The sequence below is a fragment of the Convolutriloba macropyga genome, chromosome 12 (assembly GCF_964194025.1).
Source record: "Convolutriloba macropyga chromosome 12, txConMacr16.3, whole genome shotgun sequence".
Classification (NCBI taxonomy): Eukaryota; Metazoa; Xenacoelomorpha; order Acoela; family Convolutidae; genus Convolutriloba; species Convolutriloba macropyga.
In genome coordinates this window covers 11,766,757-11,838,845 of record NC_134479.1, presented here as the reverse complement: position 1 = coordinate 11,838,845, position 72,089 = coordinate 11,766,757, and the positions used below count along the sequence as shown (strand labels likewise).

General features: G+C 35.4%; 2 protein-coding genes across 2 annotated transcripts; one reads left to right on the top strand and one right to left on the bottom strand.

Annotated features, from left to right (window-relative positions):
- Positions 1-13,740: 13,740 nt before the first annotated feature.
- Positions 13,741-15,387, bottom strand: LOC142350772 (uncharacterized). The gene is made up of 2 exons (XM_075402727.1): positions 14,910-15,387; positions 13,741-14,310 (listed from the first exon to the last, which is right to left on the bottom strand). The coding sequence occupies exons 1-2, from the start codon at positions 15,288-15,290 to the stop codon at positions 14,038-14,040; spliced, it is 654 nt and encodes a 217-aa protein (XP_075258842.1). The 5' UTR covers positions 15,291-15,387; the 3' UTR covers positions 13,741-14,037.
- An 8,094-nt stretch (positions 15,388-23,481) lies between these two features.
- LOC142350380 (uncharacterized) lies at positions 23,482-67,919 on the top strand. The gene is made up of 6 exons (XM_075402228.1): positions 23,482-23,546; positions 53,121-53,150; positions 54,517-54,584; positions 63,370-63,544; positions 65,601-65,791; positions 67,561-67,919. Exons 1-6 carry the CDS (start codon positions 23,482-23,484, stop codon positions 67,917-67,919), a joined length of 888 nt encoding a protein of 295 aa, XP_075258343.1.
- The last annotated feature ends 4,170 nt before the right edge of the window (positions 67,920-72,089 follow it).

The window sequence follows — 72,089 nt, the reverse complement described above, 5'->3', positions numbered from 1 at the left end:
CTTTCATTTTACTAGCATCCAGCCTAGAAAAACAGGTTTACAACTCCATCGACTTCAAATATCTTTTTGAACAAAAAAGCAGAACCAAACTTGCTTAAACAAGAATTATTGAGCGTTTTTGAAAAATGTCTTCAAGTCCAGCAACTTACAATACAATTCATATCAAAATAGTTGCTTGGCGAGCACTGTAAGCTCAAATTAGGAGCCCCAAAAGAAATGTAAGCTATATTTAAAATTTTGTAACCAAACATACAGATTTTTGTCCAAATAAAGAATGCTTCTTTCGAGAAAAGGAAAAAAGCTAAAATCAAGCAAAGCATTCAAAATTACTCGCAATAAAAATTTGATGCATGCTTTCTACTCGCATCCAGTCTAGAAAAACAGGTTTACAAGTTCATCGACTTCAAATAACTTTTGAACGAAAGTGTAGAACCAAACTTGCTGAAAAAAAGAAGGATTAAGCGTTTTGAAAAAGATTTCCAAGTCCAGCAACTCGCAAGATGCTTCATACCAAAGAGTTTGTTTGGCTAGCACTGTAAGCTCAAATTAGGAGCCCCAAAAGGAATAAAAGCAATATTTAAGTTTTTTGTATTAAAATATAAAGAATTTTGTCCAATTAAAAAATGTTTCTTTCGAGAAAACAAAAAAAAAGAAAGTCCAGCAAAACTTTCAAAAATACTCGCAATAAAAAATTGATGCATGCATTTTACTAGTATGCAGCCTAGAAAAACAGGCTTACAACTCCATTGACTTCAAATAACTTTTTGATCAAAAACGCAGAACCAAACTTGCTCAAACAAGAAGCATTAAGCGTTTTTGAAAAATGTCTTCAAGTCCAGCAACTTACAATACAATTCATATCAAAAAGTTTGTTTGGCTAGCACTGTAAGCTCAAAATAGGAGCCCCAAAAGCAATAAAAGCAATATTTAAGTTTTTTGTAACAAAATATAAAGAATTTTGTCCAATTAAAAAATGTTTCTTTCGAGAAAACAAAAAAAAAGAAAATCCAGCAAAACTTTCAAAAATACTCGCAATAAAAAATTGATGCATGCATTTTACTAGTATGCAGCCTTGAAAAACAGGCTTACAACTCCATCGACTTCAAATAACTTTTTGATCAAAAACGCAGAACCAAACTTGCTCAAACAAGAAGCATTAAGCGTTTTTGAAAAATGTCTTCAAGTCCAGCAACTTACAATACAATTCATATCAAAAAGTTTGTTTGGCTAGCACTGTAAGCTCAAAATAAGAGCCCCAAAAGCAATAAAAGCAATATTTAAGTTTTTTGTAACAAAATATAATGAATTTTGTCCAATTAAAAAATGTTTCTTTCGAGAAAACAAAAAAAAAGAAAATCCAGCAAAACTTTCAAAAATACTCGCAATAAAAAATTGATGCATGCATTTTACTAGTATGCAGCCTAGAAAAACAGGCTTACAAATCAATCGACTTCAAATAACTTTTTGATCAAAAACGCAGAACTAAACTTGTTCAAACAAGAAGCATTAAGCGTTTTTGAAAAATGTCTTCAAGTCCAGCAACTTACAATACAATTCATATCAAAAAGTTTGTTTGGCTAGCACTGTAAGCTCAAAATAAGAGCCCCAAAAGCAATAAAAGCAATATTTAAGTTTTTTGTAACAAAATATATAGAGTTCTGTCCAATTAAAAAATGCTTCTTTCGAGAAAACGAAAAAAGCTAAAATCAAGAAAAACTTTCAAAAATCATCGCAATAGAAATTTGATGCATGCATTCTACTAGCGTCCAGCCTAGAAAAACAGGTTTACAACTCCATCGACTTCAAATAACGTTTTGAACGAAAACAAAGAAACAAACTTGCTTAAGCAAGAAGCATTAAGCGTTTTTGAAAATTGTCTTCAAGTCCAGCAACTTACAATACAATTCATACCAAAAAGTTTGCTTGGCTAGCACTGTAAGCTCAAATTAGGAGCCGCAAAAGGAATATAAGCAACACTTAAGTTTTTTGGAACAAAATATAAAGAATTTTGTGCAAATAAAAAATGCTTCTTTCGAGAAAACAAAAAAGAAAAAATCAAGCAAAACTTTCAAAAATACTCGCAATAAAAAATTGATGCATGCATTCTACTAGCATCCAGCCTAGAAAGCAGGTTTACAAGTCCATCACTTCAAATAACTTTTGAACGGAAATGCAGAACCAAACCTGCTTAAAACAAAAGAAGCTTTAAGCGTTTTGAAAATTGTTTCCAAGTCCAGGAACTCACAAGATGCTTCATACCAAAAAGTTAGTTTGGCTAGCACTGTAAGCTGAAATTAGGAGCCCAAAAAGGAATGTAAGCAATATTTAAGTTTTTGTAACAAAATATAAATAGTTTTGTCCAAATAAAAAATGCTTCTTTCGAGAAAACAAAAAAAGATAAAAATCAAGCAAAACTTTCAAAAATACTCTCAGTAAAAAATTGATGCATGCATTCTACTAGCATCCAGCCTAGAAAGCTGGTTTACAAGTCCATCGACTTCAAATAATTTTTTGAACGAAAATGCAGAACCAAACCTGCTTAAAACAAAAGAAGCTTTAAGCGTTTTGAAAATTGTTTCCAAGTCCAGCAACTCGCAAGATGCTTCATACCAAAAAGTTTCTTTGGCTAGCACTGTAAGCTCAAATTAGGAGCCCCAAAAGGAGTAGTAACAACATTTAGTTTTTTTGTAACAAAATATAAAGAATTTTGTCCAAATAGAGAATGCTTCTTTCGAGAAAACGAAAAAAAAAGCTAAAATCAAGCAAAACTTTCAAAAACAATGGCAATAAAAATTTGATGCATGCATTCTACTAGCGTCCAGCCTAGAAAAACAGGTTTACAACTCCATCGACTTCAAATAACTTTTTGAACGAAAACGCGGAAACAAACTTGCTTAAGCAAGAAGCATTAAGCGTTTTTGAAAAATGTCTTCAAGTCCAGCAACTTACAATACAATTCATACCAAAAAGTTTGGTTGGCTAGCACTGTAAGCTCAAATTAGGAGCCCCAAAAGGAATATAAGCAACATTTAAGGTTTTTGGAACAAAATATAAAGAATTTTGTGCAAATAAAAAGTGCTTCTTTCGAGAAAACAAAAAAGAAAAAATCAAGCAAAACTTTCAAAAAAACTCGCAATAAAAAATTGATGCATGCATTCTACTAGCATCCAGCCTAGAAATCAGGTTTACAAGTCCATCACTTCAAATAACTTTTGAACGGAAATGCAGAACCAAACCTGCTTAAAACAAAAGAAGCTTTAAGCGTTTTGAAAATTGTTTCCAAGTCCAGGAACTCGCAAGATCCTTCATACCAAAAAGTTAGTTTGGCTAGCACTGTAAGCTGAAATTAGGAGCCCCAAAAGGAATGTAAGCAATATTTAAGTTTTTGTAACAAAATATAAAGAATTTTGTCCAAATAAAAAATGCTTCTTTCGAGAAAACAAAAAAAGATAAAAATCAAGCAAAACTTTCAAAAATACTCGCAGAAAAAAATTGATGCATGCATTCTACTAGCATCCAGCCTAGAAAGCTGGTTTACAAGTCCATCGACTTCAAATAATTTTTTGAACGGAAATGCAGAACCAAACCTGCTTAAAACAAAAGAAGCTTTAAGCGTTTTGAAAAATGTTTCCAAGTCCAGCAACTCGCAAGATGCTTCATACCAAAGAGTTTGTTTGGCTAGCATTGAAAGCTCAAATTAGGAGCCCCAAAAGGAATAAAAGCAATATTTAACTTTTTTGTATTAGAATATAAAGAATTTTGTCCAATTAAAAAATGTTTCTTTCGAGAAAACAAAAAAAAAGAAAATCCAGCAAAACTTTCAAAAATACTCGCAATAAAAAATTGATGCATGCATTTTACTAGTCTGCAGCCTAGAAAAACAGGTTTACAACTCCATCGACTTCAAATAACTTTTTGATCAAAAACGCAGAACCAACAAACTTGCTCAAACAAGAAGCATTAAGCGTTTTTGAAAAATGTCCTCAAGTCCAGCAACTTACAATACGCTTCATACCAAAAAGTTTGTTTGGCTAGCACTGTAAGCTCAAATTAGGAGCCCCAAAAAATGTAAACAATATTTAGGTTTTTGTAACAAAATATAAAGAGTTCTGTCCAATTAAAAAATGCTTCTTTCGAGAAAACGAAAAAAGCTAAAATCAAGAAAAACTTTCAAAAATCCTCGCAATAAAATTTGATGCAAGCACTCTACTAGCGTCCAGCCTAGAAAAACAGGTTTACAACTCCATGGACTTCAAATAACTTTTTGAACGAAAACGCAGAAACAAACTTGCTTAAGCAAAAAGAATTAAGCGTTTTTGAAAAATGTCTTCAAGTCCAGCAACTTACAATACAATTCATACCAAAAAGTTTGCTTGGCTAGCACTGTAAGCTCAAATTACGAGCCCCAAAAGGAATGTATGCAACAGTTAAGTTTTTTGGAACAAAATATAAAGAATTTTGTGAAAATAAAAAATTCTTCTTTCGAGAAAACAAAAAAGAAAAAATCAAGCAAAACTTTCAAAAATACTCGCAATAAAAAATTGATGCATGCATTCTACTAGCATCCAGCCTAGAAAGCAGGTTTACAAGTCCATCACTTCAAATAAATTTTGAACGGAAATGCAGAACCAAACCTGCTTAAAACAAAAGAAGCTTTAAGCGTTTTGAAAATTGTTTCCAAGTCCAGGAACTCGCAAGATGCTTCATACCAAAAAGTTAGTTTGGCTAGCACTGTAAGCTGAAATTAGGAGCCCCAAAAGGAATGTAAGCAATATTTAAGTTTTTGAAACAAAATATAAAGAATTTTGTCCAAATAAAAAATGCTTCTTTCGAGAAAACAAAAAATGGTAAAAATCAAGCAAAACTTTCAAAAATACTCGCAGTAAAAAATTGATGCATGCATTCTACTAGCATCCAGCCTAGAAACCTGGTTTAGAAGTCCATCGACTTCAAATAATTTTTTGAACGAAAATGCAGAACCAAACCTGCTTAAAACAAAAGAAGCTTTAAGCGTTTTGAAAATTGTTTCCAAGTCCAGCAACTCGCAAGATGCTTCATACCAAAAAGTTAGTTTGGCTAGCACTGTAAGCTGAAATTAGGAGCCCCAAAAGGAATGTAAGCAATATTTAAGTTTTTGAAACAAAATATAAAGAATTTTGTCCAAATAAAAAATGCTTCTTTCGAGAAAACAAAAAATGGTAAAAATCAAGCAAAACTTTCAAAAATACTCGCAGTAAAAAATTGATGCATGCATTCTACTAGCATCCAGCCTAGAAACCTGGTTTAGAAGTCCATCGACTTCAAATAATTTTTTGAACGAAAATGCAGAACCAAACCTGCTTAAAACAAAAGAAGCTTTAAGCGTTTTGAAAATTGTTTCCAAGTCCAGCAACTCGCAAGATGCTTCATACCAAAAATGTTTCTGTGGCTAGCACTGTAAGCGCAAATTAGGAGCCCCAAAAAGAGTACTAACAACATTTAGATTTTTTGTAACAAAATATAAATAATTTTGTCCAAATAGAGAATGCTTCTTTCGAGAAAACGAAAAAAAAGATAAAATCAAGCAAAACTTTCAAAAACAATGGCAATAAAAATTTGATGCATGCATTCTACTAGCGTCCAGCCTCGAAAAACAGATTTACAACTCCATCGACTTTAAATGATTTTTTGAACCAAAAGGCAGAACCAGACTTGCTTAAAAAAGACGCGTTAAGCAACTTACAAGATGCCTAATACCAAAAAGTTTGTTTGGCTAGCACTGTAAGCTCAAACTAGGAATCCCAAAAGGTATATATACAATATTTAAGTTTTTTGTAACAAAATATAAAGATTTTTGTCCGAATAAAGAATGGTTTTTTCGAGAAAAAGATATAAAAGCTAAAATAAAGCATAGCTTTTCTAACAAAAAAGTTGGGTTTTCATACGAAATATTGCGAATTTCGCGAATTGTGAGTTTTTGCAAATTTTAAAAATAGGTCTTTTTCATCGGGTCAAGCAGTTGTTCAAATCAAACCAAACTCGGTATGGAGTATCACCAGTCCAGTTAGAGTGTAAAACAAAAAAAAATGTTAGCTTGTCCAGGAAGAAGTTAGTTTTTCATACGGTAATTTGCAAATTTAGCAATTAGCGAATTTTAAAAATAGGTCGTTTTCATCGGGTCAAGGAGTTGTCTAAATCAAACCAAAATTGGTATGGAGTATCACCAGTGTAGGCAAAGTGTAAAACAAAAAGATTTTTGCTATAGCTTGACTAGGAAAAAAGTTAATATTTCATACGAAAATATGCAAATTTCGCGAATAACAAATTTTAAAATTAGGTCTCTTTCATCGCGTCTAGGAATTGTTCAAATCAAACCAAACCGGGTATGGAGTATCCCCTGAGTACCTAAAGTCTAAAACAAAAATGTTTTTTGCTATAGTATGCGTAGGAAAAAGGTTAGTTTTTCATACGGAAATTGGCAATGTTTTCGAATAAATTGCGATTACCGAATATTAAAAAAGTCTCTTTTATTGGCTCAAGGAGTTGTCCAATTTTGCTATAGCATGCGAATGAAAAAGTTACGTTTTCACACGGCAATTTGAGATTTTTGCGAACAATGAATTATAGAAATTGGTCTCTGTCATTGGGTAAAGGAGTTGTTAAAATCAAACCAATCCCAGCATGGAGCATCCCCTGTCTAGCTAGAGCGTAGAACAAAAGTGATTTTTCCTGTAGTTCGCCCTGTAAAAAATTGGAGATCCATACTGAAATTTGCGAACTTTGCCGTTAACGAATTTTAAAAATAGTTCTATTTCATCTGATCAAAAAGTTGTTCAAACTGAACGATACTCGGTAAGGAGTATCCCTGTGTAGATAGAGTGTTCAAATTGATTCCATTATTAGATTGTTGGAGTTTACCGTATGTGTTTTCTTGTCTAAAAATAGCAGGCATTTTTGTTTTTATTTCATATTTTCAGATTGTTGATTATGGAAGTGACCTCGCCTGAAAGGACCAAACTATTGGCCATGATAAAAAAAGACGATTTCAAGTTAAGGTTGAACGCAACGAAGGTGGAATGTCAACAATCTAAGTGCAAAGTTCAAAAGAAAAAGTTGACATTTCGTCATAGATTTGCGTTGCGATTCAAAAATCTTCTTGATCGGGATACGAAAATAGCCAAGTCGAACATCTTCAAAGCGTTCCGGGGAGTTGTGGCAGTGACATTTCTAGCAGCCCGCTAAACCCAAAATCATTTCGACCGTTTGACTTGATGTTGGCACAGTCAAAAACACCACGCAAAAGGTCGAGAAAATTGTGCTACATGGAATTTTTTAAAATTGAAATCAATCGGTTTGAACGGCAGCCACTAATCGCGATCAAGAAGGTTTATTTAAAAAACAGTGGAACAGAAGCCAAGTCCGTCTTGTTATGGAGAAGTTCAATGGAGAAGAGAAAAGCGCAAGAAGATACAAACACGGGACACTGAAGTGCAAAAACTTCAAAAATGTTTGAAACATTCCAATTCTTTACTGCGCTAATTTTTCGCATTTTCATTTGATGTTTGCCTTTTAGCTGTACGTTGTCTCTTTTTGATTTGTTCATTTTGAAATTTGTTTTAGGAACCAATTGTACTTACTTATATTGCCGACTTTGAATTTTGTTCGATTTGGTTATTGATTGATTGATTCTTTCGGTTTGTTGAAAAGAAGAAAACAGCGCTAACGTTGTTAAGTAGAGGCTCAAACGAGAAACTAATCAAAATTAGCGGCTTTGTTTGAAACTTTTTAATAATTGAAAAAATGAGTAAAAATTGCTCAGCAGTGAAATAAAATTGTTGCTGATGGTAATTGTCTGCAGTGAGTTGTCTGATGAAGCCTGGTTTGACAAAAAGAATCAGCTGAAGCGCTGATTGAGGTAAGAAAAGTTCAGCAGGGGAATTGATAGAAGACACGGTGATTTTTCGTAAGAAATTCGGTGAAATGCGTTGAAAAAAATTATCATCGCGTATTTCCTACATCTTTTTGCGGTGAATTCAATGAACCGCGGTGAATTAATATTTTTAAACTGCGTTCTCAATGCGGTTATATTTTTTTTCACCGCATAATGCGATGAATTATTTCTTTTCACCGCTTTCACTCAAGCGGTGAATTATTTTTTTCATCGCTAGATGCGGTGAAAAACAATAATTAATCGTTTCAAGCGGTGAAAGAGAATAGTTTACCGCCACCGAGAGCGCGGCGAAAAAAATATTTCAGCGCGATTCACCGCAATCACCGCAAAAACATGTAAGAAACACTCGGTGAAAACTGTTTTTTTTCACCCCATTTCATCGCATGTCTTACAAAAATTCACCACCAAACCTCGACCCGGGATTGAAGGAACTAATGCTAAAACTACTTACCAAAACCCTGAGATGTAAAACAACTGCTCCAAATGTTATTTTCCTCACCAGTGAAGCTGTTTTTTTCATTAAAATTATAATACTCAAAATCTTTCTATATAAAACTTCTGCAGAAAAACATCAAAAGTTATACTTTTCTGACCGTAATCTACTCAGTGAAAAATAAATTGAGAAAGATGTTGGCATTTGTGAAACAACAATGCAGTGGTATTTGAATTCAAGCTTGGAGTCGAAGGAATACAGTTTACCTTCCATTTCTCATCAATGCCCTGTTTCGTAGAAAGCTGCCAAAACCTTATTATGCTGCTCATTTCGTTATATTCATCCACCCTGTCTTGCATGTTCAATCTAATTGATTGAATTCGACTCCAACCTCCGACACCAATTGCAATAAATGACAGCAAACAATGATATATAACAAATGACAGCAATCAGGAGCCTTTTTTGAACGTAAATTGCTCGGATTCTCATTAATTGGGTATGATTTCGTTTAAATTCAATTTGTCCGATCAATCGTTTCCTCATTTTTGGCGTGCTGTCAAAATCGGCATCTATATAATCCGTTCCAAAATTTCGGTTTCTATTGCTTCCCGGGTCGAATGTCCTCCCTAAAATCCTCCCATTTTGTTGTAAGAGTGAGGGGTAATTTGTCTATGGGGTGTAAATTGATGTATGAGTGTGGTGTTAATTTGTTCAGAGGGGGTAAAGTGATTTAAGAACTGGGCTCTGCAACGAGAGGACTTTTGAGGAATTACCCCCTGACTGAAATTGCCATATGTAGGAGTGGGCTGCAATGGGCTGCAATGGGCGGACTTTTGAGGAATTATCCCCCCCCCCCACCCAAATAAAATTGCCATGTAAGAGTGGGCTGCAATGGGCTGCAATGGGCGGACTTTTGAGGAATTATCCCTCCCCCCGACTGAAATTGCCATTTAAGAGTGGGCTGCAATGGGCTGCAATGGGAGGACTTTTGAAGAATTAACCCCCCCCCCTGACAAGAATCCAATGCAGCCCAAAAAGATGTAAGAGTTTTGAGATGCATTTTCCTAAAAAATCCTCCCATTGCGGCCCCACTCTTACATCATTTTGGGCGGAAATATTTGACCCGGGTTGTGTGATTGTCAATGTCACTGGTCAGGATATTCGTTGCTCGTGCGGAAACTTTTCTTCTTCAACCTTTGAGATATCTCTATTGATCACTTTTTCAGTATTTGAAAAAAGTGATTAATACCAAATTTGCATTCAAATCAATAATTATCTAGGTCAATTTTTGCAGAGGATCGAGGTCAATTTTTGCAAGAGTTTTCTTGAAATGTAAAGTGAAGTTAGATTTATATTCATACTCCAGTTAAATTTGTATTTATTTTGTATATAAACCGGGTCAAGAAATTTTCAAGAAATTCAGCAAGAAATGCGCTGATTTCTCCAAAAATTTCAGCGCAAAGACATTACCTAATATTGCGTTGAAATATGTTGAAATGCGCTAAATTTTTACAAGAAATGAACTGAAAACCATAAATTTCCGAAAAAAATTAGAGTCAACTGAGATTTTATATTAATGAACAATTTGGTAGGAAATGCGATGAAATTATCTAAGAAATGCGCTGAAGATGCACAGCATTTATAACATAATTTCAGCGCATTTCAGTGCATTTCCGCACAATTCTTACAAAACGTTAAAATCCGATTTAAGACAAATTTATATGGAAATGTGGCAAAAGGCGTTGAAATCCATTGACATTAATTAAGAAAAATGCTGAATTTTGAATATAATTCTTACCACGTTTTAGCGCATTTCAGTTCATTTAGCTGATTTCCTACTTAATTTTAGCGTCTGCATTTTTCAATTGATACGTCCGCATTTAACAATTTTCAGAGCTGAATACCATTTTTAAAGAAAATTGGTGGCTTTTGAACTAATATAACAAAAATTTAACAAATCAAATATGAAACAAAAAAGCAATCATTCTGCGTCTTGATACACAATTAAAACAGAAAATCAATTAGTTAAGTATACGCGAAACTTCTGTCGAAACTCCTTCAAGCCAAACGCTTAGAAACAAGAATGATTTTTTAAAAAAAATTGAGGGTCTAAACGCAAAACACAAGCGTATCCCATTAAGTAGTGGGCGATTGAGAGCAAACTGACAAAAACTTCTCGATGATTTTTCATTTTGTTCTTTTGTATGTTAATAGTTTCCATAATAAATAAAAAATTTACTGTTTCAAGCCGTTTATAGTAAATTTTATGCAAATTTGCGTTAGTTGCAGCATCCTTTAATCTTTTTCCGATTAAGATTTCAGCCCGCAAACGGAGAAGAATTATCAGAGAAAGAACTAAAAAATAGTGACCTAAAATTTGCCGAATAGCTAGGCCAAATTAGCCGAATTCATTATTGATATCTCTTTTGTGAACTTAAACTTATATGCTTTTCAATGAACTTGAACATAAGGAAAAACAGCTTTGTACAAGAGAGAAATACTGGTAGTCGGAAACGATATTATAAGAAGTTTACAAAACATGGATTTAGTAATATTTAACTTTTCCTTTGGCTACTGTCATCCTAATTCCTACAGAGGAAGGCTAATCGAGATTCACGAAACTCAATTCTACAATTTTTTTTAAATTTCTGTAAACCAACGTCTTCAGCACTGTTCTTTGAGTAAAGTTTAAGCATCATAAAAGAAATGTTTTCACCATAATTTGTAGTGTTTTCTGGTTACTCTATGTAATTTTCAAGTATGTTCGAAAACTTGAAGTTAGAAAGTTTATTCCAGCTTAATTTTTTTGCCAGATAAAACTTTCTGACACTCGATATCATTTCTTTGCAAAGATGAAAAAAAGTGCTGCCATTGTAAAGAACGCAGAACTATGAATGAACTGTCACAGAATTTTTGATCTAATTGGACAGGTGTTAATTTGAAAGACCAACTGGTCTAAAATTCTGAATCTTTGTCAATTTTTTTTTATCCCTACCACGTTTCAGATTCGAGATAAACAAAAAAAAAAGATACCAATAAGAAGTGACCGCTAGATGCAACAAAAATCAGCTCATGGAAAGCCTCGGTTTAATTTACACAAATTTTACAGAAAATATCAGGGAAACCAAACCAAAACAATCAATTAAACTGTCACATTCAAATTTTTGTTTTCTTCATATTTCTTATGATATTTTTTATGCTGAATCGATGCTTTCCGTACTTTTGTTAATTGATAGCAAAAAAATATTGTTCTAAATAGCGCCAAGATTTGGCTTTAATGAAAAATGGGGCAAAGAGACATTTTGTTTATAAGTCCTTGCCGGCTAGCCAAAATTGGAGAAACATAAACGCCTTAAAAAAATTTTTAGAAAACTATGTTTCGATTATAGCAACAATTCAGGAAACAATGGAGATTAGTGTTCCCATAGGAAAGAAAAAACTATCGCACGCGTTTAATATTTTTGGTTACATTTATTTATTTGAGACTACTTAAGCTGGAATATTTTTTCATGACCCAATAATTCAAAATTAATATTGGTAATCTTTTCAGCTGCTTAGACTGAAAAAGAGATAATTTTATCTGAAAAAATAATTTCAGAAATAGTTATTGTTTGTAAAAAATTGAGAAAAACTTTTATTTAAGGCTTCTGAAAAAAAAAATTATTGGAAATTCTTCGTTTCTGATTTCTTCAACTACAATATAGTTTCTTTCGAAAACGCCCTTTTTCAATTTTGCTGTCAAACATAAAACAAAGATTGCTAAAAAGGAGCCTACGTTTGACCGAATGGTTTCCAAACTCTACTATGTGCTTAGTAGATTCAATTTCATTATAAATAAGAACAAGATCCTCTGCTTTGTGCATTTCAGACATCACAAACTTCTTTGAGCTTTGAGAATGCTACATTAGTTCGATTAGCAGTATTTTTTTAAACAGCTCAAAATAAAGAAAAACAACACAATTATTAATTTTAGAGACAAGTAACGGAATTGAAAAATCCTATGCGAAAAATGGGATGCCTGGAAGCAAATTTAGTTCTTTTCGACAATCCTGTTTCCTGCTTCAGAAAATTTTTCCAATTAAAAACTTTTATAATAACCATGAGCAAGTTCTGCCATTTATAGTTCTTTAAAATGTTAAAGTAGTTATCAGACACTGCTTTTGTAAGACCTTCTTTTGTTTTCATGATAGGGTTTTTGGAAAATTATTGCAAACATTGGCCGTTGAAAAAGTTTTCTTTAACATTTGAATAAAGTTTCTGTTGTCTACTATGACCATTCATTCTCCAGTGACTGTTGTTTCATTTTCATGGGCAATTTTGGTATGAGGAACGTAAAAATTGCATCAATGTCCTTTCGATATCTTAATCTATCTTGAACTTACTGTCAGCTACATAAATTTGATGTTTATTCATAACTTTTTTTCGTGTTTTGAAGGTAAAGTTTATAATTGATTGCTGATGAGAGCCTGATTACTGGCATTCTTTGAGTGCTCATCCAATTTGATCAAACAGCGAGTGAAGGACAATGTTTAGCAAAATAGTTTGAACTAATTCTCGAATTGTTTAGCAAGTCTAGTTTTGCAGACTTCTTCGAAAACGAATGCATCACACCTTCTACATTGTAGTCTATATAATTACTCCTTGCTTCTTTTCAGTTTTACTGCTCCCTAAACACATTCTTCTCGGGCGCCGCTATTAAAAAATTGATTCACAAATTGTTTTTATTTGTTGCCTAACGTTTTTGCAACCAAATTACAATTTTTTTCTTAACAAATTCGACCTTTCTTCTGCTTTTTGACAGGACAATATACCGAGAATTCATCTCATCTTCGAGTATTTCAAGTATATCTTCACGTATTTAAAGTTTTGCCTTTATATACTTCAATCTAAATCAATGTTCGGCAACCTTAAGATAGTGCTGCACTTTGTAACACTTTTTTGTGTTTAGAGGAATTTTTATGATAATTCTCTCTTTTGTGATGATTAAATTGGAGTTACAGACTTTTGAAATATCAGAGAAAACTCCAAAATACTTTCTCTGAAATGATTTATTTCTTAGAACGAAAGAGCGATATGTGGAGATAAATATGGATTCTGAAGCGTTTTTTATGCTGTCAATATCTTTTTAACAAACAGTAAAATTGATTTTAGGTTTTATTTATTGTTTTATTTTTTAGTTTTCAAATTCAGAAGTTTTAATTTCTGTGATAATTTGTGCGGCAACCAACGCAGACAATACTGTGTGACATCTAGCAGTAGTCATTCATAAAACCGAAACTCAGCGTCATTTTTCGCTCAAACATTAAGCCCATTGCAATTTCTTTTCTGCTGTTTTGTAAAGATTGGTTAAATATTTCACGAGCCGTTGGGGTGGACCTTTTGAAATAACATAAATTTTATTTTACACAGAAAAATGTCTAAAACGGACAGTATGATGATCTAAATAATGTAATCTCATTATAGCGCCAATTAACTAAAACAGTGTATAACAAAGGCAGCTCAACAGTTAGTGGGTTTATATACAATCAATTTCGTATTTTACTAAAATCTATCTAAACTCTTGCTTCCAGTTTCATGCTTCAAAAATCCGAAAAAAAATATGCCATCACAATATTGTGTTGATCTAAGTTGGTTAATCGCCATTCCAAATAATATATTGCTCGTTTCCTGTCTGTCAGGGGTTTGCGGCTTCCAAATCTCCTACCCGCCCTTCAACATTTGTCAGACGACTAGCTAGCCTTCCCTCCAGCCGCTCCAGTTCAACAATGTCTTCTGTGTTCATCGAGACGTTATTTTCTATTCCATGTACTCGAAAAACACAAGTGTTCTCAATATAACCCAATGTGGAAAAGGATATTGTTAAATTCTGCTCTGTTTCGTTCAAGTTGAACTCAGCGTCTCTAATTGAACTTGACATGTTGATGATCTGAGTCTGAATAGACTCAATCTACAACCGCAAAAATTATTATTCAAGAATTTGCAGATGTCACCTGACTTTTTATCTGAGGTGTCGCTTAGTTGCATAAAAACTATCATACTAAACCTGAGATAAGAAGTTAAAGATTGTTAGAAGGTTTACGAGAGAACCACCTATAAATTGTGCATATTCTTGTCATAACCTTGACTTAGCTAGACAAGAGACATACTTGTTCAACTGACTAGGTACTTGTTCAACTTTACCTGAAGAAACTTTAACTGAAGAAAGTTTATTCTATCAAGTTATTACTTTCCCAGGATGAAGTCCGCGACCCAAGACAGATATTAGCCAGACCGACTTGGGTCGCGGACAGGGTGTTCCGGACCGGCCATACCCAAAGGTTTTTTAAAATGGGGTATTGAAATGTGGTTATTGGCCAGACTGAACAGACCAAAACTGTAATTGGCCAGACCAAAGGCACGACCCAAACTTTTTCCAGACCAAGGAGTTGGTTCGCACCAGACCTCACCCCACCCCCCGTGCGCGACGCAATTCGGTCTGGCCGTTACCTGCGTTCATTTGTGTACTTCATGATGGGCTTTATAATTTTTAATTGGAAGACAACCAACCATTTGTTGAATAGTTGAACTCTGCGATCGATTTAATTCCTCCTTTAGTTCAGAAATAGTTTGACTCGTTGTAGCTATTTCGTCCTTATTCTTACTCTCACTGGATTGCAGCGAGCTAATAGATATCCCGCATATAACTGCTATCGTTACCAACATGATAAGGGATAAAATTACGTAACAAGCAAAGATAATTAACAAAGACTTAGAAACTACTATTTTATTTCGGTTGAAGAACTTTGATGGGTTTCCGTTTTCTTCCGAATGTGATTTTCCTTCGTCATCGTTGAAAATTTTGGGTTTTTCCGGAATAATGTAACTATTGCTGACGCGCTTATTACAGGTACAGCAGCTCTCCGCTCGTTCTAACGTACTATTAGACATTTTTTTTGTTTTTGCTTTTTTTAGAGTTCTATGATTAGATCGTGCAGTATCAGCGCTTAACTTCAGTAAATTTGATTAATTCGCTTTAGTTTCAAAGTTTTTCTTGAATTTGCAAACACACAAATGTGCAAAGCTGCTCTAACATTTAGCTAATCTTTAAATTTTAGCATTAAAAAAGTTCATTTGTTTGATACAAGAAAGATATTTTTGTTTTTATAAGTAAGTTATATTGTGTCGGTCATTTGAAAACAAATATACGCGGACAGCTTTAGATTCTTCTTTTTCTTTTGTTCGCTTGCGTAACGCATTAAGAAAACTCAAAATGTAATAAAGCAGTAATATCAAAAGTTGTTCTATCAGTACTTACGTTAAAAAAAGAAAACTGAAGAAAACACTCAAACAAAACTGAGATTATGAGGGAAATTATTGTGCTAGAGAGGAACTAAGATTTCATTAATTTTTTGAAAAAAAATTCAATGGCTGGATCCAGGAAGTGATCAAGAGGAATTGTTCAAACAGAAACCGAGAAAGAACGTCAAAATATATCAACTGAGTTTGCGCCAAAAGCTCAAAAGTGCTTTTTTAAAAATAAAAACTGTTGTTGAAATTGCAAGTGAGACCCCAATATCTTACTTTAAAACCAATGCAGTCCTAATTCAAGGAAAAATAAATTTCTTCCAAAGATGTTCGGAGTCAGTGCTGATTCTCAATATTGAGCGTGGTTTGTGGGCTCGTGCTTATACTAAATTTGCGAATCTTTTCCGTTTGTGCCCCCTCCCCCCAGCTTAGTTGGGGCATATTATTTGCACCCCCCAGACGCACGTGCAAAATTTTTCCATAGTGATTTACTATGTAATGACACGTGCTCTGTAACTGGGGGCGCACAACGTACTGGGGGGGGGGGGCAGAAACGGAAAAGATCCAAATTTGCTTTTAGGAAACAAAATTGAAAGCCGGAAATATTATTATAGACTTCCTTGACACATAAACTTACCCAATATCTTACTTTAAAACCAATGCAGTCCTAATTCAAGGAAAATTAAATTTTTTCCAAAGATGTTCGGAGTCAGTGCTGATTCTCAATATTGAGCGTGGGTTGTGGGCACGTGCTTAGATTAAATTTGTTTTTAGGAAGCAAAATTGAAAGCCGTAAATATTTTTATAGACTTCCTTGACAAATAAACAATCACGCGAGGAACGGTAAATTTCCGATTTTAAGTTGATGTTCAGTCTTAAATCAATTGAGGAGCATTCTCATACAAGAAATTGGCATTGTAAATAAGGTTTAACTCGAGACAAACAGCAGAGTTGCATTGCAATATCTTTCCTTCATTATTTTTTTCACTTTATTATGTGATATCCAATTACAAATGAACTGAGCAGTCTTTAAAATGATGCGGAGTTTTGCAATTTTGCTGTGCTACGGTAAATAGTGATACATTCGAGAAAAATATTCAATGAAATTCAATCGCATAAAAAACAAAAATTACTGGAAATATTAGGTTTACTGATATAGCAAAGGGACTAAATAAAAGAAAGTGATTAACAATTTAAAACAACGCGAACACAAAAACTATGATCAATAATGAATGGCAAAGTTATACAATTCTGATCCTAGATAGCCCTCAAAAACATATTTTATGAATACCGATAACCGAGTTTGGGGCGTAGACGCCTCTTCTAGGCATTATTCCAAACAGTTGCATTCATCGCGCCTTTTCTTCCTTTTAGCGAGCAATAACAACGATTAATTTGTGGTCTCACAATTTCAACACTACAGTTTAAACAAAGTTTTTTTAATTTCCTCGTGGAGACGATCTTGCTGCTGTCTTTTGCGTTGGATTAAATTTAAATATAATTTTACCTTCCTTCATTTCCCCTTCTCTTATGATGAGCCAGGGAAATCTTAGTTTCTTGCGAAAGCTCTGGTTGGAGTTTTTTCTCAATTCTCAGAGATAATCACAAAACCACCAGCACTGTCATTTTTCCAGAAAAAGAAATGGTAGAGCTATAAGGAAACATTTTTTGCAAATTTATTACTTCGGTTGGTTAGATTTAAAGTTCCGAAGCAACAATTGACGAAAACTTTAAGTTAAATAAAGAACGCTCCTTTCGACAATACTGCGAAAAAATTTTTCAGTCGAAAAACCCCATTAGAAGAAAAACATCTAATAATGGCAAGACTTTTAAGCAAATTTGGGGCTTCCAGTGTTCTCGTAGATGTTTGGAGTGGTCAAAGAGTCAATTTTAATTGCCATCAGCACAAAAAAAGGACATTAATTGGATAACTAGCTGAACTAAATTTCTTTTTCTTGTGACCAAAAATTACTATACTTCTTTAGCATTTTAACTGTCAATAGAGCTTATTTTGATCAAATTAGGTATCAACAGTAATATATTTTATCTTAAATTAAATAAAGAATATGAATTTTAAAGAAGAGTATAAAGGTCCTCTTTATTTGATGAGTAAAATCGGAGATCTGATCGAAAAAGCAATTGCTAAAAATTTTTGAAATACGGATTAAAAAACCGGCAACAAATATGTTTTAACCTTTGGGAGTCATGGGTTTTTATATATCAAACCAGCAATGACAGAAAGTTTTCGAAAACCTTTTTTAAGCTTTTGAGTGGACATGTTCGTTTTTTGAATACTCAAGAACGGATAATTTTTCCTACCCCTCATGGAAAGGGGGTCAGGAGCTTGGTAACAGTCCAAGATTCTTTGTTCAAGATTTTGCTTGTAGATGGAAGTTAAATTTCAAGACAAATTTCAGAAGCTCAAACTATTTGATGCTTGTTTCAAGTAGCGAGGAAAATGGTTTCTCAAAGGACTCTTTTGAACTTGTTCAAATCTGTTGAGGTTTTTTGCTTCTAGCATGCCTCAAATTAATATCCATTTTCAATACTTTTGTACTCCGTCTAGGTTGAGCGATTTTAGTTAAGTTGTAATTTAGACTTCAAATAAGGAGCTAATGCAATGAGTTATAACAAAAAAGTTCAGTAGGTTAATTGGAGAGAAAAGTTCTTTTAAGGGTTGTAATTAAATAAAGACCAAGTTTGAGAAGTTTTTTACAATTTGTGACATCCATCTCATGTTCAAAAAAATTCTCAATGTTGCAGTACTTTCGTCTAATTGAAGCATCTCGTGAACAGCGATTTGACTGGCTCTTGAAATTTTTTCATAACAACACAAAGAATAGCCGAGTGGAGAATACCAAACATTCGCGGTAGAAGAGCAAAGAAAGTGTAGGCAGTTCTGATTCTACGAAACAACGGAAGTTAATTTCTGCTCGTTTTCATCATCAATGTTTTACCCTCCGTGTTTTTATGATTTCATTATTATTTGCTCTAACATTACCGGGTGGGTCAGTTTTGCTATATAAAAAGCTATTGTTGAAAGAAATTTTTGGTAACTTGAATTTTTTTCGTTTTGAAGATTGCAGTACTGCTGTCGAAGTTAAAAGCAAAATCTCAGGCAATGCCTTTTAAAAAAATAAACAAATATTTTTGGATCATTGATTTTCGCAGGTGGAAATCAAAGCCTTTTTGGATCGATGGCGTTTTCAGCTTGAATAAATAAAAAAAAATGAACTGCTGAATAACAATACGATTTTATGGTAGAGTTCAGAGGTCTACAGGAGTGACGTGATTAATAACACAAAATGGTGATTCATATTTGTGACCTGTAAAGTTAGTAATCTAATTATTTCTATAGCGCCGCTATTTTCAGTTGAAGTCCTAAATTTGACCAAATAACATCAATTCCCGGAAAGATTTGTGTTTCTGGATGAATCCCAGCCATACAAGCACTCAAAAAGTCAATGTCCGATAATTTTCAGTTTACAATACATCTGCAAAATCTGCTAATTTTTATTTTTTATTGTCCTTAGTTATGTATCTAACGAGGAGGATCTGATGGATCACTTAATATTTAATGAAGATCTATTGTCCCATAAAAACTTTCTTGCATTCGAAAAATCTGATAAGTTCTGCTCAACACATGGAAATGGGAATCGGGCTTGTTTTCAGTTTGCATCCAGTAGCGTATCCTTTTCCTGTAAAAAAACCTTAAGAAGCTGTAATAGATAAACATGATTGCAGTAAAAGTCAGCATGTTGTTCTGTGATCTGATCAAACCGTTTGCAACCTTGCCTAAACCGTTTTTATTTCATTGCTATCTTTATATAAACGCAGACAATTAAATTTGTATATCCTTTATTATAAAATCATAAAAAATGATAATCAGCAATGAATCCGCATGTTTTAACTAAAAAAGCTTCTTAAAGCAGTTTAAGCATGCTTCTTAATATATGCACCAAGTTTGTTATCGATCTCGAAAACCAGTTTTGTTATATCTCAACTGCTTTTTATCATCTTTGTGACAATTCCGGAGCTCCGGAAATTGTTAAATGCGAAAGGTTAAGTACCTGGCCAAACATTTTTACAAAAAACTGGGTTATATGACAGAAAGAATTCCATTCCTCTTGAACCAATAGAATATATTCTTCTCCGAATTTACGAGTGCATCGTAAACTATACTACTTCCATTGTAGTCGGCGTTAAAATAAGGATTATAGTCTACGGGCCGTTGGTTGAAAGTTCCAGAAATTGGGAATTTTTTTATTGTCAATTTTGGTAGACAATAATTCAAAAGTTTAAGCGGAAATGGATGAGTTTCAAGGAAATTAGCAAAGTGAACAATTAAATAATTAATGAATGAATAAATCTATTAATTTTCTCTTGAACTTTATTTAGCACGGGACCAGTCGATTATCAAAATTTTTGAAACAATCGTCGAAAAAAAAACTCTGTGTAACCAGAAGAGAGGTGCAAATTTTATTCAAAAAAAAATTAAATGTTTAGTTGAAGAGCTGTTGTTCAAGCAATATCAATTTTTTCACCTAAGAAATTGTCCTTAACCTAGCGTCCTATTTGTCGGGCATTTTTTCTGTCAAAATCTCCTAAGGCCATTTTCAAAGAATCTGGCAAAAATAGGCTATCGTAAGACTCTGACTTAAGAATAGCTATCTTGTCGGACCGGCCAAAATATCGTTATCTTCAAAGATTCTGGAAGAAATCTTGCAAGAATATAGATATTCTTGCAAGAATCTGGAAAAAAAGAACCAGATTCTTGCAAGGTAACCTTTTGATTTTGACCCGGGTACATTTAACAATGTTCGTTTTTTTGAAGAGAGTGGAATAAAATGCTTCGAAATTGATCAAAATATCGGATTAAAAGCACGTCAAGCAAAACATGCAGAAAAAACTGTCGTTAGAAACAGCTTACTTTTATCTTTGTAACAAAATTTTAACCTCTCTCTTATATGTTTAATGAAGCGTCGAACTTGAGTAAATTGAAGTTCCGAAAGAGTGTGTTTTCATCTTCACCTAGCTACTTGCAGCCAATTCTACCGACCAAAAAACTTTCTTTCAGAACACAGACTTATAACTTAAATATTCTGATTAGCAATCGCCGTTTTGTATCATCATGATAACAATTGGAAGTTAAGATAACTTACTATTTTGGAATAGGTGCAGACCAATTTTGTTGTCAGAAATGAGCGTTGAATACTGCTTTACTGCTTTGGCAAATGTCGAGTTTTAGTACATCGATTTTATAGAACTACTTACTTCGTATCTTACAGTACAGCTGATGTCAATTAGGCTTGAACAAGTTTAACCATTAAAACTGTTACAATTTCTAATTGCAAAAAGGATACGTCTTTAGAAAATAATACTAAAAAACGGTTCTGACGGCCTTGCTTCGCCAAAACAAATGAAAGGAAGGTAAATTTTCCAAATGTTGAAGGAATGCTTTCCAAATATTTTTTTTTGGCGAAACAAAGCTCCTCAGAACAGTTTTGGTCTTAATTTTGTTGCACGATCACGTGGGGCACTAGGTTTGGTTATCAGTACCCGCTGCTGATAGGGACGGGAAATAACACGCAGCAGTTCCATTCAAACTTCACGGAAAGAATGACAAACAGATCCAGACTGTGAACAATTTATATGAGTTTTCATTTTGGCTGTGAGGTTTTTCAAAGCCATGGTATCTAAGATGCCAAATTTGCATTTAAAGATGCCAGGTAGGGTTTTGGAAAGCCACCCAGTTCAGAAATGGTCAATCGTAAAATTAAAAAATCCTCCCTATATACGTTTTTTAAAAACAGAAACGATGAAAGCACTTACGTTTTTTCTACGGTAATGTAGCGCGAGTATTTTTGAATATAAGCAATTGTCGGTATGTTCAATTCTGAACGTTAAAAAATCATCGGTATGTCTGATTTTGTTAAGGTTCTGGAAATGGTGTACTCAGTTCAAGCCTAAAAATACCGTCGGCATACTTCGGTTTGTTAGATTGCATATATTTGGGTTTAAGCATAAGATAACGGTTCATATATGCTCCTTGAAATGAGCGTTTCCTAGATTTGTTATGTTCGGTTTTCAAACGTAAGACACCTTGGGACTGGTCGGTTTCAAAAACGAAGAAATTTTAAGAAATTGACCTTTTACTTAATTTTTTTAAAATCACATCAAACTCAGTAAATGTCACTCAATGAGCTGAATCCCAATCAATGTTGAACAATTCTTTTAACTTTTTAAATTGACATACAAACAAAATTTTCCATGTTGTTCTACTTGCTTTATAAATGAGCGTAAAACAAAAGTAAAAAAAAAATCAATTTTATAAAAAGGATAGGCGTGAGACTCTTGTGATTTTTCAATCGTCGAAATTTGACCTCGCTACAAACAAAAAAAAATCAAGACTTTCCATTGCAAAAACAGGAAAATATCACAGGTTTAAAATGAAACATACTGAATCATACTGAATTTGAGACCGAATGTAACGACGTTTTCTTACATTTAAAGCAGAATATACCGGACAAACCAAACATACCCACAATTTCATTCGTGGAAAACCAAACATAACGAGTATTTCTTGCATCAATTATTTTAGGTCTTCTGAGCTGGTACAGCTTGAGAATTGAAAATTCCAGTTTTCTTGGCTGTACGAGACAGTGGTGGCTTCAGTAAATTGTTTCATAGGTTGCGTATACCAGGAATAGTGTTGTGAGTTTTTAGGCTAAAAAAGGTCTCTATAAACTTTTTTATGAAGACATCTTGTTTTCTTTGATAATATCCTCCTGTCAACGGTCTATGTTCTTTCTGATCATAGTTTTAAAGTTTTTGGTAGGTGCTGTTTTGGGGTCCATAGTCGCGTACTCATGCATAGTCCGCAAACTCAAAACAAAACCGGGCTTCGGTAGACAGTTTTGCAAGACGTCGCGTTCTTTCGCGAAAATTCTAATCACAAACAATTTATTCTCTGGGTATTCTGATTATGCTTATTTACTCTTTGTTTGGAACACACTGCCTATTTTTTATCAGCTCATCCCGCGTGGACACGCTGACCGACTTGGTTTTGAACAGCTAAGATTATTTCAACCTATGCTCTTTTCTATTTGCAAAACGCCCATAATCTCATTAGCACACAGCCCGATAGCATATGGAACGTAGCACTGTAGAAATGTTTTCGAAATAGTTCCGAAGCTGCTGGCTAGTTTTCGTTTCCTGTTTTCAAACGATCCAGTAGAATTTGCAGCATTAGGTTGTCTTAATGTTTCGGAAACTCTTGAATAAAGTATTGATGTAGCCAGCACTGAAGGTAAAAGAGTCGCCCATGTAATAGCCTGAGTTAGGAAAAACTTCTTCATAAACTCACTCCTCAAACAAAAGATAAACACCAATAAACACCAAGCTCTATCTGAGGTTTCGGTTTCTGGCTAGATACTGTGTCGAAATTACCCCCTGATTACCCCCCCCCCAAATTGATGTATGAGTGGGGGGGGGGGGGGGTAATTGTCTATGGGGGGTAAAACTATGTAAGACTAGGGGCGTAATGGGGGGAAGTGGGGGACAGATTTTGCCCCACAAAAAATTACCCCCCAGAAGGATGTCAGATGAGGGGGTAATTTTAGGGGGTAAAACTATGTAAGATTACGGTGATAATGGGAGTAATGGGGAGCAATGGGGGAATTTTAAGATTCTACCCCTCAAAAATTACCCCCATAAAGATATAAGATTAGGGGGTAAGTTTAGAGGTTTAAAATGATGTAAGAGTGAGGGGGTAAAAAGTTCAACTCATATAAATGGGATAGCTAGTATTCGGCAAGCATCGGTGGTCTGAGGGATGAGGCGAACCGGCTCAGGGAACAGAGGTTGTGGGTTCAAGGCTGTCACTCCGGGACTGTGGAGGTACGATGTGATAATGGGGCTTCCAGGGGGGTATAATGTTACAAGGGTAGGGTATAATGGGGGTTGGGGTAAAACGATGCAGAAGTAGGGGTAATGGGGGTAAAACAACTCAAGAGTAGGGGGTAGGGGGGGGGGGGGTAAAACGAGGCAGGAGTGAGAGGGTAATGGACCCTTGCCCCCTACTCTTGCATAGTTTTACTACCCTACACTTGCGTCTCTTTATCCCCATTACCCTCACCCTTGCGTCGTGTTACACCCTCTCCCCATTACCCCCTACTATTGCGTCGTTTTGCCCCCATTACCCCTTACTCTTGCATCATTTTACCCCCAAAAATTACTCCCCTAATCTTACACCAATTTACCCCCCTCAAAATTACACCCATTACCCTCCACTCTTGTATCAAATTACCACTCATTACCCCCAAAATGATCTAAGAGTTTCGAGGGGAACTGGCTAAGAAAATCCCCCGATTACCGCTCTAATCTTAGATCTGTTTGGTTTAAAAATTCGATGCGGGTTTTTTTTTTACCAGTATTGGTTATGTATCGACAACGATCAAACGATATTGGATATCAAGAGACCTCATGTTGGCTTTAATTGTCAGTGTAGCCAACCTGACAATTTGTCGACCAATAAAGGAGGGGTCGAACAAAAGTCGACAAGATCCTTGGTTTAAAAAGAAACACCATAAAACAAGTTGAAAAAAACTTTTCTCTAGTGTTATGGAAAAAACAATTAGCTTTATATTATTAAACAATTTACTTGGAGTGGCTGGAAAAAACTCGTGTGTTGGTTTGCTGTAATCTATGAAGAATATATATGAAGAAAATTGGGGTTGTTTTATCCAACTTTGACATCAAAACAACTACCAGTATTTTTTTTTCATAAGGGTTTCTTTGTGAAATTTTATATAAGCAAAAATCAATATTATGAATCATAAACATTTTTGAAAACAGTAAACTGAGATTTTCAAATAAGTTTCAAAAAACTTGGCAAAGAAACTCGCTATAACATCGTCATCGAATAACTTTAATAAATAGTTAACAATGTAATAAGCCTTACCGCTTTTTTCTTGATTGTGGATCAAACGTATGGGTTGCTAATTTCTTTGTAAGTAATGAACCAGACGTAAAGGATTTATTAAAAAAACAACTAATAAAGCGTCATATGTTAATTGTTTGCAAGCTGTCTAATTGCAAATGTCAAAAAAATTCTTCCCTGATTTCCAAATGAGCAAAATTGATATCAGTACAATTGCAAATAAAACAACGCCATCTTCCTCATTGTTCAGACGAATCCGGCACTGGACGGCAAATTATCAGTGCAAGCCAGGTGCAAGCCAAATAAACACTAGGGCTAGTGATGAAATTTTGATGAAGTTCATATAACCGGAAATGTTGGCAACCAATTTTGAGTTCTGGGCGAAACAGTTTATGTTTTCACAAAAAAAGGACAACAAGACATCTTTTCGTTAGAAAATTTATAGAATCGAAAGAAATCTTTATAAGAAAAGATGCAAAACAACACTGCCTATCACTAACAGCTGTTTTTAACTTACGGTTTTTGAAATTTATTTAAGGGCATCAATCCATGTTTTTGTCAACTTCAACTATTTTACCGGAAAAACTGCAAGAATGTGTATTGAAGTTACTCATTAGCAATTTTCAGGGGTTGTCAATGCCTTCCCGATACTTTAGTTTCATTTTATTTTTGTCCCAACTAGGTATAAAAAAATCCGTAAACGATTTTTTCTCTACCATAAAAACACGATAATTACTTCTTTTACTGATTTTTGCAGAGATTTTGTTATTTTGACTATCACAGGCGTCTCGTTACACAAGAAAACAATGCAGACTTATTGATTTGATTTGTTGTTTACTCAAATAATTCAAAACATGGTATCCAACAAATGTCAATAAAAGACGATAAAAGTATCAACAACTAACTGAAAAAAATTCTAGACTTGTCAAAGTTCATTAAATGTTTGTCACATCCTGATTAATAAAAAGCCATAAGTCATCTGAAATCAGTATATGCAGCAACCTTTTGGGTTATTAACACAATGAAGACATAAATAAAATGAAAGCCTAGATAAAAACCTAACAACAAAGTATTTCTTGAAAACAACAAACAAAATTTTAAAATTTGAATGGTTTTGAGTCAGTAAAAAAGATATTGATTATTTTTCATCGATTGAATTTTATTAATACTTTCTCATTCAGACATTATAACATGGGAAAATATTGTTTTTGCATTGGAAAATATAAGCAAAGAAAAACAACTGAAAAAATTTCTTTGAATTCTTATCACAGTGGATAATGTTCGCTAATGAAGCAGCCAAATAGTCGTTTTATGCATCATTACACTTGAGTTTCGTCGATAAAATTTTCTATATTTTTGAGTAAATTACATCATGTTCTATTTGATCCCGTCGCTTTTGGTTTAACTGCCAACAAATGACTTTTAAAATATAGTTCAAAGTCCCTATTATTTGCGTACTAGTTTTTATCAACGTTTCATCATTAATGACTAGAATTTGCACGGGCAACGACCGGTTCTTCTAACATTGTCAATATCAAGCTCATTTTCATTAGCAACGATTTTTTGAGTTTTTTTTGTAATGAGACAGTTCATTAGGAGATTATATCAGTGATATTCTTGTGAAGATAATGATTATAAAATTATATGGAACACAGAATTATGACAAAGCCAACATGAAAATGACAAACTGTTTCAAGTAAACTTGGCTGAAAAAAGTTTGATGTGTTACACTCGTTCTTTCATGTAATATATATGTATGATTTTTATAATAGTTATCAGTTCAGAACGATTCAAATGGCAGATAAACTGCTATCAATTATAATCACTCGACAATCCACTTTGCTCAGATATCCCTTCAAGTCCAGCTCATCATGATCTCTCCATTTCTCGTTGGTTTACTTCTTTTTAAAATGTCAGTTTTTATCAAAAAGTATTTTCTATACATTACAGGTATTCAAAATTGTTTATAGAGCAAATGTTAAACATTTGGGTGTTCCTGATTACTGCAAGGAAATTGTTGGTTTCGACTGTTTTTTTATATCAAGAACAATAAAAAATGAACAGCAGGTCTATTCAATTTGTGCATAAAACAGAACTCTAACACGGGCATCATTCCACGAGGAACTGGAAAAAAGACATGGTTGCTATAAGCACAATCGAGATTTGATTTTCAATATAAAATAGTATATTTATGGAATGATTATTCGTTTCCAATGTTAAGTAAACGCCATTCGACGCCAAACTCAACACTTTGCATTTTTGCTAGAAATAATCCTTTCTTTATGATTTTGAAATTAATCTTATGTTGTATATTTCTTCTAATCACACCAATTTTAAAAAAAAACAAGAACAAAATGTCAGCGTTGTACATAGAGTTTCGACCTTGTAAAATTGATTTGGTCAGAGTACAAATAATCTAATTTAAAAATATTAAGGGTTCGAAGGTCCATTAGCGAAAAAGACCCATTCTACCCAGAATATTGGCCGATTAATGAAATATTTGTTAAAAAAATTAACAAAATTAATAGATAATAGTTCATATAAAAAAAAAACAGAATAAATGTGACATATCATAGGATTAACATTACGCGGTAATGGTAATCCTATAACATATCATATGGTAATGCTAATCCTATGAAATATCATAGATTAGCATTACCAAACATAGGTAGTAAACAAGCGACAAAATCCACTATATAAAAGGAAAAATCCAACGTTGGCCACATATCACCAATGACTTTATCACACCTAGCTGGAACAATAAAAAAAAATTGATTTGGCGAAGGAGTCTAATTATTCCGGATTTGGTGAAAGATCTTTGTTCTTTTCTTCTCTTTGTTTAAAAATATTTGATTTCCATTGTAAAACTTTGCTTAAGAAATTTTGTGAAAAAATCACCAATTAAATTCATGTCAAAAGAACCAATAACTAACGGACAAAAAATTCAAAGAAAACCTTTTTGAGTAATCCACTTCCTGTCAGCACATACTTTCATTTTTCTTAGTTTTTTTCTCGTTCAAGAGGTTTCCCATTAAACCAAAACATGAAACTTTTGAAAATCATTAGAATTGCAAAAAAATAGTATTTAAATTTAATTTTATTCAATGTTTAATTTCTTCTATATTCTTATGAAATCTTGAGTAAAGTTTAAACACTAAATAGTACCTTGCAGTTGTTTTTTCTTATATTTTGAATTATATCGCTTCCGAAAGAACATGTGATGATAATAAATCCAAAAAGCTGATTTTGTGCAAAGGAGGAATCTGGAAACAAATTTGATAATTTTCCATTTTTTTGGCTGATTATTATTTCAAACTAATTGACTTAACGCAGTCATAGGATAATTATCAAAGCATTTTTGAACATAAGTTAAAGTTTTTTGTCGCTTTAAACGTTTATTTTCTATGCAAAATTCCCTATCCATAAGCAATTACGCCAAACTTAATAAAAAAGCCCTCTAGTTCAATTAAAAACCAGCTGATTGAGACTTCGAATCTTAATGAATATGTGACACTTTAAACTTGACTTCTCGAGAACCGAATAAACATTCCGTGTTATCTCACTCTATATTCAGTGAAACTTCAAGTGAGTTTCAAATTTACATTCTTGTTTACCTTTTTGCTGTTAACGATATTTAGTTACTAGGAAATGTTAAGAATTCATCAGAATGATTTTGCTCGCAATAAAAGATGAAGCGTCTCAAGTCATGAAAAAAGTTCCAGACTCCAACGCAATTACGTTTCAAACTCATCAATTAGCTTTTATCCATTGCATTTAACAGGTTAAAATTGTGGTTGTGTAAGGGTCATTCAAAAAGATTTAAAAAATCCTTTGTTGAAAAGAAACTTTCTCTGCTGCCTTGATATCGACAACCAAAATTTGTTTTGTCCTTCTGCTACCCAACTGTTTAAGTCATAACGATAAAAACTATCAATTGACGATATTAATTGTCCGTCAATTTTTAAGGTTACAGATCAACAAAAAACAAAACTGATCAAAATTGAATACGTTTTAACAAGGACAAAAAATCATTCGATGAAACCGATGAAAATTTTGATTTTATCTTTTTCTACAGAAAAAAATACAGTCTGGCAAAATCTTCTGGTAATTGTGATTTCATTTTTTTTTTAATTTCACTGCTTGAGTTCATCATTTTGAATCACTAATTTGTTTGCTATTTCTAGTGTCACCTGGTTCGGGCAGTGTGCTTTACTAATTACTAACTGTGTTTGTGTAATTTGATTTTTCTTTGCAACTGATTGCTCTTGTTGGATTTTAAATTTCTGATGAAAATTATCCAGCTTTGAAAATATGTGTGACATTTCCTTTTTTAATATATTTGAAAATCAAAATGGACTGTCTGATTTTTTTTCAGTGTCCATATAAAGTAAAACGATTTGAGGTTGCTCTGAAGAAATTGCTTCAAAAAAACTTCAGCTTCCTTAAACTTGGTCTTACAAAGGCTGTTTTATTCTATTATACAAGATTAAATGAGGTCCAAAAATTGGCAGTTTTCTCTGTCGAAAAATCCATTTCCTGTCGGAAATTTTTGTCTTTGCTAGCATTTGAATGTTTCTGTACACGAAATTATGTTCGTGGAGTTTGAGAAGGATGAAAGTGGACATGAAATGGGTTTGAACCCGGATCTGCTGCGGCCTACATTGCTAAACATTTCTCCCACTTGCTTTAAGTAATCAAGCCTGCTCACTTATCAACCTTTTTTCATGTTCCCTCTTGTGGGTTTCATCTATAGCAAAATTTACAAGAGTGTACGTTGAACAGGCAGAGCCTTTTTGTCGAGCTATGTCAACCTCTTATCTTTAACTCCAACGTTTTTAACTTGATCTCCAAAAAATTTTTGTTTGAAAAAAAAATCAGAAGTGACTTCATGAAATTGGGTTCTCTTTATTCTCAATTGCGACTGCATAGACATGATAAGCTTTTGATACTCCATTGAGCAAGAAGATTTCAATGATAGAATCCGGACAGCTTGCCAGAGGCAGCAGAATTATAGCAAGAGTTAGGAACCAATAGACGATAGACTTTGTTTTTTCACTCATATCCTCGACTGGTGTGCATACCATACGGTACCTACAGCAAAATAACATCAACCCGGTTAGACAACGCATTTAATTATCAATTTTTGGAAAGTTAAAATGGAAAAAGTATTTAAGTTCTAAAAGATTTTCATACCAAAAGATATAACTATTCGGTATAGAAATTCCGCTCATTCTTTGTATGTTTTTCGCTCAATCGTTCATTCCGAAGAAAAAATTTATAAGGCAATCTAGCGGATTTTATTAAACTGTCAGCTGAAATTCCGTTAATTTCTGGCATTTTCATACCGCTCGGTTTCCGCTCAATCCGGTGAAAAAAATGTAAGGCTATGAGCTAATTTTGCTCAAATGTCCGCTCAAAGTCCGCTCATTCCTTGCATTTTTCTTGCTCAAATTCCGCTTATTTCTGGCTTTTTCAATCCGTTCGGATTCCCCTTAATCCGGTGAAAAAAAGTAAGGCTTTGAGCTGATTTTGCTAAACTGTCCGCTCAAATTCCGCTCTTTTCTTTCATTTTTCCCCGCCTATTCCTCGACCTGGTTGGCCAGACTGACTTGGGTTGCGATACAGGGGTATAGTGTGACCCGAATATCTCACACCTGAGAATACTTTTTTCAGTCTGTTCCCATTTTTTTATCTTGCGTCTGGCCAATACATAGTTTTCTCTCGGTCTAGACGATTACTATTTTTTACTGTGCTTGGTGTGGCCTACTCGTCACTTTCGGTCTATTAGTGATCCCACGTTTTGTTACACACAGCGGTTTTTACCAAATATAAAAAATCTAGAATTGTCCTGGACGTCCTAGTTAATAACAACACAACAAAAATTATTTGAATTCGTCGGTTCTATTTTTTCCGAACTTCAGAAATCATCGGAATGCTTGGATTCAATAAACCACAAAACAACAGCATATACCCCCTAGTCCAACAATTTGAACCAAAACGACGTCAGAATTGATTGGTACTTTTGGTTTTCCATATAAGAAATAGTTGGATTGTACGTTTAACTCGGCATGTCCGGCTTCTAACGAATGAAGTTGTCGGAAAGTTCGTTCTGGGACGCAAGGCATCTTTCGTATATTTGGTTTATTATGTCCTAATTTTTATTCGAATATGTTCGTTTTGTTCCGTTTCAAGATATGTCTGTTTTATAGTTCTAGGACGTCAGAAAACTTGAGGATTTTCTGCTTCTTAGATTCGCTGTTTTTATACCTGAAACGCAAGAAATTGTCGTTTTTAATCTACTCAAGTAATCTCTTTTGTACTGTACTCAACTGTTATTGCAAATTTCCAATGACAAGAGTTTCAATCGCGTATCTCGGGGACATTTTCTGCGAAAAAAGGTGCAAATTGACTGACTTTCTTTAATAGCTCATCTATAAAACTAAGTGAACGAATATGAACTATTTGTTTGCTTTTTTATTGTAAAAAACATAGCAGGTTTGCTGATTATTGATGGGGGTTCAGTTCTCTTAATCACAATTAGAGAGTAGTGATTTGATCAAGAGAAAAAAGTAATGGGTCACCTTCAGTGATTTCTTGTGGTTTGAAAACAAATATACCGACGAGCTCTGAACGAGGCCATACCAAAATTAGGAAACCAAATAAGCAATTAACCAACGAATTCTTATGTTTTAAAACTCAACTTACCAACAATTTCTGACGTTTAAAGCTAAACAGGTTTGTAATTTTCGGCCAAAACTTGCATAATAGTCTAGTTTCCTTATTATCCTTTGGGTGTGAATTAACACAAAAACGACAAAAATAGTTTGGAAGCAAAGATGGTACACCAAAAGAAAGCACTAGTTTGAAACAAAAATTGTTTCTTCACTACTCTAATTCTACAAGACTATTGTACAATATTGACAAGCTATTGCGTGCTTTGTTTTTCCATCAGTAGCAAGTTACTAACCACAAGAAACAAACGAACACGTTTTTTCGTTTTAAAATGTTTTTCAGACATTCCTGAGACTTTTTATGGATCAATAAAATCGAATGTTTGCTGGTTTGCAGTCGAAATGCAATAAATTTTCAGTATAAAACGCTAGAATTTTCAAGTTTTTCGTGATTTTGCTCTATAGTTGTATAGAACAATTTCGTACCCTGCAAACTTTTTGAAAACCTGACGTCAAGGAGCTCAAAATTGTGGAATTTTTTCCTTCACCTTCTTGACTCTTCTGACGGCAAAAAATTTCAAGTTTTCTTCAACTTTCTTTTGAATTAAAGAATAACATTTCGCAAAATGATACAGTCATTTTATTGCTTCATAATCATAAAGTTCTGATATGATGACAAGAAACATAAAAAAGCGCTTTCACAAGGATTTTGTGTCAGAAATGTAATGAAAATTTCAATTCGTATCGAACCCAAACTCAGGGATAACTCAGAAAAAAAAGTATAATCATTTGACATGAAATCATTCTGAAATTTATAGTCAGGTTCATTTTGTACAAATTTTGGGTGTTATGGATTTTTGTTGTGAAATATAGAGAGATGGTCCTATATAAACTGAGCATGCGCAGTGGCCTCTAACAAGGCAAATGTTCACGTGATAACCTCCAGCCGCAAAATCGAAAGTTTATAAATGTGAAAAGCTCAGAATCAAACAATACCTTTCATACGCCATACAAGTTATAATTAAGTAAGACAGTATATTCCTGAGTAAGTGTATTGAAAAGATTTGAAGGAAAAAGTGTTGACACATTTCTAAATAACACTATTGAGGTTTTTAGTGTTATTTAGAAATGCGAAAACAGATTTTAACTCAAATATGTTGGAACAGTCCCTATCGACAATAAATTAGCGGTATTAATTGTTGTGTACTAAAAAGAGTCCAAGTTTCCTGAGATCGTACAAACTAATTTTTAAGGTCATTGAAGCAGAAGTTTTTGTGTTTTTATTCACCTTGTTTTTCCTCCTGGGTTGACACATGGCGAGAAACATATCCAGTGGCCTTATATGGTTCCATGCCGCCTATAGATTTATTCATAGAAAAATTTCGTACGTTATTTCGCTATTGTTGAAAAAACTCAGAGATTATTCATATGCCAGAATGGGGTCCACTTTGTTTCAGTTTTATCTTTCTTTTATATCCATGCAAACCTCGCATAGGACTTTGACATTTTCATGCAATTAAACAATTAAGGTTTACGAGCTTCCATATATAGTTGTGGATTGGTTTCTGCACGAATTTTTATTAGATCTTATGGCTGCTATGGCTGCCAAAATTTTTTTGCGTAGTACATCAATTATGGAGGATAATCGTTATATGGTACCTAAACATTATATGGTACCGTGGTGCCATATTTGTGGCTATTTCAATATTTAGCGCATTCGGTGAACAGTATCAAAATAAAAGCACAGGAGTTTTACTTAGCTTAACTATACGCATTCACACATACACACACAATGACACACAGACATAAATACACAGACACACAGACACAATGACACACAGAGGCACGGACACACGCGCGCACACACTCAGAGACACAAATACAGACACATATACATGCTGACACGCGCACACACCCACTGACACAGACACACAGATACACAGACTCACTGACACATAGACACACACAGACGCACTCAGGCAGACACACGGACTCAAAGACACACAGTGACAAATACACACAGACAGACACATACATACACATATACACACACCGCTCACAGAGACAGACACAGACATATACATAGACTCGCACACAGGTAGAGACTCAGTTACAGACACAGACACTGACACAGACACAAACACAGAAACAGACGGAGACACACACACACACAAGCAAACACAAGCATCAAATATAAAACATCAGAGAAACCAGTGCTTGTTTGATATTTGATATGTATTTCCTGCTAACCATATGAACAATTATATTTCGTTATGATGCCATAAAGAACTGCAAACATCCATTTGCTTGCATATGGTTACCAAATGATTACTAGAATTTGCTTATTTAATGATATACGGAGATCATTGAAAGCCCGTTTTTTTCAATGTTTGGGTAGTTTTTGCTTTTTTAAAGTTTGTCGTTTGTTGGTTAAGTGACATCGTACATATTATTGGTCTGGTATATGGCGGCTTAAGTTCCATGAATTAGAATTTGGTGTTAATTGCTTCGAACAATTTTTCTGCACTCAGAATGCACTGTGTGATTTTTTTATATGGATTTCTTGTGGTCTTGATTGTTCCGTGGTTATCTTTATAGTCTTCAAGTTATCAAAGACTCCTGATCGTTCGGATCATGTTTAACGTTTTTTAAGGTTAGAGTGGATCGAAACTTGTACAAAACATATAATTTATGTCTTGTAAATACCGACGAAAACCGATCAAACCGACGAAGAAAAAACTGTAAACTCAGTAAAAACTGTAGTTCGGAAGATTTAAACTCTTTTTTCGGCATGTAGCAACGTATTATCGGCAACACGTATAAGCATTGTCACGTACAAAACAACAAGTGATACTTAGACGGCAAGGTTTTTTCGATGCTCTTTTACTGGTTTTTTGTCTGATGTTATTGACGTCAAATCAGTTCGTATTTAATCGGCAATTGTCTAGAAAACCTAAAAATATTAAGCCGAAAACCAGCTTAATCGATACATATAGTGGTTATATTTACTTAAAATTAGGTTAAATGAACTTTTTCGGAACTTTCTACGTATATTAGAACGTATTTAAGTCTTATTCTAAAGTTTAGAAATACTCGATTCTGATTGGCTGATAATATCTCGCTTATTTATTTACTTCGTAACATCCTCCGGCCCGGAAGAAGATGTTGGGAAAACTGGTACAAGTTTTACAAGCGGGCGGACGAGTGAACCGGTCGACGTACGTAAAACGGCGGAGCGCGCGACGCTATCGGAGCCGTAACGGAGTTCCACAATCCGAGCGGTTGGGTAGTAACCCCTAGGGTTGGTTTCTTCAACTATCCAAACCAAGTCACCGGTCTTAAGGTGTTGCTCGGCAGGCGTCTGCCACTTAGAGCGTCGGTTCATCGTCGGTACGTACTCTTTGATCCAACGGGACCAGATCGCATTAGCGTACGACTGCGCACGTGCGTAACGTTTACGATGGTCGAACTCATTCTTGCCGACAACAGGCGGAATACCGGTAGAGTGTTCTCCTAAAAGAAAGTGGTTGGGCGTTAAAGCAATCAAATCGCACGGATCAGCGCTTACGGGTGTTAAAGGACGCGAATTGAGAGCATTCTCCACGAGACAAAAGGTAGTATGCAGTACCTCATCCGTGAGGCGACGCGTGCCAAGAATCGTATACAACACGCGTTTGAAGCTGCGTACCAACCTCTCCCAGATACCACCTTGATGTGGTGCGCTGGGTGGATTGAATCTCCACTTTATACCTTTGTGAGCGAGCTCAGCTGCAATGTTGACAACGTTCCACTTTTCAATACTTTCTCGGAGTTCTTTCTCCGCTCCAATAAAGTTAGTGCCATTGTCTGACCAAATCATGGCAGGCGTACGCCTACGTGACACAAACCGCTCAACTCCCATAACACAAGAACTGGTGTCCATGGATGTAACTATCTCGACATGGACAGCGCGAGTAGTGAGACAGGTGAAGAGGAAGCCCCACCTTTTCTCAGTGGTACGGCGGACAGTAACATAGAATGGCCCAAAGTAGTCAACGCCAGTGTTCGTGAAGGGAGGAGACTGGTAAGCAAGTCTCTCCTTAGGTAAGTCAGACATGATTGGTTGCATAGTTACAGCTTGGAATTCTCGGCATCTCAGGCAGTGTGCTTTGATGGAACGCAAGGATGATCTTAGTTTCAGTACTGTGTAGTGTTCCTGCACAATTGATCTTAGGTATTCAACGCCCTGATGGTAATGCTTTACGTGCGTGTGTTCAAGGAACAGTTTTACAAACGGATGACGGGCATCTAAGATGATTGGGTACTTTACATTAAACCAAACTTCAGTTAACCGCTTGATGCGGCCCGTGGAACGGATTAGCCCATTTGGACTAATAAACGGTGAATGTGGAGCAATTCGGCTACTCCGTTTAACGAATTTATTGTCAAGCAGATCTTTTCTTTCGGCTTCAAAAGACTCTCCTTGCACCAAGTACTGTAGATGACGCTCGGCTTCGTCAAGCTCAGTAGGGTCAGTAATGCTACCATCGGGGTTACGGTAGCCGGCAAGTTTCGGCAAAAGCCGGAGAATGTATGCGGCAATGCGCAAGTACTTTTGATAAGAACTAAACCTATCAAATGGGAATAACGACGGAACGGGAGTTGTCTGTTTTTTAACAGATGTAGCGAGAGAGACAGTGTCTTCTATGATGACTGCTTGGTTGACGCCAAGTTTGATGTTATTAATGACGTCTTTGTTCGGTACGAAAGGGAAACTTGAGTTAGATAAGAAATGTGGACCATTGACCCAACTGCTTAGTTGCAAAACCTCAGCGGACATTCCACGCGTGCCAGCGTCAGCTGGATTATCCTTGGTTGCGACGTGGTTCCATTGGTCAACGCTGGTATACTCCAAAATTTCACAAACGCGGTTTGCAACAAAGATTGGTTGCTTTTCATTAGAGTTTATCCACTGAAGAACGGTCGTGCTGTCTGTCCACATGAATACTTGGTTAACAGTTACAGTAAGTGCCTGAATAATTTCGTTCTTCAGCCGAGCGGCCAGTAGAGCTGCTTGCAATTCCAGTTTAGGGACAGTCATTACTTTCATTGGCGCCACGCGCGCTTTCCCCAAAACAAACGCAAGCTCTGTTTTTATCTTGCCCGTAGGGGTTGTTACTCGGGCTCGAAGAAATGCGACGGCACTAAAAATATCCTGGGAACTGTCACCGAACATATGCAACTCTGTATTATCAAAGGGTCCACTAAAGTAACTTCGAGGAATTTTGATGTTTTCAAGCTTTGGTAAGTCCGCACTCCAGACCAAAAATCTTTGAACCATGTCCTGTGGGAGCTCGTCATCCCATTGCTGTCCTGTGACACGCCAGATGTCTTTTAAGAGCAATCGCGCACCGACGGTAAACGGTGCGACAAGACCAATGGGGTCAAAGACTTTCGAGACAAGACTTAGGACCAAGCGTTGCGTGAGGGACTTGGTGATAGCGCAGCTTGTACCCCTACTCACAACTAAAGTGTCATTAGTGTGATCCCACTTTAACCCTAGCACATGCGATGAATCCTCCTGACATGAAACAATAACCTTGGGCTCAGTAGATTGAGGCGAATCATCAATTCGATCAGCCAGATTTTGCACATTGCTTACAAACTTTGTAAGCTTGAACCCACCGAGATGGAGAAGATGTACCAATTCCTTCGATCTTTTGATGGCTTTCTCAGGAGACTCCACTGAGTCAAGGTAATCGTCCATGTAGAAGTTTTCAAGGACGGCTTTTGCAGCTTCGGGGTAAAACTTGGCATTGTCTCTCGCAGTGCGTTGTAATGCATAGTTGGCGCATGTGGGCGAGTCTTTAGCCCCGAATATATGGCGCGTATATTGATACACTACAACGTTAGTTGTGGGGTCCTCCCGCCACAGAAAGCGAAGTGATGGTTGATCTGATGGTAATACACCAACCTGTAGAAACATTCCCTCGATGTCGGCAGAGACGGCATATGGATGTTGTCGGAAGCGAAGAAGTACGTAAATAAGGTTTTGGAGCAGATCAGGGCCAGTGAGCAAAGATTTATTCAGTGAGGCGCCATGAAACTTTGCTGCTCCATTGAGCACCCTACGCACCTTACCCGGTTTGTTCGGGTTTAAAACCGGATGGTGGGGTAGGTACCACTCTTTATCGGACCGGTTCTCAACCTTGTGAGCGTCCGGAACCTCAATTACATACCCCTTATTTAGATCTTCCTTGATGGTACTAGTATACTTCTCTCTGAGGTCTTCATCCTTGGCCAAACGTTTTTCGAGAGATTTTAGTTGCACAAGGGATGAGAAGTAATTATTTGGGAGCTTGGTGTTGTCTGCTGCCCACAGCATTCCGACATCGTATCTCAGGCCATTGTGTATGGTGGTACTCTCAAGGATCTCGTGAGCCCTTGCGTCTGCTGCAGATCTGGAGTCGACCTGCTTGTTTGCCCCGAATGATTCAATGTCGTACCATGACTTTACTTGACTTGCTAACTCATTGTCTTGTTCGATATTCACTTTAAAGCACGTTGAGGTTAAACACGAACTTGATGGTAACGGACCGCTTAAGACCCAACCTATGGGTAAGCGTACGGCAACGGGTGAACGCTTCTCATCGGCAGAGAAGTATTCTAACGGGCGGATGGCGTGATAGACATCTTGTCCGAGTATCATCTCAATGTCTTTATAGGAATATGTCACGGGATCAAGGACTGCTAAGTGTGGGTAAGTCTCTTGCAGGGCCTGTACATTAATTATATCTGAGCCGACGTTCAGACTCTCTTTAACGAAAGGGTTGATGGTAAATGGTTCGAAATCCTGATGTTCTCTTGGTTTCACAGTAACTTCAACAATCCTAGTGTCAACTACCTCTTCGGTATTAATACCCTTGACAGTTAGCTTTAGTGCTTTACCGTGCAAACCGAGTCTATTTGCGAGACAACCGGCCACCCAAGAGTTACTGCAGGCGGTATCACACAAAACTAAAGCCTTGGTATCTAAACCGGACGAATCGACCAACTGCAATTCAGTCACCTGAAGGAGCCCCTTAACATCAGTAACAGATGACATTGTTGTGGTCTTATTAGGCTGGAGTTGACTAGAAGTTGCTTTAATTTGACCTGTGTTGCCAGAAGGTTGAATGGTATTGGAATTTGTCGACTGTTTTGTTGGGAAAACCCTATCTGCTCCGTGCAATAATGTGTTATGCGAACTATTGCACCCTTCTGCTCGGCACTTTCTTGGTTGAGGGCACTGGCGGAATGTGTGCTTGTCCCGTAAGCACGAAAAGCAAAGTTTGTTATCCGCCACCAACTTAGCTCTCTGGGTTGGAGTCTTTTCCTTGAAAACTCGACACTCCCATAGCCGGTGGTTACCTTTGCATACAATGCATCGAAAGTAAGTATTTGTGGAAGCAGATGGCATTTGCTTCTTTGTTTCGCTTTGTTGCGAATTTGATGCAAACACTTTTGAGGCTGTTTAGGTCTTGGTTACTGAAGTGATGTTCTCTTCAGGTTTGGCCTTGGTTGCGCTTTGTTTCATAAGATCATGGGCCTCAGCCTTTTCTTTAAGCCAATCGTTAAAGTCAAGGAGGGTAGGCTTAACCCAGTGCTTCTTAACCGTAAAGAGTGACCATGACTCTTTCATGTTTGGTGGTAACTTCTGTACCGCTTGGTTAAGTAGGGAAGCGCTCTTCAAATCAGCATCATATGATAACGACTTGAAAACCCCAACGAGACTGGATATTGCAGCAGAATAGTTTATGATGTTATCACTATTGTGCATTTTAAGAGGAGGAAAACTGCTTAGTTTATCCAAGTGTGCACTTACGACTGCCTGTGGCTGGCCAAATTTACGTTCCAAAGTCCTTAGTGCATCCTTGTACATTAAACCACAGTAAGCAAACTCGGCAATTGCAATCTTTGCTTTACCGGTGACGAGTGTTTTAAGGTACGTCAATTTAACGTCATCAGTGAGCGGCTGCGAGTCGATCGCGCTTTTGAATTGACCATACCACTCATGCCACTTTAATGGGTCGCCATTAAACTCTGCAAGTTTCCACTCGGGCAAAGGGTCGTTTCTCTTGCTTGTTATTGCATCAGCTAATTCCCTAATCAATGACGCATTGTCCGGTATCGGAGGGGCAGGTGCAGACACCTGCGGACCGCTCCAACTCAACGGAGTGGGCCCAACATAGGGGTATGTTGGCTGAAAAACCGGAGTGGCTAGACCAGGTACAACATTAGTAGTCGCGATCAGGTTTTCCTGCTGCGCGCCTAGCGGTGATTGCATATCAATCAAAGGGGGCGAATTGTGATAAATTTGTGGTGGAACAAAAGTGCTTGATGGTGCGATATGGGCGTGTACATTTGGAGGCAGACTATTCACGGTGGTTGTGTCTTGGTTGAATAATGACGGTCTGTGCTGTGGAAACCGCCAGTGACTCATATTTGGCACAAAATTTTGGCCAAGAGGGATATTGGGCATATTTGGGACAGGCGGAGCAACGGAACGTACAACTTTGTGTACTCGGTTATTATTATTCTGAAATGTTTTGACGAGAGGCTGATTATCCAAAGTGGCTTGTGGGATGGGAGCAGTGAGGTTAGGTGCAAAGACTGGGTTCGGAATCGGAAGGACGTTAGGATGAGCGGGTTCGGAGTTGTGCTGCTGAATGTTTGGACTTGGTGGGGCGCTTGGGTGCAGGGGAACGTTGTTTGCGGGGGCTGGATGATTTGTTGTCGGAAAAGGAGGAAGAGTTGCGTTTGGTGCTCGGGGGACAAAATTAATTCGTTGTCGTAAGCATATACGCTGGGCCGAATTGTTTTCGGGCAGACTTGATGTTTCAGGTCCCATGGATTGCGAAATTTGAAGTTGTGCGTTGGGAAAAACCTCGGTTGCAATATTCTGATTTTCTTGTGGTGCGGACGTCTGTTGTGGAATGGGCTGTTGAATGGGCGGTGAAGAAGCCCCTGGGGCGTGTACAGAACGCGGCTGACTATCCGCGGTTCCTTGGTTAGTTATGCTTGGGAGCGCCGTGCCTTGCTGGCCTGTTTGATTCATTTGCGCCCTTAGGTGCGCCTGGTACAACGCCTGTGTGTTAGCAGCAGCCAAAAAATTTTCAGGTGGAGTATAATAGGGGTCGAGTTGCTGCAAGGTCTCATTGCTTAAAATGTAATTGCCTCGACAATTTTTTGGAATGGAATGCCTTGAAATTTCAGTGTTCTGATCTTCCACTGTTTTGCCGTTGTTGTGGCTAGGACATTCTGGAGCGTCAATCATAACCTTTGGTTCGCTAGTTTTCTCCTCATTGTGAAAACTTAAAGCAAGTGAGGTGTTGATCCAATCTTGGACAGCCTTTTCACTTCTCATTGAGCTCCTAGCACTTGCAGTTGTTTCAGATTGGCTACCTTTAGAAACGGCGTCCAGCAATTCAAATTCTTGCAGAGTTGCCTCTGCCAACCGTTTCCTGTTGATTTCCTCCAGTTCATCCAATTCCATTTGCTTTTTCTGTTTAGCAAGGCGAATGGCTGCTTCATTCTGTTTTTCAATTTCTTCACGCTTCATCTTAGCAATTACGTAATCATGTTTACGCTGACTAGATGTTTTTGACGATGTCATAATTGAGGGAAGTCTAGAATGAATGGAAGCCCTCGGTTCCTGAAACTCACTCACTTTATCATCAGCAGAGTTGATGTAGTTTCGTGCTGAAGTGAGGATCTTGTCGTTCTTGGTTGTCATTGCCTCTAAGTAAGACTATGGTGAAGGAACAAGTGCACTTGGATCCTCTGTTTTTCCAGCAAATGCAATCAGGTCCTCATTTTTGTCTACAACGGTCATAAATGCTTCGTTGCACTTTGTTACTAGGCGTTCAACTTTCACTCGCCTACTTTGACTATTTATACAATGGAGGATATCTTCATGTATAGCATGCAATTCAGCCTCACGCTTTGACCTGGCAGCGTACAACTTTTAGACTTTTTGATCAAGACTATTAGACATCATGATGTTATTATTTCCAAAGACCAGCAATCCTACCACTGCACACGGTTAATTATTATGTGCACACTCCAAACAAACCTAATACACGCAAAACGAACCCAACGCAAAAGACACCAAACACAGCACACTGTAGACAGTCTGTAAAACAAACCACCCAAAGAGCAAAGAAGGTCGTCGAGCACACTGTGCCCGACAAAAACAGAAGTGGAGCGCTGAACGCTATGCGCTCAACGCGGAGGGAGGCAAAGGACACACGGGAAGTCGAGCGAGCAACGCGCGACGAAACGGAGACGTTACGGACGGAAAGTCGAGCGAGCAACGCGCGACGCGAGGGAAACGGGACAGACGAGAAGTCGAGCGAGCAATGCGCGACAAGACGGAAACGGGACGTGCGGGAAAACGAACGAAACGGGACGGTGGGAAAGAACGGGCGGGAAATGAGTTCGGAGAGAACTATGTTAGCAGACCACAGCAAAAACTCAAGCAAACAACCTAGCCGTAACTCCAGAACAAACTTAAGTCACACCCTAGGAAGAAGGAGAGAAGCTACTGCAAGACAATCTAATATAGTTCATAATGGGTCTATAACGACAAATTTAACGACAAACTAATTTAAGGCAATGCAGTAGTACACTAAAAGTATGTAAAGGTCAAGAAACTTACTAGCCGTAACTCCAGAATAAACTTAAGTCACATCCTAGCAAAACCCCAACCACAACAAACAATCAGCATACTAACGGTATTAAACAAACTACAGCAAAGTGAATAAACTACAATAGTGTGTTTGTAGACTAAGACAGTTGGAAAAGTCAAGAGACAACCCAGCCGTAACTCGAGAATAAACTTAAGTCACACCCTAGCATGCAACAAGACCAAACCAACTAGCAATCATACAGTTACACACAAACATACAACAGCAAAATCAATATACTACAACAGGAAGGCTAGTAAATTATTAAAGTTGAAAAGTCAAAGGGCAATCCAGCCGTAACTCGAGAAAAAACTTAAGTCACACCCTAGAAAGCAAAAAGACCTACACAACAAACCAGCATAGTAGCATACTCAACATACTACCGCAAAAACAACAACATACAACATGACATATGACATACTACATCGAAATCCGGAAAAGTAGCGAAAAAAAACGGAAAGCAACGTTTTGGGAGAGCGACGTTATTAAAAAAAAACGGGACACGGAGAATTGAAAGGTTAAAGGACAAAAAGGACGCTGACGAAAAACGGTACGTAAACGAGCGGTGAGAAAAATTATGGGAACTCGATAATTTTGTGTAGGCCGGAGGTTATGAAAATTTTCACAACTTCTTCTGTGTATTGAGTTTCACTCAATTAACGAACCTTCTTGTTGGAGAAATTGATTTGTGACAACTTTCTCAAAAATTTTTGCTTTTGTCCAATTTTTTTTCTATTTTTTTGGTCAATTTTTTCCAATTTCTTGAATACGGAACGGTAATCCACTAAACTGGACACTTTTATACTCGAAAATTCGGTTTATCAATACTCGGTAATAATTTTCTAATTTTTTTTGAATTGCCTCAAAATTGACCAAAAATTTTCAAAATTGAACAATTTAGCCTTATTTTCTCTCAATTCTCTCTATATCAGAAGTTATTTTTGATGTACGTACCGACTTGATCAATTTTTTTTTTTAATTTCTGGTAAACCTACCAAAAATTTTCAACACCGATATTTTCTTTTTTTTTCAAAATTGTTTTTTGTGGGTCCCTTTACCAATGTTTTCTACAAATAATCGTTTAATTCTACTAACCCATTATCCAAAAAAACACGGATGGGTTTCTTGCCGTCTAAATTCGAAAAATATTCATTCAAGACATCAAAAAAAGGTTGACGAATCTTACAGTTTCAAAGTTTAACATACATCCTGAACATCTGTCACACAGAGCATTATTAACCAGTGTAATTTCGGAAAACCATGTCTCCTGAACACCAATTGCGAAGCTCACAGCCTCCACAACATCCCCAACCGGAGTAAGTTTGGGCAATGCAACTTCCACATTGACAATCTGATCCAGATAGGGTACTACAACCGGCAATACGAACCCGCTTTAACCCGCAAATTTGGCCGAACTGAGGCTCCTGCTCGCCCGGCTTTGTCCATTTAGCGATGAGTTGTTCGATGAGAGGTTAAAAGTTACCGTATTGGGTGCTAGGCTCACGGTTGGTTTCACGTCAAAGTATCTCTTTTCCTTTTCAGCTCCATTGTTCTGTCATAGCTCAATTCGGACGTCTAGGCCGAAGGACTCCGGATTTAGTTTGCTTTATTCACTCGTGGAAGGCAAATCTTCTTTATCATAACAATTAGTGGAATTAACGGAACTGAAAGGCTCCCCAAATTAGAGGGTAGCGGTACCATGTAAACTCAGTAAAAACTGTAGTTCGGAAGATTTAAACTCTTTTTTCGGCATGTAGCAACGTATTATCGGCAACACGTATAAGCATTGTCACGTACAAAACAACAAGTGATACTTAGACGGCAAGGTTTTTTCGATGCTCTTTTACTGGTTTTTTGTCTGATGTTATTGACGTCAAATCAGTTCGTATTCAATCGGCAATTGTCTAGAAAACCTAAAAATATTAAGCCGAAAACCAGCTTAATCGATACATATAGTGGTTATATTTACTTAAAATTAGGTTAAATGAACTTTTTCGGAACTTTCTACGTATATTAGAACGTATTTAAGTCTTATTTTAAAGTTTAGAAATACTCGATTCTGATTGGCTGATAATATCTCGCTTATTTATTTACTTCGTAACAAAAACGTAAGGGCTTTGATCGGTTTTGGCGAAGTAAAAGCGATGAAAACCGACGATTTCTTATGTTTAAATCCGACGAAATTCTCATCGCGGGAGATCTAGGTTTCTATGTTACAGAAACTCTTTGATAAATCAACCAGTGACTTTTGATGCTTGTAACATTCATCGTATTGTTCGGTGCGGCAGAAATAGCAGAAATTGTCAAAGTGCAAAGCAATGCCCACAACCAGTGAAAGTGAAGATGAAATAAAATCACATGCACTTTGTAGACCAATCAAATAGAACTCCTTCTTACGTAGATCCCGGAAAAACACGCAGCATAGAAAGCAGTACAAGTTAATGATTGTCGATATTAGACTGAACACCGCCTGAAATTTGCCAAATGAACAGAGCTTGTATTCTCTTAGACCCTCTTTTTTGTTTTATGCAACCTGGCTTCTATAAGAGACCAATTTGCAGTGGTATACAATTTTTTCCATTTTGCAACCATTCTAACATTTTTTTGGCACTGATTGGATTAACAGGATATGAAAAATCAAATAAATATATAGTCTAAATTTTACGCTTTACAAGACAAAAACGCGATCTCATCAGATGTTCAAAAATAGTTTTTTCGCAAATCTTCACCAACAATATTTCAACCCAAGTATTCGTATACACAATAAATCGATCTCGTTTCGAGTATTTTCACTACAAAACTTTGTCTTATTCTGACAGGACAGAAAAATATTCGAAGATTTAAGCAGGGAAACTCTGTCATCTCATCGGATCTTGCAAAACACCTTATCATATCCCGAGCACTAAACTTCATGAGCTCGAAGGATTAAATCTCTGTCTTTTCGAGCAGCACTTGTGGAAAATTTGTCTTGTTCTTAAACGATACAAAATTTACCTATTACGTGTTGCAAATAAAATTTCCTTTCCAAGCATTTTTTCACTATCTGTGAAAAATATATAGGAGTGAAAAAATATTTGAGAAAAATGAATTGCCTCTTTTGGCTAGCACAAGCGTAGTAAATTGAAAACAACAAATAAATATAAAAGTACTAAAAATTAATTGGTTTCACTCTTAGGTCCAGTAGTTTCATCAACTGTTTCAACTTTAAAGTCTCCAACACTGGGTAAATTTTCAATTTTTAACTCAAGGTGACGTAATGACCAAAAGTCATCATAATACTTTGTATTGTTGATTTGCTCTCCTATAATTACCATAAAAATTCAAAAATGGCTGTTTCCTTGTATGGTTATATCAAAATACTTTAGTTCCTCGATAAATATCTGTCCCAAACAGAAAAAGTTTCGACCTAACTTCAACCATGCAGAGTATAATCACTAAAAATCAGACATTGATTTCTTTTTTTTTGGTGAACAATTCATTGTCCTGTCATCGCAGTAACAACAATAAGCCTTTAACACCTTCGCAGCTTATTGCAGCGCTTGAAAAGTATCAGAAGCGCATAGAAGCCATAGTGTATTGCCCCAGAGAGGGAACTCCTGACATTTAAGATCAGCTCAAGCGTAGTACTCTAGTTACCATCCATATAGTGAAAGACGTTGTGTCTAAACGTAAATAGAAAGACCCTAACTCGAACTTAACTATGTCTCCTTGTTCGATTGTATCAAAATGAGCTGTTTAGTTCCTCGCTAATGATCTGTCTCATACTGAAAAAGTTTTGCCCTGACTTCAACCCTGCAGACTATAATCTCCCAAGATCACCGCTTGGCTTCGGTTTTTTGTTCCAACCCACTTCTGGGGGTAGGAACTATCGATCTACTCAAAGGTTTTTAATTCTGTGCGCGTTTATATCAATTTGAGTTTTATGACCAATTTAAACAATAAAAAAACAAGTTACAGGTTTTCAAATGTCTTTTTAAGTCTGCTGGTTTCAACTCCATCTGTTTGATAGATGTAGAAAAAACATAAACAAACATTTTCTATTTTCCAGTTAAAGATGATCAGATTTCAGTTAGACTTTGTTTATGAAGCTTCTCAGCATAAAATGGCTTTTACTCTCCTATGTTTCTTATATTGTTTGCCCAATAACTCAACCACAATTGCTTAGTCTCTCTTTTTTTCGAATGTTTATCCCAAATAATCGAACAGGTGGCATAGATAATTTTGACCACCAAAAAATAGACCCAAAAAATAAACCCAAGGTCTTGTGTGAAAAGACCCAAGAACATGACACATAGCTGAAGCAATCTAAATTTGCTGTGAAACGTTTTTTATTATCCTTTGTTTGGTCTAAGACACAAAGTCTTAATGTAGTCCCCGCAGTCACTGTACTTCATTATGCTTAAAAAACAACAGTCGCCGATATGAGTTATAGAACTTGTCTTGTGTGAATAGAGAAAAGCAAAGCTTTGTAGCTTACATTTAATGATTCTGCATAGCTTGTCTATATGATGTGCGTTTCCACCAAGGATTGAACTTATTTCGTCCACGTCCTTTTCATCAAGTTGTCTCAGAAAATTTATTGCATCTTGTTAGCAGATATTGACAGAATTGTTTGCAAAACGTTGATTGAGAGTTTCTCCTAAAATTGCTTCTGTCCAAAAATTAGAAATCTCTCGCACTTTAAGGTTTTCGTCAATAATAGAAGGAAACAAAAGAAGCTATGATCAAATTACTAACCGAGTTTTAAAGTAATTAATTTAACTTTCTGTGCTTTCACATAACAAACTCATGCTTCAAGGAATTATTTCAACTAAGCCTCAAAAAATTTTAGTCATTAACAGTTTCGAAAAGGTTTCTTTGATATCTTGATATTGAACTATAATAAACTCTATCGCATCACTATAATAAACTCTTCTGCGTTTGTCTACACCGATTTTAAAAGAATCCATTGAAGTTAAGGTTGCCATAAGAAATTTCAACGGAGGACTCCAGGAACTTTCGCAATCTAATTAACTGGGGAGAAACCACAGCGGTCACAGGTTTTTGAAAGCATGTCTTCAAAGCCGGAAAACTGCGCCATTGATGAATTTACTATAAAATTATATCTTGTTTTTGGTTACGTAGCTTCAACACGAACTTTTTTGCCTGATTTATTTTTGTTAGAGCATTTAGAGAGACAGATTTTCAACTGAGATGTTTTCTTTTTGTGTTATTCTTATTTTTATTCAAATCGCTGGGGAGAAGATAAAAATAATTTTTTTCTCGGTTGTATAAATTGTTATCAAGTGAATTGCTTCCGTAACTGACTTTGCATGATCCAATTTGACTATTTAACTATCAGCTAAATTTTTTAGTTATCAATTGATGCTTTTGATAGAGAAACAGAATGCGAAAAACTTCATTATGAAAACCGTAGCAGCTTAGAAACACTCATGAAAAATAACTGTTTTTCCGACCTTTATTCTATCAAATTTTCTATTATGTGCTATTTTTATTTTCTATAAAAAAAATTGGCTAAATATTTTATTTGTGAAGCTCTTACTAACCGTTGTACACTCCCTGCTGCGTAGGATGAATAAGAACATATATTTGCTGATTGATTTTATCGATGAAAAATTTTATTTTCTTAATCAATTTTTATTTGCAACGCTAAGTAGTGCCAGTTATAAAAACGAAACAGTAAAACGTTAACCATTAAAAAAGACCACAAGGAAATTACCGGAAAAGTTATGCAGGGAACTAGTGCGTCCTCAGTAAAACCATGGTTCTATATAAAAATAAGTAAAAATACCATGTTAAAACTCATTATGAAAACTTGGGTTAGGTTGATGAAACGTTTCTGGTTTTCAGTCTATCCTGCAGTAGTTGAAAAATGTGTGAAACTTACATCATTATCTTATATCGGGAAAAATTTTTTATGGAAATTAGACTGACTGACTTTTCGTTCACCTAATTAATTCTAGTTGTCATTTTCAAATCATTTGTTTTCTATTTCACTCATAAAAGTGCAGATTTTGGACTATACATTTGTGAACGTTAAATTCGGTTTTCATCTCAGGTTGAGGTCCTAATTTATTACGCAGACCCATTTTGAGCACACACTGGGGGCATATTGCGTTCAAAAATGCAATGGCGAGAATTATTTGTAACGATCAACATAAGCGCACCAAGTACGGTCGAGGCAAATTCTTTCCCACAGACCAGCCAAAGTCTGCCCCATATACCGGCCATCTGTTCAAAATAGACGAAAATCGTTCTGACAACCGCACAAGCCATGTTCCGCCCGACGGACGAGCAACAACCTTCGTTATAAACGAGCCAAATTTTGCACCAAATACACTATTTTTGAACATTTTTCGCACCATTAACCACCATCACACAAACCGGAGGTACACACAACATTTAGTAGGGTGTAATATATTAATCCATTTGAGTGTCTGGACTATTGAATGTTATTTCATGAGATCTCTTTAATGTCCAAGAGCACAAGAAAATGTTTTAAAAAATTTTCTTGCAGCCCAAGAAAAAAACAGAGGCTCTTTTTAAACGACACTTGCTCTTAAATCTTCGAATGGAAACCCGGTTTATCCAGGATTCAAAACACATCACAAAAGCAAAGAGAAACAAAGCACAGTTAATATACATAAGATTTGTGATTATAGTTTTTGAAACGTTGAGATCTGCTTTCTAACAACTGTTCTGGAGTTACGCAAGTGCAAAAATTTAGAGAGGGAAAAGCCTGAAAACAAAAAATTGTAGAGAAAAAAAATAATTATGAAATGCTTGTTTTATACTTTTTGACAAATTCTGCTGTGCCGTGTTTCGATTAAGGAATTGGTTTTGATAATTTTGCTTTTCCTAACTATCAGCCACCAAAATGGCGACTTTGCTTGATTTTTCTGATTTTCAGAATTAAAAAAAAAAACACACTTGAAATTATTAGATTGGATCAAACGTTGAGATTGTGGGGAAAATAGGGCTTCCTGCTGGAGAACATTCTTCCGCATGACCAATGTGGATCTGCCACATGACATTTAGGGGAATAACATATATGGTAACCAAGAAAACTTGGAGAATCTGTACAAGGGAAAATTGAGTGGTAGCATGATGTTCCGGTCAAAATGTTTCGGCGGAAATGGGAAACTAAGAGAATCACTTATTTTTTTTACTAACTTGGACAATCTTTATCAATCACATCTAATCTTTTGAATTGATATTTTTAAGATCGAAAACTAGAGATCTTCTGAGTGATCTCTCGGTTTCACGTTTTCAATGGAAGTTTGGGAAAATCACGGAGTTCGATCTACATTTTTGGAGCAATCTTTTTAAATTCATGCTATTGAAAATGTTCATCGATTTGTTTGTATTAGCGTTTTCAATCAGTTAACAATTTTTAGATTCTCCTTACCCGGAACCGAGTGTCATAGTAAATCAGGACTGATTCATGATATTCCGAAATTTCGAAAATTACTTCAAATTCTTTCTTGACGCCCTAGGAGCATTATATAACAATTTATTAATAGTTGCAGGCAGGGTCCAGCTACTCGATTACTGTTTTGTGTTTTGGGAACCAACACAAGCTTTCAGCCTTCAACACGATAATGCCAAAAAATGCGATAATGTCTAATGCAGAGTGTGACTTTTTTCTATTAATGATTATCCCTTTAATATTTGATTGTATTAATTTTGAGATTTCTTATTGTTTTGTTTTTCAAGAGGTTTGTATTTTCTTTGTATTGTGTTTCATTTCTTGATCCGACTGATCAGAGAAAACTCGGCGGAAATGTTGTTAAGTTCAGAATAAATGCAGAGAAAAGGTTCTTATTGTTCAAAATAAATGCAGAGAAAAAAATCATTTATTCATAAGAAATTCAGAATTTTGCTATAAACCTTTTTCATGAAATGTCCAACAAGTGGCATGATCAGAACTCTGACCATAGTAAAAATTCACAAGGAAAACTCTATGATTCAGTACTGAAATTGTCATGAGACTTAAGTCCGGGTATACAAACAATGGGTAGGGTTGAGTACGTTAATAAAAATTTTGGAACTGATTTCTCTGTGAGTTATAGCCCATATGTAACTGAGTTTTCGAGAACTTCAAAACACAGGAGCTATTTTTTTGTGGCGAACGATTAATTATATTAGAATCGACAATACTAATTTTGCCTAGGCATGCACTTAATATATTGAAAATGATAATTTGGTTCCCAACAATTACATGGAAACAGTTCAAAGTCCTAATCTTGTAAAATACGACACATTCCTCGTATTTTGATGAACACACTTTGCAAAATTTGACCGAAATTCAACTTTGCGTATTTGTGCGACTCATGAAACACTAGATCTGGACACCCTTGTAGAGACTCTTCATATTCCTAAAAAACTCAACAAATCGTATGATGTATTGTCAGATCTTTCAAAAACCTGGAAATAGTCAAATTCGGTGTCTTAATCTTGATCATTTCGTGCAACAGCAATTCAAATGTGTTTGGCAGAGATCATCTTTTTCGCAGAAGCTATAGCAAGCAAAATTTGAAAACGGCTGTTTATAGCATAAAACTGATTACTTTGGAGAACATTGTTCGTATATGGCATTCAAAGCAGGTTCAGCTGCAGAGGGAAAACATGTTTCGAAAAATTAAACGGCTTCGTTCCTCGAAATAGATGTAATGATCTTGCGATTGTAAAATTATTTTTTTTAAAACCTAGTACAATGAAAAATTTTGATAGGTTTTTTGTTTCCTTATTTTTATTTTGACATAAGCTATCAAAATTTCGTATCAACGTTCGTTCCTTACTGACCCATATAAAAAAAACTGAATGATGCTGTGACTCAGAAGTACAAATCATCAACTAAATAAGCTGATAGAAAGGAGTTATTGAAGAGCTTTAAATAGCATTTTTTTTTCGTACTCTCCATGATGTATATTTGTTGTTAATCGTTTGGATTGATTCGAGAGGCAAAAGGCAAGTTAGAACGTAATTTGAGTACCCAGTTAATTGTCTAGATTAAAGCAAAACAAATGAAGATGAACTGAAAAAATTATTTTTTAACCACCAAAAACTGGAGAGAAGGAGTTTATTTGGTAAACCAAGTTTAAAAAAGGAAGTGAAAAGATTTCCTATGGCTGAAACATGAAAAACAGTGAAATGGTGAAATGGTGGCAAATCACAAATGCAAACTTTAAAGATTTTTCGGGAGGGCAAAATAAGCTTGAAAATATTTCCATGCGTAGCACCGTTTAAAAAAATGATAGCAACGTACCAAAAAATTTGAGAACTCAATAAATTTTTATCACTATTTTTTTATTCACAAAAAGAAATCATTTCGGAAAGCCGAAGAAACGTTTGTTCACTTAATTATAACTCGACGTATTCATTGTTTTAAGATGAAGGACAGATAACTTACTTTAATTCAACCTGATTTAAATACTTTTATGGTAGATCTGAGACAGTTTAGTCTGCGCTAATTTACATGAACTGGGAATTAAAAAGCTTTTCAAACCACTTTCAAAAACCTGATCAGAGGATTGTGGAAAACGTAATCATAAAGGCCTGTTTTTTGTATTACGGAGGTTTATTTTTTACTTTTTTGTCAATATAATCTACTTAAATATTTGTTTATCAAAGTATTGAGGTTCGAGATTTTAAAATCAGGAGTTGCTCCATTCGCAAAGTTCTTATCAATATTTCTCAATTCAACAAAAATGCTCGCAACACTTTTAGTGGTGAAACTGTTGGTTTTTTTCCTCAAAATTAGTTCAATAAAATCTTCAGCAGGCGATCAGCCTTCAACCAGCTCCAACTACAATCCAGGAAACCGTGATGGCGAACCAGGACCAGGCATTGACGAAAAAGAACCCGAGTTTCCGTCTCCTGAAGGACCTCGACACCAACCTATAAGGCAGCTACAATTACAACACTCGTAAAAAAATGTGAGATATGCCACATCATTTGGTAGCCTAAATAAAACCAAAAAAAAAGAAATTACTTGCTGTAAAGAAATTTATTTCAGTTCTGTAGAATACTTTCCGATTCAACTCCAGAAATTTCTTTTAAAAAAAATTAATTTTTAAAACCCAGTAGCGCTTTCATAACGGTTTGTTGATGGCGGATATGAACACCTTGTTTGGATATTTTTGCGTCATTTCCAATATGCAGACAAAAAAACAATTAATGTCATCAAACCCACCGCGTTAAGAGCAGTCACGAAAAAGGAAAAAAACCATACCTGACCTCAATAATGGTTCCTATGATGAAGTCAACCGGGGTCAAAAATTACAAAATTAACATATCTTTTTGTTCGCTTGACGACAAATTACAGAACATTGGGCATTCTTTATGCGCGTGGTATTCTTAAAATGGTTTAGAGAAATTCGCTATTGAATTTGCGCGAAGCCATTAATGAGGTTTGATTTCTAGATAACGACGAAATTGTCCAGATTTTGTTTTTTTTTTGGCAGTTTTTTGTTCAGCGAACTTCAAAATATATATACACTTGGTTTACGCAGGGAATCCGGGAACTGAAAAAGAAAACAATTTTTCATAACTGTAAAAAAAATTGACGCTGTTTAATTTTTATTGAAAATATTAGGCGCAACCACAATCAATAAATCTGTGCTTGACTGGAAGCTATTGTTAAGTGAGAACCCATATTTGCAAAAACAACGTTTCAATGTCATAGCTACTATTATTTATGATGCCCCTGAAGCAGTTGCTATAGCACTGTGTAGAAAAAACCTACAAACAAAAATTATGATTTGTTTTTTTAATTCACTTTTACCGAAATTCTGGTTTTGTCCATGGAAATTTGGACAGATGCAATTTTGTAAGCATATCAGGCGAGAAATTTATTAGCCTCGTTCAGTACCAAAAAACAGTCAAGACCACTGTTTTAAGTATTTTTGTTGTTGATATAATTAATATTCGAGGTCACCCTAAAACAGGTGAGAAAAGGTTGCACCCGCTGAAATTTACTTCAGATATATGAGAAAAAGTTATCGATATCTATATATTTCATCACAAGAAATAGTTATTCGAAACAAATGGACTTTCTCTTAATATGCTGTGCAAAATTTGTGAAACATTTAAACATTACCGCCTTGTGCTGCTGTTAATCGTTAGTACAGGAGATGTTTGTTATCTTTTTTAGGTGCATTCACAAGCGACTTGTGACTTCCAGGTAAAATTTTTCTAAAAATCCCTAGGTCAACGGTATTTTTCGAGGATGTGACCAATGAAATTTTTTTGGCGATATACTGTCACTGGTTAAAGAAACCTAACAGCAGGAGATTTAGAACTGATTTTCTACAGCTGTTAAAAGTTTCCATTAAACTATATCAGTTTAGTTTTATGATGGCAATTTTTAATAAATCCCTAGGTCCTGGGTCTGTTGGAGTCTAAAAAAGCAAACAGATCTTCTTCCTGCTTAAAAAATGAAAGTAAAGCCACCTAATTGCATATTTAGGAAAAAAAACTTTAGTTGGATGATTTTTATTTTGAATCAGTCTCATGCTTTTTGGAGTAAAACTTATTGAGAGAAATTTTAATTGCAAAATTCTTTAAAAATCCTTTATCAGGGCCTTGAAATGATTGAATTTTAATGAAGCAAATTTTTTGAGTGTCGTGACTTGTGGCTGGAAAACTAGCTCCCATTAGTTTTCCAGCCACAAGTTAAGCCTAAAAGTTCAATTATAGTGAAAGTCATGGCTAATGGCTAAGTTCAATGTTTATGACCTACCATAAAGCTTGATACCATTCAAACGCACTGCCTCACTAAAATTCAATGTTTGCAAGACCCTGAAACTGAGTTTTCTAAAGAGTTCCACTATTCAATTTTTTTATTGTAATTTTACTGAAAAAAGAAGCATAGGAACGATTCAACACAAATATGTTGACATTGATTTTTTTTGCTTAGAAATGCGATTGATTTTTACTCTATTTCTATTATGAGACAGCAAAAAATTTGTTTACTTTCTTACTCCTCGACATACCGAAGGTACTTATTAATGTTTACAGTTTGCTGTGTCTTGCCATTTCTTGGTTACTTTTTCTCGATTTACTTTCGGCAAGAGCTTCGCGATATCCGCCATAAGATCTTGTTAGATTATACAACACTTGATAATTTAACAGCAACTGATATAGCAAGAAAAATCATGTTTAGGCATTTATTTTTATCGAGGTGTCTCAGTTTTTGGTTCACTTGATATGAGCCTGATCTTTTTTCCAACTAGTTTTTAACCTTATCTAATAGCCTTTCGAGTATTAATATGGCTGTATCAATTTTATAACATTTTTTGTCAAATGATTTCTTTGTGCTCAAGAATTGTTGCAAACACTTTCATCTACATGATTTAAATATTAAATGTAGAGTTAATTGCCCTGTTTGAAGCTCGATACTTTATCGCAGAAACATAATTTGATATTTTAAACTGTTTATGCTCTAGTTTAGTTGAATGCGGAGAACACAACTTCCTTAGAAATGAACTCTTTTAACTTTTCGTTGCTTGAAAACTTTAAAAGTATTGCTAACTGTAGCTGCCTTTAAGTTGGTTCGAAGAGAGTACAGAAGAGAAGCTTCATTATCAACCAGTGAGCGATGAAGCATTATTCAAAGGTAACGCACCTTTTCACCAACGAGATCAGAGCCTGATTTTTTAAACTTTATTTCTGACTGTGAATAGATAGGCTTCTAGAAAATATTCCAAATGGATCATTGGCTATGCAGAAAATATTGCATCTGAGCTTTTATGATCAACAAAATCAATGCAAAAATATGGGAAGCACTTGTGTTGTCTCCTATAGTTAATTAAAAAAAGTCTTTTTTGTAAGAGTTGGGAAACTCTAGCAAGATAAACTTATTTCTTGGACGATTTTGCTATATTAACTTTTTCATGCAAATCTGCCATGCAAAGTAATAAATAGTGCCGCTTTGCGCATGATCATTATACAATTTTCGTAACAATTACAAACTGGGGTGCCTACCAAACTGGGATCAACCATTCGGTCCCTTTTTTCATCCATCGTTTTCCGCAAAGTGTATCTTAAAACTTGAAAAATTGACTGATAATGTGAAAAATGATTACCGAGATTTCTCTGGAAATTGTATCAATTTTTGCCACCCAATTCGACAAAATGACCATTTGGGACACCTGGTCGAATTTGCTACTAAAATTTGTCTCTCAGTTTCCGCATTTTAAAACTGCGATATTCCACAGTCTGCAATATTCAATTGTAATATTCAATTTTCAATGTAAATTCAAATTTCGCAGTCTGTTAAAGAAACAGGTTTCGATATCAATCAATTCTGGTTCAAAATTTCTGAGCTTTCAAATCCTTTAGAATGTATCGTACGTATGAAAACTTTTGGGGCCAAGCTTTAAGATTTTTGAGAAGGGCTAATAAGAGCCCAGAAAAGCTAAAACGGACTAGATTGACATGCTGCGGAACAGTTCTTCAAAAAGTAAACACAACAACAAATCATGTCTGTATTCTAAAACCCATTACTAAGTCAAAGTTAAAATGTTTTCAAAATTTCTGCAGTATTTCGATCGATACGAGGTCAGAAAGTATGATTCAGAGTACATTTAAATTCGAGTTTCTGACCAAAACAGTGTAACCACACCTATCCCACACATATCCCACATACGTTCACATACACATCCACTCCGTCCGCTCAAGCCCAGTTATTTACAGCCCAGTTTTTTTTCATCCGAGATCATTTCAACGCATCTTTTGAAAACTGTACATATATTACGTTTTTGCTATTAACTTTTGGGAACTTTATTATCCAATTTACTTTCGATGACTGTTGCATTACTCGATACGCAATTAGGTCCATTATACTTTACTTGAGAAGTTTTCCGTATCAACTTGTAATTTGATTCTTACATTTGTTCAATTAAAGTTCTTTAATGACATGGTTGCATTGGTACATAAGGTAACACATGGTAAAAAAAAGTAAACAAACACTTTTGCTTCTGGGTAACAAGTAATTGAGTGTTAATTCCTCTAAGTCATTCAGGTTTAAATTTAGTGGCGGTCGACAGACTAGCGTTCAAAGGTTGTTAAAAAAACATCCTCCATGAAATATCGCTTCAATAATACCACATACAAGAAATGACGGTAAATTCTCACCAAATACTCCAACACACCCCCGCTGAGAGATTCAAAGGCGGGTGCGATTCAATTCTTGATTGAGTCAGATGTTCTTCGGACTTTTCTGCGTTCCAAAAATTTTATCCAGGTGCCGCTGGTTGTTTTTATTATTTGGCTTCTGGTCGTGATAGACTGCGTAGTTGCATTGCGACATCTATCTGTAGCTAAGTTGGATAAACTTTCATTTGCACCACTCCAATAGATAGACTTGTAAACAATCAACATCATTGCTTTTTCTTCGCCCCAGTGACCTGTCAAGCGTAGTCTGCTCCGAAATTTGTAAAAAAAAGTTGGAGCATTTTGTTTTTATTCATGCGGATCTGCCATATCTGATGCTACCGATTTTTGTTATCCTCTGCATTTTCAGCAGTTAATTTATTTGTTTTTTCTTGGTTGAACATAGACCTTGTTGAATAATGTTTCACATCATGTTACTTCACCCTGATTGTTCATGTGTTCGGTTTCTATTATTATTTCGTCGTTCATTTCAATTACCAAATTACCTTAAAAATGCAACCTATCGATGAATTAGACTTTCTGCTTGCAGTATAGCATCAGCCAAGGCTCGGTTTTTCCTTTATAGCGAAAAAAATAACGTTTCAAAATTTTTTCACTGTTGAAATCTTTTGTGATAAAAATTCAGTGCAATAATTTTGTCAGCCCTAGACTGCTGACGCAAAAATTTTTTTAACCTCAGAAAAAAGTTTGTCGCAGCATCTTGCCTATTGGTGCTCTATTAACGTATTCTTATTGTTTTTGTAGTCTCACTGGAGCTACATAAACAATAGAAATGGATAAAGGAAAGTTTCTGTCATAGAAAAGGCAGTTAAATTCAACTTTGCAGAAAAACGGAAAACAAAATCTTTTAGGGAAAACTGCTTTAAGTTGCTGATCTAGGTGCGGGTTACACTCAAAGATCTGCATATAAACGTTTTCCCACAAATTGACTTTGAAAGTATCAAACTGTAGCGAGTCAGCTTTGTAATTTGAAAAAGTTTCTTGTAGAGGGGTGCAAGTTATTACATTAGATTTGGTTTTAACATTCTATTTTTTGCTCGCCGTTTTCGAAAACAAATTAAAAACAAACAAAAACGAATCAAATAATAATTGTGAAATCAAAGACAAGAAAACCAATACAAATAAATAAATTTATTGCAATTTTCTAATCAATTAAAACACTGCAAAATCTCAGTTTTGCAACTCAGACAATCTTCTCTGAATTATGCGGAACACGCTTTTAACGTACAGAAACTCAAAGATTCTCAAAGGAACTCAACTTAAGATTCTCAAAGCAGAATTCTATAGTTCTAAAGTTCTTTGTGTGCAATTAGGCTGGCTGTCATATAACAACATAGGAACATGGAAGAACAAAAAAATATAGAATGTTAGAACCACAGCAGAGGATTTTAAGTACAGAAAGACATAATAATTGTGTCGGTCTTTTTTTGATCACCTTTGTTCAGCCTTGTTGTTAAATGTGTTAGCAAAAGAAGAGGGAATTAAAGAAGAATTTTGCACAATTGTATTTTCTCCTAGTTTACACCGAGCTTCCAGTGAATAACATTGGCAAAAAAAATCAGAACCACAATAGGACTCATCAAGTAGAAAAGAGTTGAAATTCTAAAAGTGACAAAACGTTGACGAAGAGCGTGACGTCCTTGAGAAAAAGAATGCTCTAAAAACTCTTATGCGTGTAAAGCAGCGAAAGCATTTCAAAAACATCTCTTAAAACATTGTTTCTTACTGAAATCCTTATTGATATCATATCTAAACGCTTTTCTTCTAGACTACTCATTACTTTTTTTCCTTTTGTTTATCGTCTTATCACAATGGACAGCAACGAACATCCATCAGTAACAGTGACATCTGAGGTCGTGAGTAACAATTACGCACAGCAAAAAATTGAAGCACTTTGTAAGGAGGTTAAAGATTTTAAACAAAAAAATATTGAGCAAGATCAGGAACTACAAACTCTTCGGGCAAATCAAAAACATCAATGAACTATTGCGGGACCAGGAAAGGTATTCTCGGAAAGATGGGGTACTCATTGTGAATCTTCCTTTTAAAGCGCGCACTAGTAAAAATGTGACATACGACACATTGAAATATTTTGACGATTTTCTCGGAGTGAAATTAACGGTTGATAGCCTTAAAGCGTGTCATATAATACCCAGCACAGAGACAGAGTACCAAATGTCAACAGTGACATGCAAGTTTATTTACTTCAATGATAAGTTGGAAGTTTTCAAGAAGAAAAGAGCGCTGAGGAAAGCCAAAAATCATATTAATAATAAGAACATATACGTTAACGAGCCAATACCCGAAATTGAGACACAGATAAAAGCTGAAGCAGTAAAGAAATATGATTATCAGTACACATAACTGCACTGTCTCTGTTTTGGTTGATCGAGGAAGCCAAAGACCAACATACAAAATAATCAATGATGTTAAGGACTTGGATAATGTTTTGGCTGTGAAGAAAAATCCGTACAACGCGAGGTCAAACCACAATGAACATGATGATCATTATTCACCGGCTGACAAAAAGCAAAACACTAGACAATACTGACAATGACAAAAACTTCATATTATCAAAGGTCTTGGTGAAACTCTAATTTTTGTTAACATATTACAAAAACTGAACTGTTATTAACACAGAACTTAACGTGTGGTTAATTTTATTAACAGCGCTAGAGATCAATTAGGATAGGCTAATGTTAACTTAGTTTGTTTTCACCTCTATAAGCGTGACTGTCGTGCTTGGGATTTCCGCACGTTGTCATTATAAAACTGTGATATACGCTGTTTTGCTGTTGGCGAGAGATGGTTACACTATACTGAAAAAAACTCTGTGGTTTCCGCATAGGACGCAAAGAAAAAAAGGAAAAGAAAAAAGAAACTTTTAATTGTTACTTTATTTCTTTTTTAAACTGCTTCTAATTAAAACAATATATTTGATAATAAATGTGAAGATCTGAAATAAAACAATGAAGAAGGGGGATAGTTTTAATTGGCTTTTAATTTGCTGTCTAATTAGTTTTAATTTGCTGTTAAAACGCGCCGCTCTTTTATTTCTTGAAATGTCATCTCAAATCTCCAATAAAAACAAGGAAAAAACTCAATACTTCTGCAAAATATAAGATCACTGTCGAAAAACCTTGACGAATTTAAAATATTTCGAGAAAGTGAGGGACAGGCCATTACGATTTGCTTAACTGAAACGTGGCTAAAGCCAACAGACAACAAACAAAATTTTAATCTAGCAAATTCGAGTAGCTTATTTAGTTCGGAAAGAAAAAAGGGTGGTGGTTGCGTTGGAACATTTGTAAATTGCGCGGCTAATGAAGAAATACTTGCAAAGTTGGAAAAAATCTCAATTCAGGCTACATCAGTTCTGATAAATTATTTTGAATAAAGAGGGACTGAAATAGTTATAATCTGTGTATATATACCGCCAAACTGCACCAATGAAGCTACTTTTTCAACTTCAGGAAGTTATTTATATGAAATAGTTCTCAAACCAAATACCAAACATATAGTTTGTGGAGACCTGAATATTAATTTTTTTCACAAAAGAAAAAAGATATGACAGGCTGATATCAACACCTGGCGCTATTGGGTTCTCTTTTGTGTCATCACAAGATGCAACAACAGAAGACAATTACTCAAAAACGTTACTTGATGTGTTTTTTTACGAATTTCAAATCCTCTCAAAAGTACTAAAAATAGCTGTACGCGATAACTATACCAATAAATTACAATTTTCTGAAAATAATAAATTTTCCAGCAAAAAATGTAATGAGATTCATTTATGGTCAAAATTACAGAACACAGATACTCTGAATCAAATAAGAGCAAAAACTGTGTCTTACAGCAACTTTCTGCTCAAGAAAAAATTAAATTCCATCAATTGCAATGAGTCATTGATTAAACTCCAAGACTTTTGAAACATTGAACTGAACAACATATTTCCGGAAAAAAACCCCATCTGTTAGAAACAAGACAAACTGGATCGACAAAGAAGTAAAAAATGCTGCTACAAAAAACATCACTTAAAGCAATTGTTTTTAAAAGAAAAAATCTTCATCAGCCGGAACAAAATATGAAAACCAATCCAAATTAGTTAAGAAACTTGTCAGGAAAAGATGAGACAATACTATTAAACAAAGATAAATAAAAAAGCTGGTCAAAACACTCGTAATTCTTTTGATGCTGTAAAGGAAATAATGGGTGAATCCAAAAATCTAGAGATCAAGGAAGTAGAGTCAAAACTGGAGTCGTTTAATCATTTCTTTGCAGACCAAGGGAAAAAATTTACAGAAAAATTTACTGCTAAACGCAATGAGACCTACACAAAGAAAATCGTCAACAGTCTATTTCTCCAAAAAAAAACAACAATAACGGAGATAAGCAAAATATTGACTGATAAGAAAAACAAATGCAGTGTAGATGCTTTCAATTTGAATAACTATTGCATACGGTTGCTTGAGCCATCAATTTCACTCTTTCTCTGCGAATTCTTCAACTCCTCTCTAAACTTTGGTTTGTTTCCTGATTGCCTGAAAATTTTAAAAGTAATCCCAATATTCAAGGAAGGAGACAAAAGTGATCCATCCATCAAATTATCGTCCAATATCACTGCTACCGGTGGTGAGTAAAAATTTTGAAAAAATTATCTTCAACAGAATTATTGTTTTCCTTAATAAAGAAAAAGTGTCAAATGAAAATCAATTTTGTTTCGGACAAAACCGCAGCACAATTGATGCACTGGTGGAACTCAGCGAAAATGTTCGATTAAATTGGCTAAATAGTAAACAAAATACGATCAGTACATTCTTGGTCCGCAAAAAAGCCTTTGACACCGTGGACCACTAAATCTTACTAGCAAAGTGCTCCATTTATGGTATAAGAGGATGTGTTTTGAAAATTTTGAATTCCTATTTGTGCAGAAGACTTCAGTACACCGAAACAGGCTCGAAGAGGTCATCTATGAGGAGCATAGAAATTGGTGTCCCACAAGCCTAAATAATGGGTTCTTTGCCCTTTCATTATATACATATATGATCTGACCCAAGAAACATCTGACATAAAATCCATCCTCTATGCAGATGACACTGTAGTTTATACAAAAAGTGAACCGAAAACATATGAAACTAATTCTTCAGAAAACAGCCTCTGGTTGAAAAGAAATCGACTGACTTTAAACGTTGAGAAGAGAAAAATGCATCGATTTTTTGAAAAGAGTGCAAAAGAAGTCTGAAAGGGTGTATATTATCAGTAAAACAATCCAAAATGTTGAAACGTTTAAGTGTCTTGGGATTCAGGTAGACCATAAAATACGTTTTCAAGACCATGCTAACAATTTAACGAAAATAATATTATGTTTCTGCTCACTTCTCTACCGATTTAGGATGAAAAAATAGCCAGAATCATAACATTCAAAAAAATAACAAGTAAGACTCCATAACAAGTAAGCGGAAAGAACTACTACTCCATATTGTATCAGAGCTCCACTTGTATGAAATACTCAAAATGGCAGTAAAAATAATACGAAAAGAATGTGCAATGCCTGTTTTAAAAAACTGTACCTCAAGGGAATAGCTTCTGAAAATAACAGTTCTCGCAAATTGTGTTTATTTAAGAACAAGTTCGACAACTTCTCACTGCAATCAAAAATTCGTAAAATGATTAATTTCGTGCATAACTTTTTTCCCAATTTTAACAACTTTATTTTTGATCTCTTAAAGCGGCAAGTAAAGGACATTTGTCACAAAATTTTTGGACTTAAATCTTATTGACAACGATGAGTTGCTATCTTGGTTTGAAAGGTAAGAACAAACCGAGTACTAAACTACAAGCTTCCAACAGTTTTTTTTAATGTAGCTAGTAAAATTTTCATAATCTTTACATATAACATTTGATGTTTACGATCTCGCTAGAGACACTTGGCCTAAAAGTGTTCTCCTGGAGTATTAAATGCATAAATGAATTTCGGATTTTCGATCTTATTTTCTAAATGTAAAAGAGCAAGTTTCTTTTTTTTCTAATCAATACTCTGGAAGCAATTTATTTTTATTATTATTATTATTATTATTATTATTATTATTATTATTATTATTATTATTATTATTATTATTATTATTATTATTATTTTTATTATTATGATTATTATTATTATTATTATTATCATTATTATTATTATTATTATTATTATTATTATTATTATTATTATTACTATTATTATTATTATTATTATTATTATTATTATTATTATTATTATTATTATTATTATTATTATTATTATTATTTTTATTATTATTATTATTATTATTAAAAGTATTTGTTTTAGGCTTTTGTTTTCATTTTGGTAATGTTTTCAAGAACGTTACTGCACGTAACGCATATAATGGCAATTTGGGCATTTTTTGTGGAAGAACAAGGTGTCTTACTTTGTATAGAGAACTTTTCTTATTTTCCAGACTTATTTTCTCAGCATTAATGATAAGTAGTTGATAAAAAAGAAATTGAAAAAAAATAAACGCAAATCAATTATCTTCGTTTTGTAACAAAAACTACAAGTTCACAATTGTTTGAATTAAGTGAAAGCGAGAAACTGTTATAGTTTTCAACTTGAGAGAATTTTTTTGAAAAAAAAACGAATTAAATGAATTGAAAGAACAATCGAATTCAGAGCTGGCTCTGAGAGCTCAAGAGACCACAAAAACAGAGCGTAAGGTCTGCAACATTCCATTTCTTACAGTAAAAACTTTCAGGTTCACTTGATTTGTCAAAAAGTGGAATCGACACAGGACCTGGTCTATTATTGAGTTCTTTTCTTCATCATTTGAGCTTGTAGCAAACGTTTAACTAAGTTTCTATTAGATCAATTATTCTATTTTTCATAGCATTATGTTCACATAAGTTTCGAAGAGATGAAATTATCTCGCAAATTTTTTTGCCGTTGCGTTCTTTGAATTTTCCCTGTTAGAAAATCAATAACTAACAATAATGAAAAATATTAGCGTTCTCGGATTTGAGTTGATTATTATCTTTTTTTAGGTAAAAGAATAGTACGCGTAAGAAAGTTTAATTGGTATATAGAAAACGCATTTTTCTCATTCTGGAAGGCGAGAAACTCGTACTCTCCCTAGCAGCCAAAATGAAACAGTGTTTGAGATCAAATCCTTCTCATCGTCGCGATTTTTGTCTGGATGTTTTATAAATCATATGATTGTACTCTTCAGAATTAAACGAGACAATACCGGAGGTGAATGCATTGAGAAAACCTCCAGGGAAGATAGAATGCTGGTCGGATTTGGATTGTGATCCAGAGAACTTGGAGGTGACACCTCTGAAGATTTTCACTCCAAAGTGCCAGAAAGAACCGTGGAGGGGGAACTTTCTTTTACAAGGCGATAGGTATGTACATATACGAAAGATTGATTTGCTTAACAAAGCTCTTTATTCCATTAAGGAAATAATCAAATCACTAATTTATGGCTCAATTTAAGACATATCTTATCTTTTCAATAATCTCTTCTATCCGTCTTAAGGTTTTTTTTGCACATTGTCAAAAAAAGCCATCCAGTTTATATGCCGACTGAACGCTGAAAATTCACTAAAACTGAACCAAAACAAATCAAATAAAACCCGTTGTTATATTTTCCCGCTTTTACACTATGGTACCAAAAAGCTACGTACAGCATGATTTCTGCTTTTGAAGCATGTTTCGTGCTCCATAAGCAGGGGGCGTGAAAAAGGTGTGAAAATTTAAAATTTTGAGAAACATTTCCTTCTCACTTTCTGCGCTTAAGAAGAAAGGTTGGTTAAATTGGCGCAACAAGAGGTTGCTGCCGGCTATTTGGATATTTTGAAAAATTACCAAGAAATGCCTTTTCAGGGCATTATTTTTCAACAAGATAGATTTCCTTTGCATAATGCAACGATTGGCGGTATTTTCTTCCACGAGAAGGAGTGGGAATGTAATATAATGCAGTTCTGCAATGACCGGCATATAGGCCAAATCTAAATATAGATTTCTGCAATGACCAGCATATTGATTTTTGGGAACAATTAGAAGAAAAATTGTCAGAAATTTGAAACGAAATGTACCCAGATGTCATAAGAAACCTGTATTAAAACTATACAAAGCGTTTGCTAGACATTAAAAAAGCTAAAGGTGTAATGATAATTTCTTAGCGAGCAGATTTGATGTCAAAATATACTATTATTTGATGCTAATATTGTGATACTTTTAAAAAAAATTGTCAGGTGTACGTAGCTTTTATGTACCAGAGTTTATGTCAAGATCGAGACAGACAATTGTTTAGGAAGATTTCTTCTATGTAGTGTGGTGCAGTATAAGTCAGAGCGACTGTTTTATAATAGTTTGCAAAGGTTAGGCTTATTCCCGCAAATACGGAAAGTCTGGCTTTAAAGGTCAAGAAAAAGCACACTCGGAGATATTACTTCTGCAGATAAAAACAATTGACTATTAAATTTGTGACTAAGTTAGTTCGGTGAGTAGATAAGGGGATAAACGGTTACGCACAGTTTAGAAAGTGTGTGGAGTGGATAAACATTTGTTTCAAAGTGTCAACAAAACAAAAAATGCAAACTTTGCATTTTATTAAGTTAAACGATCTAATTGCACAACTGTGCCGTTACGACAAAATCATTCTGAGAGTTTCTTTAGTCTGAAAAGACTATTAGAAAATGGTGCCGACCTTTTCGAAAGCTATTTATGATTGAATTTTTTCTAAATACCATGCACATTGTTAAATTGATTTCACCACTGATAAAAAATTTAAGTTTTGTGACATATTTTGCGTCTATTTAATGCAATGCACAAATTTGATCCAAATTTTATCTCACAAATTTTTATTATAATGGATTTGTGGATGAAATTTGGTCGAAATTTTCGTTTTGAACGTTTCTTTTTTGATGTACAAATTTTTGTTTCCTGAGAAATTCCGTGATCTTCGTTTATGAAATTGTAATTTACAGCCTTCTATCAAAAACATTGCTTTTTATTTCTACGAGCATGGATTCACACGTTTCCCGGTGCTCTCAAAGAATTCAGATGAATTTTTTTCTTACTGCAAAATGTTCTATCAAATTGAATGAAAAATGAAGAAACATCAGTGAGTTTGGCAAAGGATGTCAAACAATTATCTAAAAGTAGTTTAGAGCAGAACTACATTTCTATTGACAGTTTTTGTCATAAGTATAATTCATTCATTGCCATATTTGATTGCTCCATTACAAATTATGCAAGAGTTTAAGCAGGAGTTTAAGCAGGAGACGAGAGAAATATCGGATTTTTTTGAAAATGTAGATTTACATTTCTCATGAAGAAAAAATTCAAATAAAGAACTATTAATTGTGACATTTTATATTTTTTTACAATTGAAATGAACCGATTGTTTTTCTACAGACGTTTTGAGCTTTGAAAAACTGTTCTACTCGCTTTTAGAGCTTCCAATTCAGGCAATGCGCTTAACAATTGGCTGCGACAAAGGAAAGATGAGCACGACAAAAGACCAGGAAAATGCATTCGAGTTGTCACTCCGAACAGCCAGCCAATTGATCACGGGGTGATCGGAGACCCAAGACACTGGAGATGCCAGAATAACAGTGACTGTCCCGATTTCTTCATTCAAAGAGGTATAGAAATATATCCCGTACCGAACTCCAAGTGTAAATCAGTACCTGGCAATTGTAAACACAGGTCTCCCAAGTAATATATTTCGCTAGCTTTGTCGCTTGAAATTTGCTTCTTTCAAGAGCGTTTAAATGGCGCAAATGATAATATTTCACGAGTTACGGTGGCGCAGAAAGGAGGCAAAAGTCTAGGGTGCTCGAGAGCGTGTGTTAGCTCCGCGTACGGAATTTTATTTTTGCACTTGGCCCGAGTCTGACCAATATAAAATCAAACTGAACGCGAATCTGACATGTCAAAAAAGTGACATGAATCAGTCTATATGATACAGTAATGATGAGGAATAGCACTTATACTGGCCCAGTACTTAAACGTACTTGGAATTAGTTACGGGATATTAGGCACTTTAAACACAATCACACAAACACAAAGATGAAAACAAACAAAAACAAACACACACTCACATACACACTTACAAACACAAACACACACGCACAGAAACACACAGACCTATTTGTATTTGTGTGTCTGCGTGAGTGTGTTTGCGTGTGTGTGTGTATGTGTGTGTGTGTGCGTGTGCGTGTGTGTGTGTATGTATTTGTGTGTGTGTGTGTGTGTGTTTGTGTGTTTGTGTGTTTGCGTGTGTGTGTGTGTGTGTGTGTGTTTGTGTGTGTGTTTGTGTGTGTGTGTGTGTGTGTTTGTAATTTTTGCCCAGGTTTAGACCTCGACTTATGAAAAGACTTTATAATTCTAGTAGGGGGTCCAATAATGACTATAAATACACTGTCAAGCTCCTAAATAAATTCGAGGTAAAGTCTTTTCATGGGTCCTAGGTTTTTTCATGGCAAATCAAAGTCGAGAATGGTCTTTTCATGAGTCGAGTATTGCATTTTGTGTGATTAATAAAGTTAATGTTTGTGAAATGTTTTTGGTAGATGTTTGAAGCCTACCAGCAACACCAAACTAGCGTTGCAACCCACGTTCGAAAAGCAGGTGGAGTTTCGCCAAAAAATCTTAAGAAATATTGACTTCTTAAGATAACTCCTGTTTTGCATTTAACCAATGTAGCGATTTTTTTTCTGCTGAATTCAATTAGTTAGCAAAGCTCTAACAATCGACATTTCATCAGCAATAATTTTAGTGTGCCATGATTTAGTTCAACTGGTTCTAAAATTCATTTTTTCAAATATATTTATAATAGCACAGTTCGTTTTTCGAGAAAATATGAGAAACATTGGAAAATTTGAACGGTAAAATCCGTTGACTACGTTGTAAGCAAGAGCAAATTTTCAGTGCAAACGTAAATTTTTCGATCCAGCATGATTATTTTAGTTCGAGTTAAAGTCGAGCATCACATTTGGGTCGAGCTAAAGTCCAGCATCAAAAATTTTGGTCGAGCCAAAGTGTAGCTGAACAATTAGGTCAAGCTAAAGTCTTCATGGGCTGTTTGAGTCCAGCATGGTCCTTTCATACCAGTTTTGGTCGAGCATCGTCTTTTCATAAGTCTAGGCTTAAACCTGGTGGGCGGGGTGGGAGAGTGTGCGTGTGTGTGTGTGTGTATGTGTGTGTGTGTGTGTGTGTATGTGTGTGTGTGTGTGTGCGTGTGTGTGTGTGTGTGTGTGTGTGTGTGTGTGTGCGTGTGTGTGTGTGTGTGTGTGTGTGTGTGTGTTTGGTTTGTGTGTGTGTAAGTATTTGTGTGTGCGCTTGCTGCGTGTTGGAACCGAAGAAGGCACAATATTTAGGAAAATAATTTGCAGAAAAGCAATTCTTTTAGGGTTTCCCCTTGAATGGGGATGTTTGTGGGATCTGAGTGATGGTGTAATGCCCGATCTGGTTCGGAGCTGCCATTTGTATTATGCCTTAAGCAGCAGAGGTCGGGCGGATGCTTCTCTAGGAGTCCCCAGGAAACGGATGCGAACTTCCTCCGAGTTACAGCTCAAACTAATCTACCATTATTATCACAGAATATGCAACAATAAACTCGAAGAGATTCCAAACTTCGATTTCTTGTTCAGCGGAAGTGGTGCCCGGCTTCCGAGAAACGATGACGTACAAGCTGGCTATCTGCAAAGTACAAAACTAAAAAAGATCACGGACCGAAGAGACCCTTTAGGTTCAACCAGTGACAATTAAGGTTTTAACTCAGATCTTTCCTTGGCAATAATGCTTCTGCATTTGTGATTGAAGATAGAAAAATAATATCAAGTTAGTTTTTTTTTCAGTGAGAAAAGTCCGCTAGGCTTTCAGTGGCTTTAAAATCTGTTCTCAAGTTGTATTCTCTTGAAGAACTCAATAGCCGTTTAAAGTCTACAGGCGAGCTAAAATCATAACAGAATAAAAGCATTCCAAGGAATGGTTTTACATACCTAGACCACGATTTTGAACACTTAAGTTTTACCCAAAATGTTGCTGCTCGAAAGCATCAAAAATTACCCGAGACCTATATAAAAGTCTTAACTGTTCTGATCAACCGTCACATGATTGGGCGCCAATTGTCTCTTTAATCAAAAATAAGTAATGCGAAGACCAATTTTGCATTTAATCCTCCATTAGGCTTTCTTTCGATTAGATTCAATTGACACTATGGTACTTATTGTGTACTGCAACCGTGGACAACAGTGAGGCCTGGACAAGTGCTACTAATCGAGTGGACAAGATTAATAAGATCTTGACATTGTTGTGCAAGCTCACGCAAAAAATAGGCAACGTGAAAAGCTGTTATGGGCACATCCAAGTTTCTAGCAAACAAAAATCAAATTTGTCTTCAGTCACAAAACTCACAAATGCTTACAACCCTAAAGTTAAAATATGGCCGTTGACAATGTTAAAAAATGCAAGTAAGTTTTCTCGTGAAAAGCGTTATTTGCTCATAAGGAGAGAATGGAATTGCAGCTCTAGATTGATCAAACGAATGTTGACTATGTATATGAACCAGTAACTGGTGTTAATCAAAATAATGTTTTCTAAATTCGAGCAACCAGAGAGAACAAACGAACAGATAGAAATATAATAGTAATTTCAAGACATTCAATAAAGCTTTTCTTATTTTCAGAGAAAAACTGATGATCTCGGAAAAAAGTAAAGGAAATCAGGACTTAACGAGCAAATTACATTATCTTCATACCATTGTATTAACGATCTCTTTAACTTTTTTCGATCTAGAACACGTGAATTAAAAAACTAATTGAAAGGAATGCAAAAAAGTTTTATTTTCCGAAAACGTAGAAACTCAATTTTAAGGTTTTCTTGCGAAATATTAAAAAAAATGCGTTTGAATTCTTTCAAATTTCTTTCTTTTGGAACTTCCTCATGCCAGTTAAAGATTTCTTGCGTTAATTCATGTTAAAAGTTGTTCTAGTACAGTTATTTTCTAATTTTTGTTGAAACAACATTTTATTTCCAGTTAAATGTTAGTGTTACTGGACCCCTGTTCATTGCCTTGACGCTCGAAAAAAATTGGTAAAGTTGCATGGATTGAGTCGCAAAGTGTCAATTTTTTTGAAGCCTTCATTGGAGATATCTTTTGTCTACACTAGTGTCGAAAGGTATTTTTCCCACCGGAAGTTTCATTTCAGAATAATATTTAATTTTTGCGGAAAAAACTAATTCCATTGCAGACAATTAGTTTCATTACTAGGCAATAACCCCATTTGTCGTCACGCGGCCACTCAACATTTTTAATTTGGGGACCCAAAACTAGTAGCGTCCCACGCACACTTGTTTTAAAAATTTGTCAAGTGGTTTCCCCATGTGCGAAGTAAACCTAAGTTAAAATTTTGAGATGTGGCCACATGACAGGTTAAAATTGTTTTTTAATGAGTTCATGGGAAAGCCACATGCAATTTATGTTATTTTGTCAACGATCTGAGAAATATTGTCAACTGCCCTGGCCCCCACCTGACGTTTAAAGTGATTAAGGAGAAAGCCTCTTCATGTGAGTGTCTAGAGGGAAGAGTGCCTGTGATTGTGTAGTTTGCTGGTGTACCTGCTAAACATTTACCGGTTAAATGGATGCGGTGTTCTTTGTGTTGTAGTGGTATTGTGCTGTTGCATCGCTGTTTGCTGTGATTTTGTGTTTTTCTGTGTTTGTTAATAGTTCGAGTTTCTTTAAGTGTCTAGTTTTCGATATTTCAATTACAGAAGGACCTGAGATTGAGTTCAGATGCTTCACTGACACAAGGAATTTATTAACTGTATGCCGCTTCATGTACAGAAACAAAATCAGTTACAGGATGCTTCGCTTACTGGGCTAGGGTTATTAGCGAACACACAAATTAGAAGGCACGCCCATTGGCGTATATTTGCTCAAGTTTCGGCTAAAAAATTTATCGGCTAATTTTTATATTGACCAGATGAACGGCCACGTTTATTTACAGAACAGCTGCCAAGCAGATTTAAAAACTTGCTCATCTATAAACTTGCCTATCATAGACACCCCCGACACCCACGTCCATCGTGAAGATTTAGATTATTGATCCCTCAAATAAACGTAATTGAACGTAATCACTTGGGAGGATTATACCGATAAGGAACCAATGTTTTCTTGTATCTGAATTGTCAAATAATAATTAAATTGTTTTTCTTCTGCAAAAAGTGTACACCTCTGAAAAAAAGGACATCTTTAAATAAATCATAAACTAATTAGAATAGTTCTGTGAAAAAGTCTGCACTTGTACTACTTTTCCAGAATATAAAGGACATCTTTAAGAAATTCCTACAACACATTGAATAATTTTCCGAAAAGTTTAAAATTCTATTACTTCTCTGAAATTATCCTCCTTTTTTAATATACATGTTTAAATTAATAACGCAATAACTGAAGCTTTTCAGAAAGTTATCCTATGTTTGCCAAATTGGCAAATTCAAGAATCGCAGAATCTATGTTTGAAACCTCGCAGCCTTAATTCTGCATTCCAAAGGGAAGCTAAACTCGTTTTTTGTTCTTAAAATTGCGTTTTTTGGCGTGCAAAAATAATCAGAAGCGATGTGCTTAAGAAAACTTTACAAAGCCTTAAAGCTTCAAATCTTCAATATATTTTACGGAGAGAAGTTCAAAATGAAAACTTTGAAGAGAAATAACTCAAGTTGAAATAGTAAAGTAAGTAAGGCGTTTCTCGCATTTGAATTCGAGGTTTATGACATGTGATAGCTATGCTTTCATGCGATCATGAACAAATAAGTGGATATTTGTTATAAATCATTCAATTTAGTAGGGCAAATTGCAGATTTAAAATACATCGAATGAAGCATTCAAACAACCACATTGTAATATTTACCCAATCTAGGCAATAGAGTAGAGGATGTAGCCTAATATCGGCAATTTAAGGTAACTGAATTCCACAAGAGCAAAATCAGCCCTATGAGTCCCTCCATGTCCGCCTTTACGGCTAGCAAATTTAAACCAGATGGTTGGTTTAGTGTGCTTGGATGTTGAAAAATCGTTTGATGCTGTATGGCGTCTAGGGTTGATCCACAAATTATATTCAATTGAGCTCACGATCCCAAATATTAAGTGGATAAATTCATTCTTGTTACATAAAGTATACGTCATTCTTGTTGTATACGTAAAGATAAATTCCACCGTTAGTTCAAGCTTTTGCCCGACAGCCGGAGTGCCGCCAGACAGCGTAATTGCTCCAATTCTCTTTCTTATATACGTTAGCCGAATGCCAGAACTGAAGGCAAAGATCTCACAGTTTACTGACAATTTTGCCTTGTACTACAGATCTCTCTCAACACAATTAATTCAAAACAATCTGCAATAATCATTGAATAGCCTCATAGACTGGTGTGACCTCTTGAAAATTAAAATAAATCCTGATAAAGCCCAGTATATGATCTTCAAAAAACCATCAAAGAAAGAGTCTGAACTCAACCTGAAAATAAAAAGCGTACCAATTGGACAAACAAAATCACTAAAGTTCTGGGTATCACTCTCACTCCTCATCTCAGATGGAATGATCACTGCAATAGTTTAGTAAAGAAAGCAAACAGCAGGTTATTTCAACTGTGGAGACTTAGCAATCTAAACATTAACGAATAAAGTCTCCTTTTGGTATATAAAACTTGGATCCAACCACTTTTTTTTGTATTCTAATGCCTGCTGGATGGACCAATCCCAAGCAATCAGTAATAAAATACAGAACGTCCAAAATAGAGCCCTTAGGCTTTGCCTACGAAAACAAAGATGTTACAGGGTCCAAAAGCTCCATGAAGAGGCAAACATGCAAATGATTAAAAAACTTCAGATTAAACTAGCCAATGGGTAAGTTAGTCGGGCAATAAAACACAACATACAATCTG

Coding starts and splice junctions, on each gene's coding strand:
- LOC142350772 (XM_075402727.1), bottom strand. CDS start 15,290: ATGTCTAATAGTACGTTAGAACGAGCGGAGAGCTGCTGTACCTGTAAT. Junction 14,311..14,909: donor GTTCAACTATTCAACAAATG/GTTGGTTGTCTT, acceptor TTGCGGTTGTAG/ATTGAGTCTATTCAGACTCA.
- LOC142350380 (XM_075402228.1), top strand. CDS start 23,482: ATGAGGCGAACCGGCTCAGGGAACAGAGGTTGTGGGTTCAAGGCTGTC. Junction 23,547..53,120: donor GTCACTCCGGGACTGTGGAG/GTACGATGTGAT, acceptor TATCTTTTTTAG/GTGCATTCACAAGCGACTTG. Junction 65,792..67,560: donor CGATTTCTTCATTCAAAGAG/GTATAGAAATAT, acceptor CAATTCTTTTAG/GGTTTCCCCTTGAATGGGGA.